The sequence below is a fragment of the Zootoca vivipara genome, chromosome 17 (genome assembly GCF_963506605.1).
Source record: "Zootoca vivipara chromosome 17, rZooViv1.1, whole genome shotgun sequence".
Taxonomy (NCBI): domain Eukaryota; kingdom Metazoa; phylum Chordata; class Lepidosauria; order Squamata; family Lacertidae; genus Zootoca; species Zootoca vivipara.
In genome coordinates this window covers 27,864,878-27,934,219 of record NC_083292.1, presented here as the reverse complement: position 1 = coordinate 27,934,219, position 69,342 = coordinate 27,864,878, and the positions used below count along the sequence as shown (strand labels likewise).

Sequence of the window (69,342 nt, the reverse complement as noted above, 5' to 3'; positions counted from 1 at the left end):
CTCCCAGTTAATGTCGGTGGCTACATCCAGGCAGTGCTGGACAGAAACCTGGCTGAGAACATTTCCCGGGTCCTGTATCCCAACGACAATGTAAGTTCCGTCATTCCAGTTTCCTGATGTGTGAGAGAATGTTGCAGAAATGTGCAGGTCTATTCAGGGAGTCGGGGGGAGACTAATGTAGAGACTAGACTTGCATCTGATACCACACAGGATGAGAGCGAGCAGAAGAAAATAAGGGTCTGAGGAGGGTTCTGAGCCCTCTTCTCCTACCTATGCTGGCTAAAGGACCAAGCCCAGGTGCTCCCAGTTTGCGGTCTCCAGTATTCTCTGGGACGGCCCAGCATAAAAGTGGTGTGCCTCCCCCCCAGGCCTTACTTTCCAGAGCAGCAGTGTGAGTGAGATGAGGGGGAGAAGGAGACAGGGACCAGCCCTACCATTGGACAGCATGAGGCAACCTCCCCAGGCAGCAGGCAGGGCAGCAGAGCTCCCCCTCTTGTTCTTGAACCCCCAGCCAGTCTTCTCTCGTGCCACCTGGTGTCTGGAGCTGGAGTCAGGAGCAGGTGAGCATTAAAAAAACACTTGGTGTCTGTGAAGTTAGCTCTTTATTCGAAGAAACCAAAACAGTGCAGGCCTAGTGATCACAGCAACCCTTCCCGGTAGGTCTTGCCCCAGTGAGGCACTTGCAAGGACTTCCCGCCACTCCCTAAGTCTCTTCCTTCCCTCGCCTTCCCACCACTCCCAGCAATCTGAGACTTATTCACCTTCTCTCTCTTCGCTCTGCCCTCTTCGTTTCTCTGTGTGCTCTGGGAGGACCGGGGGCGGGGAGGGGAGCTGGTTGCAGAAGAAGGGGGAGACTCCCTGGAATCTTCGGCAGCCAGCTCCGGCCCTGCCTCTCCCCCCCCCCAGCTTCCTCTCCTGCCCCTGAGGCTGGATCTAGACACATCAAATAAAAACATTTCAGGAAAACACATTGTAAACTTTATGGTGAGAAATCACATTGCCGAAAGACGGGACAAATGCATTGTGAAACGGTACACACTGGGAGCCCTACTTCCAAAGGTCTTTCTGTTTTCCACCTCTGTTGCTGCAGTTTTGCCTGTTGGTAGAGTGGGAGCGATTAGAACCCAGGACTCCTGCCTCCCAATGGGATCCTGGGCAGCACCTGTCAATTTCTGGAGAGACGTAGACAAATTTCAGAAGGGGAGCCCCCTGCTAGGGTTGCCATATGTTCTCCTTTTCCAAGACACATCTCATTTCCCGGTCTGGTTGCCATACATCCCCTTTCCCCCGAATAATGTCCTCTTTTTCAGTAAAATTTCTGTCCAGGTGGATTTTTAAAATTTGGCAAAATGTCTGGGTTTGGTTTTTGGTTTTTGTTTGTTTACAGTAACCCAATAATTTTTTTCTAGTGCATTAGACTCAGATCTAAGGCACCCAGCTAAGCTAGTCTGCCACAGAGAATCACAACAGAGAGTAGCATCTTAAACTAGCTACATAGTGTATAAATCTCTTCTCTTGTGGCTGAACTAAAAGGACATTGACTCAGCAACAAGATATTGGAGGAGGAGTCTGAGAGGGCAAGAGGTAACACCCCCCCTGCCCTTAAGGAGAGTCCATATGTACAAGTTAAACAGTTTAATAAATTGTTCTGTGCACACTTAAGTTCACAAAGATGTGAACATGAGCCCAAGTACTTCCATGTGGCAAGCGAGGGAGCAATATGTAGTATTATTATTATTACTACGCTGTTGTTGAAAGTTAAGAATGCTGTTACTAGCAATATGTCACAGCTTCTATGTATAGCTTACATACAGTAAAGGTAAAGGGAACCCTGACCATTAGGTCCAGTTGCGGGCGACTCTGGGGTTGCGGCGCTCATCTTGCTTTACTGGCCGAGGGAGCCGGCGTACAGCTTCCGCTTCATGTGGCCAGCATGACTAAGCTGCTTCTGGCGAACCAGAGCAGCGCACGGAAACGCTGTTTACCTTCCCGCTGGAGCGGTACCTATTTATTTACTTGCACTTTGACGTGCTTGCGAACTGCTAGGTGAGCAGGAGCAGGGACCGAGCAACGGGAGCTCACCCCATCGCAGGGATTCAAACCGCCGACTTTCTGATCGGCAAGCCCTAGGTTCTGTGGTTTAACCCACAGCGCCACTCGCGTCCCGGTTGTTAAAAGTAGAAGTCGGCAAATGTGTCCTCTTTTTTGCTCTTCAAAAAATGGCAACTGAGTAGGTTGTGGGGCTAGGGAGTAATCTTGTGGTGTCTTAAAAACAAATGTGGCTTTTGCTCTTTAAGTTGCCACAATGCTCATTTTTTGCCTATGGGAATTGGGGGGGCGGCGGCGGCGATCCCAGCAGTTACGCTTCCTTCCTCCCCTGCCTTCCTTGTGCTGACCTTTGGGGTCCCTTTGCCCCCCTCCTCCACAGTTCTTTGAGGGCAAGGAGCTGCGTCTGAAGCAGGAGTACTTTGTCGTGGCCGCCACGCTGCAAGACATCATCCGCCGCTTCAAGTCCTCCAAGTTTGGCAGCCGAGATCCCGTCCGCACCTCTTTCGATGCCTTCCCAGACAAGGTAGCGGGGCTGGTTTCTCTGACGGGGGCTTGGAGTGCAGGCTGACCTGGAGTTTGGGGCCAGCGTTGTTGTTGTCTGCCCATGTCTCTTCCGTGCCTGTTGCTGCTCCTCACTGTCCCTTGGGCTCAGCAGAAGGGGCAGCCGGTGACAAGGATCGGCAGCTGGCCTCCCTTGCTCCCTCGCCTGCCTGTTTTCACACAGTGGTGTGCAAAGGCCAGAGGGAGAGCCAGGTTCATCTGGAAATGGGGGGCTCCCACACTTCCTCCCTCCCCTGGGGATTCTGCAATGGGGTGGGGTGAGCATGTGCTTAGGGCATGAAGGGAAGGGAGCCACAGGGCAGCCTTGATTTCTCCTGTCTGACCTCCCTACCTGATTCTCTTTCCTTGCCTCCTCCAGGTCGCTATTCAGCTCAATGACACCCACCCCTCCCTGGCCATCCCAGAACTCATGAGGGTTTTAGTGGACATTGAGAAACTGGACTGGGACAAGGTGAGGAGCTGCTGGACTCTAAGCAATGGTCGGTGCCAGAGCAGGGTGGACGGATGCAGAAATCCTTCCCCATGGAGCTTATTTAAGTAAATAAAGTCTAGCCCGCCTTTTCAGGAGGCAGCTTATGACTATTTAAAACGACAATGAAGTCACAATAATAAAATGCATTTATATGACCCGAGGGCTAAATGAAACGGGACCCAGCAGCCAAAGGAAACTCTGACAGCAGGAAGAGGAATGTTATGTTAATGTTGTTGTTTATTTGTATGCTGCCTTTCAGGCCCAAACCCTCCCAGATACTGTACACACAAATACAGATACACACACAAACAAAATACAATCATGCAAAAAAAAGAAAACAATCTTGAAAGACCTACATTGGCTCCCAGTACGTTTCCGAGCACAATTCAAAGTGTTGGTGCTGACCTTTAAAGCCCTAAACGGCCTCGGTCCAGTATACCTGAAGGAGTGTCTAGTGCCAAGGGCCTTCTGGCGGTTCCCTCGCTACGAGAAGCCAAGCTACAGGGAACCAGGCAGAGGGCCTTCTCGGTAGTGGCACCCACCCTGTGGAATGCCCTCCCATCAGATGTCAAAGAGAAAAATAACTACCAGCATTTTAGAAGACATCTGAAGGCAGCCCTGTTTAGGGATGCTTTTAATGTTTAATATATTATTGCATTTTAATGTTCTGTTCTGCTGGAAGCCGCTCAGAGTGGCTGGGGAAACTCAGCCAGATGGGCGGGATAATAATAATAATAATAATAATAATAATAATAATAATAATAATAATATATCATCATCATCATGCAAATGCTACAAATGATGCAAATTCAAAACCTTTCAACAGTATAAAAACCAAACACATCAGTGTTCCTGCTAAAAAGCCAAAGAACATTCCCTACAAAAAAACATTCAGAGAAGATAAGAATATTTAAGAAGCATCTTCATCTCGTGAGGGTCCCAGGCAGGGGCGAGGCAAGGCAGGGGGGAAAGCTGGTGGCCCTGGGTGGCCCAAGCACCCTCTCGCTCCAGCACACCTTCTCTAAGGGAGCCCTGCACCCAGCAAGGGAGGCTCACTGGCAGGCAGGCAGGCAGAGAAAGGGAGCCAGGCAGGTTTCCCATAGGAGGGAGGGACCCCTGGAGCATTGGCTCTTTCCTCATAATCCCAGGACAGCTCCTGGGAGCTCCTTGCAGCTGCTCCAATGTGAGGGACAGGCTCTCTGGGGGGTGCTCAAAGAGTGCCTCTGCTTACCCCTTCCAGAAACGAACCCTAGGATCGAACCTTCCCCTTGGTAGCTCTGGCTGAAATGAAACCCTGGGAAAGGCTCAGGTCCAGCAATCCTACCAGGTGGGCAGAGAAGCCACGAAATCAAAAGCCTGCTCAGGCCTGGACCAGCAGGGCAGAAAGGGGTGTGGTGGGAGGGTGGCTTTACTTTGGGCTCCTTTCCTAACAGCCTTTCTAAAAAAACATTGTTGGTAGTAGCAGTATTGAAAGGGGTATATTGGCCTGTGCCCATGTCCTCCCGTTCCAGGGGTATGTGAGGGAAACAGGAGGCGGTCCTGTTAGAAACAAGCTTTTAACCGGGTCTCCCTTTCACGGTTGTGCTCCTCCTCACCAGGGACACCCCAGGTGTTGCATTATGGGGTGGGGTTCTCTCATCTGCTTTCTTCATCCCTGTTTTCCGGTCCCTTTTGAAGACCCTGCAGAGCCACCATCAATCGATCAGGCAACAGGATCCTCCTGAGCTGGTCCAGCTTGGCTCAAGGGCTGCTCTCTCTCTCTCTCTCTCTCTCTCTCTCTCTCTCTCTCTCTCTCTCTCTCTCTCTCTCTCTCTCTCTCTCTCTCTCTCTCTCTCCCTTCTAGGCCTGGGATGTCACAGTGCGAACTTGTGCCTATACCAACCACACCGTCTTGCCAGAGGCTCTGGAGCGTTGGCCTGTCCACCTCCTTGAGACCCTTCTGCCCCGCCACCTGGAGATCATCTATGAGATCAACCAGCGCTTCCTCGATGTGAGTTCAAAAGCCCCGGGTGGGAGAGGAGGGAGGCCACTGGGGGTGGGTGGAGGGGGGTGAGGAGTCGGGAGCCTTCCCAACACCCTCCACAGGGCTGAATGAACCTTTAAGCAAAATAATAGCACATGCTTTGGGCATCGAGGAAGGAGGGCACCGCAGAAATTCCCTGCTGCCGGGTTTTTAACATGAATGGTCACAAATTTGCTCATCTGAGCATTCACTTTCTGCACTGAAGTATATTTTAAAAAATCCCAACAGAACAACATTTGCAACAAAGCAGGCTGGATGATGCCTTATCTCCATCACGTATAGAAGCAGATGTGTGACATAAGATTTGTTTTTGAAGATCTGATCAAAGGCTTTGCAATTGGGGAAAAAAATAATTATTTTCAAATATAAATAAAGTGCAAGTACACAAACATTATTTTCCATCTTACTGTGGATTCCATTTCATTTTGAAAAATAAAAATTATATTTTGCGGGTTATTATTGTTCATATTTTGAAATTGGGGGCACTAAAATCTTTAAGGTGCATAGGGCTGCTAAAGGTCTCAATCTGGCCCTGGCCCTTCATCTACCTCTGGGGAAGGAGCTCGAGGGCTGAGTAAGGAAGGCACCCCTCAGGACACTTCCAGTCAGTGCCTGAATTGTTGGGCAACAGAAAACTGGGGGGGCCCCTGAATGAACACACTCCTATCCCCACTGTTTTTGCTAAATCACCTCTCTCTCCAGTGGCATTTGAAAAGCAAGGTGGTCAGGGGGGGTTGGTTCCACTTCCTCTAATTCAGTGTTTCCCAAACTTGGGTCTCCAGATGACTACAATTCCCATCATCCCTGACCACTGGTCCTGCTAGCTAGGGATGATGGGAGTTGTAGTCCAAAAACAGCTGGAGACTCAAGTTTGGGACACCCTGCTCTAATTCAAACCCCGGTTCTGTGCTTGATGTTTTGGGCTTGAAGCAGAGATGGCGGGGAGGGGATGGGCCGTATAAATGGGAATGGGTGTTAACGTCTTCCCTGGGGTGCCCTTCTGTCCCCACAGAGAGTCTATGCCAAGTTCCCCGGGGACCTCGACCGCATGCGCCGCATGTCTATGGTGGAGGAAGGCAGCGTCAAGCGCATCAACATGGCCCACCTCTGCATCGTGGGCTCCCATGCTGTCAATGGTGTGGCTCGCATCCACTCCGAGATCCTGAAGGCCACCGTGTAGGTACTCTGCCCAGGAGAGGCAGGCTTCGCCCCCCTTTCCTTTCCTGGTCCTGTGACACATTGTTTGGTGGCTGTTAGGAACATATGAAACTGCCAGTGTTGGTCCATCAAATTCCACAAGTGCCTCTAACTGCAATTCTCCTCTTTTTCCTCTTCCAGGTTTAAAGACTTCTATGAGTTTGAGCCTCACAAATTCCAGAACAAAACCAATGGCATCACCCCCCGTCGCTGGCTGGTCTTGTGCAACCCAGGGCTAGCTGAAATCATTGCCGAGGTGAAGATGAGCAGGATGAGGCCCTCCCTGCTGGCTTTGCTATTTTCCCCATTTGGCCAAATGCAAAGTCTTGGGAGGTTTCACTTGAAAAACAAACAAAGAATTTTGGGCTGGTCGGCGCCCACATTTGATTCCCTTGCCAAAATATGGACGTTTAGTCTCTTCAACGGCATTCTAATGCAACATTCTCAATTACAGTTGGATTAAGTGTGTGTGTGTGTGTGTGTGTGTGTGTGTGTGTGTGTGTAAGTATTGATTTTTTGAAATCTGTTGGATATAAAATGCCATTGTATTTCTTCTTAACTACCCCTCCACTTGGCATTATAGAATCAAATTAATTTTTGCATCTATACCTTTCAGTTTGTGTGCTAGTTTTCTTCTGGCTTAAGGAAGCCCAAATCGCACATCAGATGGCCAAACTGGGCCTGCCATTAATTGCTGTGTTCGAAGTATGTGTGTGTGTGTGTGTGTGTGTGTGTGTGTGTGGAATTTAACCCTTTCTCTCTCTGCCTCCCCAAAGCCTGCTATTTGCATTCCAAGGGAAGCTTCCTCTCAGTTTGCAGGTTTACATAGCAAAGCACGTGCCCATCAGACCCTCTGCTTGTGGCTTGGTGGTGCTTTAATTATTATTTCACACCTTCTCTGATCAAAGCGTTGAAAACCAGGGATAGGTTTGGCCTTATGTGAAGCCTCCGGACACCCGTAAATCTTACAGTTCAGACAGGAGGGGTGAGGGAAAGCGGCAAGCAGGGGGGAGAGGAGGGGGTGCCTCTCTTGTTGCTGTTGCAGAGGGTGTGTGCCCCACACTTCCCACTTCCTGGGGGGCTTGTGGTGAGTTTTTTCTTCCCATTTCCTCCTCCAGCGCATTGGGGATGATTACATCTCCGATTTGGATCAGCTGAAGAAACTCCTGAACTTTGTGGAAGATGAAGGCTTCATCCGGGATGTGGCAAAAGTCAAACAGGTGAGGAATAAGGGGTATGGGCCAGGGCTGGGCTGGGCTGGGCTGGGCTGAGCTGGTGGTAGTAGTCTGAAAAACGGACAGGACCTGGGAGCTGAAAGGCCAAACATTCAACACACACACAAGAGCTTAGGTAGACTGTGTTGCCCAAAGGAGGCTCAAGTGCCAAGGAAGGAAGTCCTTTTATCCTCCTTCCTGCCCAGGAGGAACCAATGGGCAGCTGGGGTGGGTGGAGCCGCTCTGGAGATTCCTTCCCTGGGAAGAAGCTGCAGTTATGCAACCCACCACTAGGGGCCGTGCTCAGAAGTACCCTCTGACACTCTGTGAGCGCATGTGTGTAAACTGCAACACACTTATTGCGCCATGCTGGCACCCAGAAGAACCCCCCTCCTGCTCTGTTGGGCAGACTGCCTCCTTTTTCAAGGGAGGGGTTGGGTTCTTTGTTCTGTTCAGGTCCATTACTGACATTCAGTGGGGATCATTCTGATGCTCAGAGGTGAGGGTAGACTTGCCACCCATCCTGTATAATATAGGATTGTCCTGTATTTCAATGTAAAATGCTGCATCCTGTATTAATTCAATACAGGACGCAGTTCGTCACGTATTTCCGTTTTGCTGATTCATATTCTCTCTCTCTCTCTCTCTCTTTTCTATTGCAAGAGAATGGCAGCTGTTTTGGTTGCGTTATTTCGCACTGCACCCCCCCCGGTCCCCCCAAAGTACTTTTTTCACACACACTGCCTGCAAATGCACATTTGGAGGCAGTGCGCAGAATCGTGGGCCGGGGGGGGGAGCGATTTTTCAGGTGGGGGAGAATTGCCCCACAAAATCACATGAGATCATGTCAACCCAAATGGCTGCTGTGCCCTTTAGATAAAAAAAAGGGGATGTCCCAGTCCAGGACACTTGTATTTGGTGCCCCCCAATAATGCCCCCCTTCTTTGGCAGAAGAGAGTCACTGGATAAGGGGTCGGGGGAGTGTAATGCAGTTTGAGAATCTGGACTCAAAAGTCTTGCTCTAGTAAGCAGCAATATCCCATTCGTTCAATCAACTGATTTTTACAACGGGATAAAACGGCTTGGCCCCTGTGGGGTTTCTCTTGTGTTCACAGTTGTGTTTTGGGGTGTGTGCTCTGGGAAAACTCACACCCCTCTGCCTTCCCTCCCACATCAGGAGAACAAGCTGAAGTTTTCTGCCTACCTGGAGAAGGAGTACAAAGTGAAGATCAACCCCAACTCGCTCTTCGATATCCAGGTGAAGAGGATTCACGAGTACAAGAGGCAGCTGCTCAACTGCCTCCACATCATCACTCTCTACAACCGTGAGTAGGGGGCTCGGCCTATTCTGACCCCCTTGATGTCCCCTCCCCCTGGGGAAAGTGGGGACACTCACCCACAAACTCCTAATTTCCGCATTTTGGGACTGGCTGGGATTAGGGTTGGGAACTGGCGGCTCCTCTTTTAATCCAGCCACCAGGGAGGGGGCTGAGTTGAGTGGTCACCAGACCCCTCCTCTCCTGGAAGGGCTGAGATTGGGATGTGTGTGCTGTAGTGAGAAGGAGAGGCAGGAGCAGTGCTATTTTCCTAGAAAAAGAGGTGCCGGGACTCACCATGAACGCCTCTCTCGTTCTTATACTGTGGTACCTTGGTTGTTGAACTTAATCCATTCTGGGAGTCTGTTCGACTCCTGGGACACAAACACACTGATACTGTCCTCCAATGCTGGCTACAGCCAGTGGGTTCAGGTAAATTGGCCAGGAAGGCTTCCACTAGCACCTTGGTACCTGTGGAGCTCACCTTGCTCGGACTATTGAAGGGGATGGGTGGGTGGGAATGCTGCCCTGTTAATTAATGGGAGTTGTGGGAAGGCTGGTTCCCCCTCTCCCCCTTCTGTGGCCCTAGGCCTCTCCTCCCCCAAAGCTGGGATGGGCCAGGGCCAGAGAGGACCTCCTTTATCACCTTTCCGCTGCCGAGCATTAGAGGGAGAGTTTGGGCAACCTGGTGAAACCTGGTGTGGGGACATTGCAGCTCTCTGAATCTGGGGCAGGAGTTCCCAGAGGGTCGCTGTTTGTTCCACCTTTTTCCTCCTCCCTGCAGGGATCAAGAAGGAGCCAAACAAGCATTTTGTTCCACGGACGATCATGATTGGAGGCAAAGTGAGAGCCATGAACGGTGCAGGGAGGGGGTGGCAAGTTCTGGGAGGTTGTTGTGTGGGTGAGGGTGGCAAATCTGGAGAGGGGTGGGGCAGATAGGAAGGAAAGGGTTGGTTGGCGCCTTGTGTGCCCCCCGTCCTGCAACTCCTGCAGCCAAACTGGTGCCAAACGTCTTGCTCTGCTTTCCTTTGGACCACATCAGTGAGGCCAAGGGGAGGGGGGTCTTGTCATCTTGGCAGCACAGGACCTCCATACACCCCAGGGAGGTCACTTTGGCACTGATAAGGCAGCGGTTTGACTTCACCCCTGGAGGCGCACTCCATTGTCTCTCAAGACAGATGGGTGGCAACAAGAAGTTTTGGCCTATTTCTCCCACCTGTTACGGTCATCTTAAATCTTCCCTTCCGCATAGGCTGCCCCTGGCTACCACATGGCCAAGATGATTATCAAACTCATCACGGCCATTGGGGACATTGTCAATAACGACCCTGTCATCGGAGACCGGCTCAGGGTCATCTTCTTAGAGAACTACCGTGTCTCGCTGGCTGAAAAAGGTAACTCAGGGGCCAGGGTGGGCTTGCGGGATTCTGTCAGCTGACCAGCTTCACCTCTCCTGGGCTCATCTGGGGGGTCGAGATGTCATTATCCTTCTAAATTTTGTGATGAAGGCTTCTGCCTGAAATGTGCACCGACACATCACAATGCATATTTTAGAAGTGTTTAGAAATGAATTCATCAAGATAAAAAAAAAATCAATATGTTTTGTGATAATATATTTTAGTACACATTTTTTATTTCGTAAAATTTTAGTACACTGCTTGATGGTTTTTTAAAACAAACAAACCTCAAAGTGAAAACAAAATAAAAAATCTTCAGATATCTGAAGAAGTGTGCATGCACACGAAAGCTCATACCTATGACAAACTTAGTTGGTCTCTAAGGTGCTACTGGAAGGATTTTTTTTATTTTTTTATTTTGTTTTGACTGCGTCAGACCAACACTGCAACCTTCCTGTAACTAAACCTCAAAGTGGTTTCAGATGAAAGAGATTGAAATGATCAATAAGAAAAATTACAAACAAGTCATAAAAAGTTTCAGAAAGTTAAAGTAACGAAACAGATTAAAATCTGCATTGACTTTCTAGAAAATCATGTGGATTGAAAACAACCACCACACATACACACACACACACGAAATTTGCAGGTGGATGTGGAAACATGATGGGATGCAGTCCTTATAAAGGAGCCCATCTGCGAATGACATAGGCTGGAAAGGAGGAAGATATCCCCATCTCTTGGGTGGGCTCCTCCTGTCCCTTCATGACAACCCCAGGGCTCCCCACTGAGCCCCGCCCCTGCTTCCCCTGCAGTGGTCCCTGCCACCGACCTCTCGGAACAGATCTCCACAGCGGGCACAGAGGCCTCTGGCACCGGGAACATGAAGTTCATGCTGAACGGGGCACTGACAATTGGCACCATGGATGGTGCCAACGTGGAGATGGCCGAGGAGGCTGGCCAGGAGAACTTCTTCATTTTCGGCATGCGGGTGGAGGACGTGGCCGAGCTGGACAGGAAGGGGTGAGTGTGCCAGCTGGCGGGTCGCTCATTCTGGGCCCTGTTGACCTTCCTTGGCTCCTGGGCGTCTTCTGCCCGGCCTTCTGGCCTTTGCTGCGATTTCAACGGGCTCAAAGGGGCCGTACCATGTGGGCAAGGAGGCAAAGGCCAGCCCTGTTGTTAAGAGATTTAAATGCCTATATAGTTTTGGACCCATCTTAGTCCAGCTCCCCTCTTTCTCACAGCGACCCACTAGTTGCTCCTGGGAAGGCTATGTGGGAGATGAGGACAGGAGGCCTCTCCTGGCGTTGTTCCTGAGTGAGTGGGCTTCAGGGGTAGACTGCCACTGGTGCTAGAGGTGCCACAGCCATCACTGAAATCATTTTCCTGACCTAAGAACATACGGAGGGCCTGGGAGGGTGCTACACACGCTCCGAGTTAAATTCTGCCCTTTCTCCTTGCAGCTACTGCGCCAAGGACTACTATGACCACATCCCTGAGCTGAAGCAAGTTATTGACCAGCTGAGCAGCGGCTTCTTTTCTCCCAAGCAGCCAGACCTCTTTAAGGACATTGTCAACATGCTCATGTATCACGACAGGTGAGACGGCTGGGCATTGGGGGGGGAGGGGGAGTGCTGCTGCCTTGCTTGCCAGAACCCTCTGGAGACCTCAGCGCTGCCAAATTCTTCCTTTTCATCTCTTTTTGTGGTGCCTCTGCTGCTCAAGGTGTGTCTCGCCCCACAAACAATTGGCCTGGGCACTGATCACAAGGCGTCCTTTCCCACCTTTTGAGAGAGGGAAGCTTCAGGACCAAACACACCCAATGCTCACTCAGGGGTGGGCCAGTTCTCCCCTGCCCCTTCATGGGCCAAATTCAACAGGTGTGGACTTGTAAAGTTGGAAGGGGCCATGAGGGTCATCGAGTCCAACCCGCTGCAGTACAGGAATATTTTTGTCCAACGTGAGACTCGAACCCATGACCCTGAGATTAAGAGTCTCATGCTCTACCCACTGAGCTATCCCGGGAGGACCACCCGCCTGCCAATCACCTGATGTAACAATGAGGTCAGACTTCAAAGCAGTGGTGGTGTGGGAGGGGTTGCCAGGAGTCCTTTGAAGTCCTGCCAAGCAGCTGGCTTCCTGCAGGGACTGGCTGTGGGCTAAGAGTTGCCCATAGGGTCATGTAGCCAATCTGGCTGTGTCTCTGCCTGCCCCACACCTGCCATTACCTGTAACTTTTTGGGAGGCAGGGGTGTGTGTGGAATAGCCAGAGGCTCCTGGGCTTAATGCTTAGAACCAAAGTGTGCGTTGGGTTGTTTTTTGCCCATCTAGTCCAGCATCCTGTTTTGCCTAGTAACCCAGCAGCAGGTGCCCCCCATCAGAAGCCCCCAAGCAGAACCCGAGTGCCACAGCCCCCTCTCCTCACTTGTGATGCCCAACTGGCATCTAGAGGCCAGTGAACTTGTTTAATCCTCTTTTTGTTCAATTCCACTGTGCCTTTTGGGGAAAACCTTCCACCGTTGCAGGCATGGGTTATGGCACGTGGGGAGAGGGATCCTTATTGGGACAAAGATTATCCTCCCCCCACCCAAAAACGTGGCTATGAAGCCTTTATTTTTCTAAGCTCATGTTGGGTAGGGGGTGGAGTTTTGTCCCTGGGATGGCTGGGAAGAGAGAAGCTCCCTCTCCTTCTATTTTCTGGTCTGAATAAAAGTGCCCTCCCATGCAGCTACTGTATACAGTAGCTAATTAAAGAAAAGTGAAAAACTCCCATTCCCCCCCTAGGCTAGGTCTTCTGTTAGGGCCACTATTTGCCCAGCAGGTGGCAGCCTGGCCGGCCTACGGAAAGAGAAATCCCCTCCAAATCCCGTTCCTGACCTGATGTTTCATCTCTCCCCGCACTGGCCCTCCATGGCTGTGGAAACTGTTCATGGCTTGTTGTTGTTGTTTAGTCGTTTAGTCGTGTCCGACTCTTCGTGACCCCATGGACCATAGCATGCCAGGCACTCCTGTCTTGCACTGCCTCCCGCAGTTTGGTCAAACTCATGTTCGTAGCTTCGAGAACACTGTCCAGCCATCTCGTCCTCTGTCGTCCCCTCCTCCTTGTGCCCTCAATCTTTCCCAACATCAGGGTCTTTTCCAGGGAGTCTTCTCTTCTCATGAGGTGGCCAAAGTATTGGAGCCTCAGCTTCACGATCTGTCCTTCCAGTGAGCACTCAGGGCTGATTTCCTTATGTTATAAGAATTTTGAGGTCATATCTATATATATATAATAATGGTTCATAAAACATGTAACGAATGTACAGAAACATGTCTGAAGCAGCACAGGAAAACAGGCCTGACTGACACCATTTTGACTCTCTCAGACCAGGTGTTCCTCTGCAAGGAAGAAGGTGGGGGGAACCTTCTCATTGTCTCAGGAATTAAAGTGATAATCCTTGGCATCCTGATACCTGACTGCCAGACAAAAGGGTGTGATTAACTTGGCTGGGAAACAGGGAAATGTAAATATCTCTCAATTTTGTTGATTAGGTTTTGGGGGCAGGGGGCAGGGTCCAGACTGCTCAGATTACTGCCACCAGACCTCCCCTTTCTGTATGTACCTATGATGAATCTAGGGAGGGGGGGTCTTGGGCTACACCCCTTCTGTGACATATGGATGATGCTTCTGGGGGGTGGGCTGAAACCAATTTCAAATCTCTTTTTAAGGACAAGACATCTTTGTTTGGGGTTCCTTCCTTGTTCTCCTGTGTGAGAGGAAGGACCCTGTTGCAACAGCGAAAATAAAAGTGCCTTGCTTCGTACGTCCTGGTTTGGTCTCTGTTATTTGGTGGGCAGGAGACGCTTAAATTCGTCTGCTTGCCTGGATCCTTGAGCTCTCCCTGGGTCAAGATCCATTTCTCTGGGTTCATAGGAACCAGCTTAAATTTTACAACACTTAAGAATGGATATATTTGATCTTCTTGCAGTCCATGGGACTCTCAAGAGTCTCCTCCAGCCCTTCATGGATCAATGCCTTGTCGTGGCGAAGGGGCTTGAATAACTCAGAGAAGCTATGATCTATGCCATGCAGGGCCACCCAAGATGGACAGGTCATAGTGGAGAGTTTTGACTAAACGTGATCCACCTGGAGAAGGAACTGGCAAGCCACTCCAGTATCCCTGCCAAGAAAACTCCATGGACAAAGACAACAGGCATATAAAAGTTCATGGCTTACACTTTCCCAAATGTTGTGATAGCCTGTAGTTGTCACTCCTGGGATAGCTCAGTTGGTAGAGCCTTAGACTATTTATCTCAGGGTCGTGGGTTTGAGCCCCACTTTGGGCAAAAGAGTCCCGCGTTGCATCGCAGCAATTCTACAGTTCTATGATTCCACAGCCTTTGCTGGGATTTGCTGGGTGCAGATTGTCAGCTTGCAGGGTGTACTTCGGATTCTATGGGTGTGAGGAGGAGTCTTGTGGCTGCTCCTGTTACCCTAGTGGCTGTGTGTGTGTGTGTGCGCGCGCCTAGAGGCAAGAGGGCGGCAGGGACAGCACTGGAGGTGAAAATGACTATTGGACTTTGAAATGCTGGTACCACTGGATCAAGTCCATCAATTATGTCAGATTAATTAAATGAAAGAGTTTTAACTGGATTTTCAATAAATGCGCAACCCATCGTCACCGCTTTGAATCACGTTGTTATGCTCCTCTCTCCTCCCTGTAGATTCAAAGTCTTTGCCGATTACGAGTCCTACATCAAATGTCAAGATAAGGTCAATGCTCTTTATAAGGTGAGGCAGTGCCCCCCCATGCCCAATGGCGGTGGGATGGGGACGTTGTTGGTGAAAAAGGACTGCTGCCGTGTGCATATGTGTTTCATAGATCAGGTGTCAATGCCAGACGGGCTGAACGACAGGGGAGCCAAGCAGTCTTGAGCAGACCTCAACCGTTGCTCTCTGTCACTCCAGCCTGCTGCTTAGTATCTCCATTCCATAACTCCTAACTCAAGTCCTAAAACCCTAACCTAGTGTTGTCTTTCAAACTGACTCTTGGTGGAGGGAGGGAGTGTCATGTCCTGGTTGGACACAAGAGGAATGGTGTGTGGGGGGGAACCCCCAAGGGAAGAAGGCTCAGAGCCTGGGGAGTGGTGGTGGGGTGGCAAGGGGAGGTCAGAGGGAAAAGACTGGAAAGAGGCAACAGGGCTTAGTGAGCTGGGAGAGTCGGTGGCAGAGAGAAGTCCAGAATCAGAGGCAGAAGCTGAAGCAGATGAGTGGGAGGAGGGAGGCCAAGTAGCAGAGATGATTAAATTCTAACACCTATTAGACCCAGGACTTTAGGGTCACTAGCACCCACAAACTCATAACAATACTAATCTCAGCTTTAAAATGAACTCCTCGTAGCTGAACATCTGGCTGCAGGAGGGCCCTAGAGCTGGTCCTCTCCAATGGCTTGGGAACACGTTGACAGGGATGTCTGGGTGCCCACACTCTGAAATGCGGGGGGGGGGCCCTCATTTCTTTCCTCTCATGAGTTGCTGCTTTGATCTCCATCTGCAGAACACCAAGGAGTGGACCAAGATGGTGATCAAGAACATTGCTACTTCTGGAAAGTTCTCCAGCGACCGCACCATTGCCCAGTATGCCCGTGAAATTTGGGGTGTTGAGCCCAGCCGCCAAAAGATCCCCGCCCCTGACGAGCCTCGGGAGTGAAGACCCTCCCCCTATGTGCCATCAGCAACTTCAACGGGGCAGCTCAAAATCAATGGGTCCCCCACCCCACTTTTTCATCCGCCTCCAAATGTACAATCACTTTTTCTTGTAGGGGGAAGGAGGTCAACGGAGGAGATTGTTTTTCTGTCTAGGTTCCCCCTCTCCCCATTTTAGAATCTGCCCCATAGGAGCTGTGGGCAGGCAATTCAGCCCATTTCCCCTTCTCCCCCCTTCCTGCCATGCTCTGCTATTTATTTTAAGGGGGGGTCCACACCTTGATTTTACAACCCATCTCTGCTTCTGAAGCCCTCCTTTTGTTCAAAGGGGGAGGGGTGTCTATGGCTTCCCTGCTTTCTAAGGGGGCTTCTCTGTCCCATTTTTATCCTCAAGGGATGTATTGCTGGGTAGGGAGGGAGGATTTTATCTCCTCAACCTTTAAAGCAGCACTTGGCCTGTTTTGTCAAAATGGGGCAACACGGCATCTGGAGGGGAGAGGGCGCCATACTGAATGAAAATAGTAATAAAGGTTTTAAAAACTACTGTCAGCCGCAGGAATGTATTTTTTACAGGGGTGGCCGGATATTTGTGCATTCCTGGAGCATCTTACTCTGAGCAGGGTGTAATGTGGAGTGGGATTAGACTCTGAAGACTCATCTGAAAATGAGCGGGGTGGGGTGTGTGTGTGTGAGTGAGGGGAATCCTTAAAGCAGGCATGCCCAACTTGCGGCCCTCCAGATGTTTTGGACTACAATTCCCACCATCCCTGACCACTTGTCCTGTTAGCTAGGGATCATGGGAGTTGTAGGCCAAAACATCTGGAGGGCCGCAAGTTGGGCATGCCTGCCTTAAAGGAAACCTGAGGGTGTGCCTATCCCCAGAGAATCAGACAAATCTGTCCTGCAACTGGGAGAGGATGTATGTGTCCATCTAGTGGAGGTGGGGGCTGCATTTTGTGTTCCTAATCCTGCCTCCCCCACATCTACAGCATTCTTCCATTCACACACCTGGACAATCCAAAAGCCCTCTTACTCAGAGCAGTAGTTTTGAGGCTACTACCTTTTGATGACTGTGCTCTGTCTCCATAGTTGGAGGCAGTAAATGCTTCTTAGTTCCTGGAAACAGCAGGAGGGGAGAGTGTTGTGCTCATTGGGGCAACCGGTTGGCCACTCTGAAAAGTATAGAATTGGTAGAGTTGGAAGGGACCCTGAGGATCATCTAGTTCAATCCCCCACAATGCAGGAATTTGCAGCTGTTCCATATGGGGATCGAACCTGCAACCTTGGTGTTATCAGCACAATGCTCTAACCCAGGCATCCCCAAACTTCAGCCCTCCAGATGTTTTGGACTACAATTCCCATCATCCCTGACCACTGGTCCTCTTAGCTAGGGATCATGGGAGTTGTAGGCCAAAACATCTGGAGGGCCGCAGTTTGGGGGTGCCTGCTCTAACCAATGGACCAGAGGTTCATGTTCACCTGCTCATCCTCTCACATGATCTAGGGCCATTGCTTGCCCATGGTGCCCCTTCCACTGTCTACATGAGACCCGAATAAAATAAAAAATAAAAATGGCAGCCTAACTCTCTGGTTGATGCTGACTTCGGCCACTCCCCGATGGTCAAGAAAAAGCCTTTGACGGGGAAGTTTCTGTGGGGAACTGGGGAGTTAGAACAGATCAGCAAATCTGATCCGATTCATTTTGGTCTTGAATCAAAACTGGGGAGGCATAAAATGGGGAAAAGTTTGTGACATCAACAGCGACAACAGTGGTGCATGGTTGCACTGACCTTGTAGACATCTGAGCTTCGATAGAAAGATCAACAGAGCAGATCTGCTGTTTGGTCCCACAGTTTACAATCCCCCGTATGCGGCTGGCCAACTGAGATGAGCACTTGGTTGGACTCTAATCCGCAGAAGCTTTTGCCTCCATCAATCTCCAAAGTTGTTCCAGTGCCATAAGAGTCTCCGTTGCGGCTGTTGCTGCTGCAGCAGACTCTCTGGGCCAGAGTCACATGATGACATCTCCTCTTTGGCTCCAAGCTGTTCAGTGTGCAGATGTCATGTGCAGATGTTGGAGAGCAGGGGGTGCCCTGGCTCGCTCTGGAAAGGAAACGAAGAGAAGCCACGACTAGGCTGTATTTCTTCTGGTCCAGCCTGGGAGCTTGAGCAAGGTCAAATGGTGTCACACACACACACACACACAGGTCAAACTGGGGAAACTGCTATCTGTGAAGGAAACAAATGACAAGCTGCAGTTTGAGAAAGACACACACACACACACACACACACACACAGTGGGTGCTCTGTGAGCACATTAGGGTGCTGGCTGATGGGAAGATATGTTCTCCTGAAACCGGATGTAGGAACACTGGACTTTTAGGTCCCTGTTGGAGTGTTCAACCTACACACATGTAAATAAATGCCAATATTACAAACCAAAGGAAACTACCCCTGGACCTGCTCACTGTTCAGCCCAGGATGTGTGCGAGAGCATAACAGCGTTCTGTGTTGAGGTGACATTGGACAGTCAGAAAACTCTCTGCTGCGTAATCCGTGACGCATATTTCCGCACGTGCTGGAATCAACAAGTGATAAAAAGTGGCAGGTGCTAACCCATAAAGATGTCGCAGCCAAACCTTACAGCAGCTTTGAGTCAGTACAATGTTTAATTTTATCCTTCCTCTTCTACCCCTTGATGGAGAATGTCCTTTTCTTTTTTCCCTTTTATAATAGATTGTGAATACTAGATCTTTGCCATCCAGCCTCTCCCCCTCTTTCTGCAGAAACCCTTCTCTTTTTCTTTGTTCTGGTTTAAACATTTCTCCAATAAAACACACACACACACACACACACAATTGGGGGGGGAGCAGGTGGTCTTGCTTCTTTCTTTTCCTCCCCGTCCCCCTTCTCTTTCTTCTTTTTTCATTTCATTTTTTTAATCTCTTCTTCTTTTCCTTTTCTTTCTTCTTTGGTGTCCTCTGCTGGGGTCCTCTCTTAGGGTCCAGAGATTGCACATTCATTCATGGGGGAGGTAGATGGTTGATGGAGGGACCCTTGGTGGGGTTGGTCTCCCAGGGTGAGAGGCTGGGGGAAGAACGGCAAGATCCCAGGTGACAGCTGGAAGGGGCTACTGCCACCTGTGGGGTTCAGAATGACATTTAAGATAGGACTCCATGCTCTTTTTTGTTGTTGCTTTTTTGCAGCTCTTTTTGTTTTTGTTTTTGTTTACATTAATTTTCTGCATCTTATTGTATCATGAAAAAAGCTTGAATAAAAAAACCTTAATGGCAAAAAGCAGGGGCAGGTGAGAGCCAATCTGAGCCTCCATCCTAAATACTAGATCCGTTCTTGGCTAGAGATCCCATTTCCCCCATGACCTTGAGCAAATCCCTTCCCTGGTCCCAAGGGGTCAGTGATGGTCCCTAGGCCTAAGGCATCAGGCAGGGAAAGGAGAATGGCATATTCTCTCCTCCCTGCCAGCCCCACCAGTCAGCCTCAACAGCTGCTCCTTCACACCCAGAGAGAGTCATCCCTAAAAATAGTCCCTGCCCCACAGCCACACCTGCTTGTGTTCTTTAGCAGGCCAGGGGGGGGTGTGTGTCTCTCTCTGTGTTTTCTTGCAGGAGGGTGATGAGCTTTGAATAAGTCCTGGCGTGCCCTCGTAGTGTTTGGGGGACCAAGGAGGAGTTCCTCATTTGGTCAAGAGAAGGGAATCTGAGAGGAATGACTTAAAAGCCACCTTTGCCACAACTTTCTTCTCACTTCCCCATAGAGTTGCAGAGTTTTACCTTGTGGGGTTGCTGAGAGAGCCAGGAAAACAAACGAGGTACTCTGTCTGCAGAACTGTGCAATTTTCTCCATTGGCTCTGCTGAGAAACTTTTGAGCAACTTCTCTTACTGAACTGTTGCTAATATAATATAATATAATATAATATAATATAATATAATATAATAATTGTTTATTTTTGTTTGTTTGTTGTACCTTGCCCATCTGGCTGGGTTGCCCCAGCCACTCTGGTCTGCTTCCAACAGAATATACAAAAATGCAACAGAGCAATGAAATAAGCAGTGAGTTTGCCCATTTCCTTCTCCCTCCTGATCTCCCCCCCCCTTTTGTGCATTGCCTTTTAGATTTAAAGTCTGAAGGCAGGGACTGTCTTCCTATAGAAGTCTGAGAGGCGCTCTGCCCTCAAGCATTTTTTCTTCTGAACAGCAAGGTAAAAATGCTTCAAATAAATGCAGATCAGCAGAAGAAAGAATGTGGAGTTCTGGGGTGCTATTTTCACACAGCCATTTTCTCCAAATTTCAACTTGTTTTCCAGAAACAAGAAAAGTAATGACACTAGATCATCTTAGAATATTTGAGGTTCGGAGTTTCGTCTTTGCAACTTAATCTTGAGCAGTGCTTTCCTAGGTAAAAACAGTGCTAATACTGTACTGCGTACCCTTGAGTACAACCCCCCCCGGGGGGGGAGTACTGATCTTGAGTATTGCCAAGAACAGGCATTCCTCGTTCCCCATGGGTCCTCTGCGTTCTGCCCTCTTGGCTGAGCACAACCGCTTGTGCGTGTGTGTCCTCTCTGCTGGAGAAGCACAGTACAAATATGGGATTGAGGGCAGGAAAACGATGACATTTCTAAAACAGGGTGAACTCCACCCTGGGATGTGGGCATGGGAGGTGGTTCCCCGGTGGTGAGAGAGAGGCACTCTGTGCATGATCAGAGTGCATGTTACTCCTTGCAGGACCGATGTTCAAAACGGACTTTTGTTCTGTGTTGAAGGGAAAGCATTCTTCAGCAGCTCCAAAGGCTCTCTCTGCTTATTATTCCTCCTAGTGTCCCAGAGCCTGAGTCCCAGTTTCATTAAGAAAAACAATAGTGCTGGCATCAGTGACGCCTGGGAGGGAGGGATGTAGCTCAGTGGCAGAGCACCTGCCTTGCAAACAGAAGGTCCCAGGTTCAATCCCCAACATGTCCAGTTAGGACTGGGAAGAAACCTTGCCTGAAGCCCTAGAGAGCTGCTGCCGGTCAGTGCTGACTTGGCATACTGTATGTTCCTAAGCAAGGGTTTGAGCAGGCGTGGGCCAGCAAGTGGGAGGATGGGCTGGGCTTTGAAGCCCTGCCTGGAGGGGATTTCCTCTGATCCCAGCTTCCCCACCTCCTCCTGCAGGAGAGCAGTGGGCTGGGGACCCCTCCAGGGCTCATCCTCTGGGTCAGGCTGGCGCTGCAAGACTCATAATTGGATCTGCAGCTGGCAGGGGAGCCACGGGACTTAATTGGCGGTGTGGTCGGGCGGCTGCTGTGCCACACACTGAGCTGTGCCATCGCAGGGCCGGGAGCTGGGCACAAAGGCATGCTGCTAGAGGAAACCTCTTCCAGCTTTCCCTCCAGCCCTCCAGGCATTTTGAACTACAACTCCCAGCAGCCCCAACCAGCAGGGCCACAGGCTGCTGTGGCTGATGGGCGTCGTAGTCCATCATCTGGAGGGCACTGCAGGTTTTTAAGCAGAGGTTGGATGTCCATCTGTCAAGGCTGCTTTAGCTGAGATTCCTGCACTGCAAGGGGTTGGACTAGATGACCCCTGGGATCCCTTCCAATTCTACAATTCCATGATTCTATGAAACTGCCTTATTCTACCAAATCAGGACTGTCTACACCAGGCATCCCCAAAGTTCGGCCCTCCAGATGTTTTGGACTACAATTCCCATCATCCCTAGCTAACAAGACCAGTGGTCAGGGATGATGGGAATTGTAGTCCCAAAACAGCTGGTTGTGTGATGCTTGTTTCCACCTTTGGCTCTTCCTGCACCAACAGAAGCAGCTGACTCCTAAGGGAAAGCTCACTGGAGCTCTAGGGCAGGCACCCCCAAACTTGGCCCTCCAGCTGTTTTGGGACTACAACTCCCATCACCCCTAGCTAACAGGACCAGTGGTCAGGGATGATGGGAATTGTAGTCCCAAAACAGCTGGAGGGCCGAGTTTGGGGGTGCCTGCTCTAGTGAGACACAACAGGCAAGATTCAGGACTGACGCTGGAGCCGGCCATTGAACTGAACTGAGGAGTTTCTGCTACTGAGCTACAGCTGGTCAACACAGGCTGGCAGCGGCTCTTCAGAATATCCAGCAGGGAGAGTCTTTCCCATCACCACCTCCTGCTGTTTTCAGAAATGCCAACTTGCCCTGACGTGACCTCCAGCCAACAGGGAGCAGGCCTAGTCAAGACTCCGACTCCCATCAGCCATAGCCAGTGCGGCAATAATCACGGATAATGGGAGCTGTAGTTGAAAACTTCTAGAGGGCACCGCATCCTCTTCCTCGGTTGCCACATTCAGCAATTGTTGCTTGTTTTTCTTCTGCCCTCCCCATGCCCTTTTCCTTTCATGTCTCAGGTTTTTTAAAGCTGATGGGAGGCACTGCCTTGTTTGTTTGTTTTTGACTTGACTGCATGTAAGCTGAGCCTCCGGAGCTGACGAGCAGGAGAAAACCTCTTTAAATAAAGAAATGCATCATGTTCTGGGCTTTGCCAGTACCGCCAGCCTGAAACTCCCTCTTTATTCCCGCACGCTGCTTTAAAATAGCTCCCTCTCAGAGGAGAGAGTGGGGAGAAAACTACAGCCAGGTGCACTTGTGTCTCCTTGCTTCAGGGGGACCCAGGTGTATCTCCCAGAGCAAAGTTGGCACCTGGCAGCCTTAGAGCTGTGACAGACGAGGCCACAGGGATGGCGTGATGCTGTTCTTCCATATCCTTCCCAGGGAAGGTGATGGGGAAAGGATAGTTGAACTGAACCCATCAGAAAAGGAGAGTGCCTATTCAGCAGAGGAATCAAGCCATTTTTCTGTGGGTGCGGAGGCAGCCCACTTTGGGGGGGACACCCTATTCCATAATAATAATAATAATAATAATAATAATAATAATAATTATACCCCATCCATCAAACAGGGTTGCTTCAGTCACTTTGGGCGGCTTCCAACATAGATAAAAACATAACAAAACATTAAACAACAACAACAAAAAACCCTTCCCAGCCTTCATATGTATTCTAAAAGTTGTATAGTTACTTATCTTTTTGGCTCGGGCGTGGTATAACTCCATACCCTCCAACATTTCTCCAATGAAAATAGAAACGTCCTAAGGCAGTGATGGCAAACCTATGACACACGTGTCAGACGTGACACGCAGAGCCCTCACAGCTGGCACGCGCCCCATCGGCCCATTCACGCTGTTGTTGTTGTTGTTGTTGTTGTTGTTGTTGTTGTTGTTTCCCCCCCATTTGTTCTCCAGCTCCTCCTCACGCTACAGCTTGTCTCCGCTGTTAAAACCCGGATCCTTTGTTGTTGCTGTTGTTGCTGGTAGCCAGAGATTGGTTTTTTAACCCGTTCTGTGCTGGGTTTTTTGGCGTTTTGGCAGACTATGTCAGTGCTGCGTGTTAGTTCCAGCGAAGGTATTATTCGTCATTTATTTCTGTTCTCTTCCCCCCTTAAAAGCGCAGCAGCTTTGGGGCATCCTTCCCAAAAAAGCAAAGCAACTTTTGCACCCCCCCAAAAAAACCCTCCAAAACTTTGGTCAGCAGCTCCCCCCAAAAAGCTCAACAACTCTGGGCACTTTGTGATAAATAAGGGTTTTTTTTGGTTTGGTTTGGTTAAATAATTAGTTTTTGGTTTATTAAATACAGTTAGAATTATACATTTTTATTATTTAAACTAAAATATCGCGAAATTATGGGTTTTTCCTCGAAGTGACACACCACCCGAGTTATGCTCGGGTTTTTTGGCGAATTTTGACACACCAAGCTCAAAAGGTTGCCCATCACTGTCCTAAGGAAAAGCAGGACATTCCAGGATCAAATCAGAAACTTTTTCTGTAAATCTGGGACTGTCCCTGGGAAATAGGGACACTTGCAAGGTCTGCAACCTCATGCCTTAGCTCTCCTTTTCCTGGCCAATCTGAGTGCTCCAATCCACAACCCGTACCTCCTGCTCTTTACTTTGTGTTATTAAAAACATTTAAAGCCACATTTAAGGGTGAAATCCCCTCAAGGCAATGAAAGGAATAAACTAAAGTCCAACCACCACCGCAATTCATTAAACAATCAGAGCCAGCAATCATAATGAAGCAAAACATCAGCCTTGAATTTTTTTTTTAAAAAAATTGCATTCATTGTTTCGCATTTACAACGCACAATGTTGCCTCCAAGGAGCTTGAGGTGATTCGCATAGTTTTCCCTCTCCTTGTTTAATCCCCACAACAACCCTGCGAGGTAGTTTAGGTTGAGAGGCGGTGAATGGGACCCAAGGTGAGAGCTTCATGGCCGAGTTTGAAAACGCAGCTAAAAGTCACCATCAGACCCAAAGGAAACCGCTGGGGTCTTTAGGTCTGCCTGCTGAATCTCAGTTGGGTGGGACCCAAGATACGTCTCAAGAGGGCAAGGAAAGGAGCAGTCTGTACATGCTCAAAGGTGTTTTCTTTCATACTGTCCTAGGCGTGTTCCAGGTCTTAGCCTCGGTGCTGTGTTCTGGAGCTTAGGCCCTCTATGAATTGGCCCAGAACTCTCAGTTCTTCCCACTCTGGGCTTCCCCAAAAGTGCAGGTTGGAAAAACCTCCCTGACAGCCTTTTGCAGTGATTGAAAAAGAAGCACTTGGCTGTTGTTTTCCCACTGTGTCCTCACCTTGCTGTTCTCACTCTGCTGTCCAGTGGGTGGGGGACCTTAGATTGCCTGATCCTGAAAAGAGGGTGCTGTAGGTGGTGGAACTGAAAGGGGACGATGGAGCTGCCTTGGCCTGCAATTGCCGAGACCTGGGTGGGTGAGCCGGGTGGGCCTGACCTCGGACCCCTTGAAGGTTTCCCCTGCAAGATTTGGAAGATACATAAAAGGAAGTTCCTTGTTGACGCAGCGCCTAGTTAAACTATGGAACTCACTGCCACAGGAGGCAGGGGTGGCTACCAATCTGCACAGCTTTAAAAGAGGATGGGACAAAGCCCTGGAAGAGAAGGCTATCAGTGCCTACTGGCCACGTTGACTCTGTTCTGTCTCCACAGTTGGAGGCAGGAAATATCAGTTACTGGAAACCACAGGAGGGGAAAGGGCTCTTGTGCTTGAATCCTGCTTGTGGGTCTTCCTCAGGCTGGCCACTGTGAGAACAGGTTGGCCTGACCCTGCAGGTGCTTCTTAGGCTCTCGTGAGTTTTACAGTCATGAGTCTGACCGGGCTTACTTGGAACTTGGAAGCGAGTTCTGCTGTGTTCCATGTGGCATCCGGAGGCATGTGCGGAGGGCAGCTGCAGTGGGAAATTCCCACCTGGGAAAGCTCCTGCCATAAGGGCTCAGCTGCAGGAACCACTTCCAGCAGCATGGGTTGGGCAGCCATCTGTCAGGGATGCTTAAGCTGTCATTCTTGCCTCACAGGGGGTTGGACTAGATGACACTGGGGGCCCCTTTCAACTCTACAGACCTGATTCTATGGGTTGCGTTCAGCCTGGCTGGGCAGGAGGTGGGAGAGGAGGACTTTTTCTCAAGATAGTCCAAAAGCCATGCCTCTTGCCCCACCCCCTTCCCAAAGCCTCTCAGCCAAGAAGGAATGGTTTACAGCAGAGGGGTGAAACACCAGCCCTCTGTTATTTCTTTTATTTATTTCATAAAATTTATATACTGCTTGATTGTAAGAAAAACACAAAGCAGATTTACAAAAATCATAAAACAATAAAATCATCGCTATTTTTTTACAACAGTGATGCAGAAGGTTAAAACTGCAATAAAAAAGACTGAAAGAAATTAAAATTGTTACAACTCTTTAAACGCTTCCAGGGTCAGCACCAGCTCATGTTGGGGGGAGGGGGTGGCACGAGCTGTGAACAGATAAAGCTAAAACCACATCTGGTCAGCAGCGGTGCTTAATATCTCAAGAGGAAAGGCTCTCAGATTTGAACATGTTCAAAGCAAGGTGCCCCATGATATTCTAGTAAAGAAGCTGGTAAAATGCAGGCTAGACAATGCTACCATTCAGTGGATTTGTAACTGGCTGACTGACCGAACCCAAAGGGTGCTCATCAATGGCTCCTCTTTATCCTGGAGAGAAGTGACTAGTGGGGTGCCACAGGGTTCTGTCTTGGGCCCAGTCTTATTCAACATCTTTATCAATGACTTGGAAGATGGGCTTGAGGGCATCCTGATCAAGTTTGCAGATGACATCAAATTGGGAGGGGTGGCTAATGCCCCAGAGGACAGGATTACACTTCAAAATGACCTTAACAAATTAAACAACTGTGCCAAAGCAAACAAGATGAATTTTAACAGGGAAAAATGTAAAGTACTACACTTGGGCAAAAAAAAATGAAAGGCACAAATACAGGATGGGTGACACCTGGCTTGAGAGTAGTACATGTGAAAAGGATCTAGGAGTCTTGGTAAACCACAAACTTGACATGAGTCAACAGTGTGATGCAGCAGCTAAAAAAGCCAATGCAATTCTGGGCTGCATCAATAGGAGATCAAGGGAAGTAATAGTATTCTGCTCTGGTCAGACCTCACCTGGAGTACTGTGTCCAGTTCTGGGCACCACAGTTCAAGAAGGATACTGAAAAGCTGGAACGTGTCCAGAGGAGGGCAACCAAAATGGTCAAAGGCCTGGAAATTATGCCTTATGAGGAACGGCTTAGGGAGCTGGTTATATTTAGCCCGGAAAAGAGAAGGTTAAGGGGTGATATGATAGCCATGTTCAAATATGTTTTCTGCTGCTCCAGAGAAGTGGACACGGAGCAATGGATTCAAACTACAAGAAAGAAGATTCCACCTAAACATTAGGAAGAACTTCCTGACCGTAAGAGCTGTTTGGCAGTGGAATTTGCTGCCAAGGAGTGTGGTGGAGTCTCCTTCTTTGGAGGTCTTTAAGCTGAGGCTTGACAGCCATATGTCAGGAATGCTTTGATGGTGTTTCCTGCTTGGCAGGGGGTTGGACTGGATGGCCCTTGTGGTCTCTTCCAATTCTATGATTCTATGTTTCTATGAAGCCACAACATCTTTCTCAAAAAAACCCTTTTTGCAGATGTGTGGGAAAGGAACTCTGTATGTGCTCAGAGGCATTCTGTTGCCTCTTCATCTCGGAGGAAGCAGCAGTTGCTCATGGTCAGGGGCCAAGCTTTGTGCAGGGAGAAGAGTGCATGGCTCTGAGAAAATCCACCCGTGTCTATTGTAAGAAATGAAAGGATGCTCCCTGGCATGTGCAGAGGGCTGACTGCTCATCAGGATATGGCAAGGCGGAAACAAAGGCCAATGCCTCCTTGAGTCAGCTTCTCATGTGCACTCAACCTGGTTGGGGGGGGTGGACTGGGGAGGGGGAGCTGAGTAGTGCCAGGCCCTCCAGCCCTCTTCAATCAGAGCCCTGCAGAGCCAGTTGCTATGGCAACTGGGGGATGCTGCGCTGCCAAAATGCAGGCAATCTCTGGACCCCTGGAGGGCTGCAGTGGTGCTTCAGGCCTCCTCCTTGCACCCCCTGCCTCCGCAACACCCCCAAAGGCAGCCCAGTAGTGGCAGCACTTTCTGGGGAGCACCTACACACACACACAAGCACACACTTCATTCATGACACAACAATCCCCTCCTCAATACAGTCTCTCCCCCCACCCCAGTGGGAAGGTTCTTAATTTATTCCCCCCACATATTGAAATAAAGCAGAATGGGGGGGGGAGTTATCCTGTGTAAATTCTTGGGAAGGTTGGGCGGGGGCACGGCTTAGTGTCCCGTGGGAGGGGGAAAGCTACCCCCTCCCCAATTAGTAATTGCTTTGTTAATGGAATTGTTTTGCATTTTCAGTGTGCTACTTTTATATGCTGCTCGGCAGCAGAAGCAGAATAATTTATTTATTTTTAAAAACGAAGCTTTGAGCAAATCTCGCTTCTTTGCAGAACTACAGGAGTTAACCCAGCAATCGGGATCAGCTCCGATGGCGCCCCCTCCCCCCCCCTCACATACACTCTCCTATAAAGAAGACTCTGCTCAAGTCCTCTGTTATTTGGGGGGGCACGCACTCTGCACATGCTCTGCGGCTTCCTCTCATTTGCTCTCCTATGTTTTGTTCTCTACACATGCTCCGGGGCATTCTGCCATTTTCCCTTTCACTGATTCGGAAACACTGGGGCGTTTTTACTTACTTTGCCTCTGTGTGTTTCGGAAAACACACTCTGCACGTGCTCTGGGACACCCTGTTGTTTCCGATTGCTCTCGAGGCATTTTTGGGTTGAGGGCTGGGGGGCGGGGGGGGTGAGTTCTGGCGCTGAAAGAGGGCGGCCCCTTGACCTTCTCTCAGGCGAGCCATCCCGAAGAGGGAAGAGACTCTGCTCATTCTCAGAGGCACCCTGGGACGAAGGCCTGCTGCGTTCCAGACTTGAGCCGGGCAGGTGAGAAGCAGATTCGGGGTCCAAGAAGCCACGACCACCGGACGGGGGTGCGCACGGAGCTTACGGGGGGTCCTCTTCCTCGCCCCCCCCTTTCCTCCTTCTCTGTCGGAGCAGACCTTCCTCCGTGCGCTCTCTGTCCGAGAGGCAAACGAGAGGACAGCCCGAGGTCGGGGCGCGGGGCGTCCGAGGCGGGAGGGCGCTGGGCTGGTCCTCTCTCCCCCCCCGCTGCCTCGCTCTCCCCTCCCTCCCTCCTTCCGTCCCCGCCCTCCCTCCGGTGGCGAGACGCGGCTGCGTTTTGCGTACGCCGAGGCAAAGGCAAAGGCAGCGCCGCCGCAGCCGGACTGAGCGGCTGTCGGAGCGCAGCGCCTGCGGGCTGGAGCCGCCCCGAAGCCACGGTGAGTGCCGCCGCCGCCGCCGGCCTGGCCGGGAGAGCGCTAGAGTCGCTCCCGCCGAGGGAGTCGTTCCCCGGGCCATTCTGCAAGAGGTCAGCGCGGACCCTTCGTTGCAGCCCCGCGGAGAGAGCACCTCTGGGCATGTACCGAGTGCGCGCCTCCACTCTCTCCAGTCTCCTCAGAAGTCCAGCTGGTGGCGGGGGGAGGCATTGCTTTTGGCCCCAGCGCTATTCTTGGGAAGGGTGGGTTGTGAGAGCCCTGAGGAGGCACCTGCCCAGGCGGAGAGAGTACCTCTGCCTGCGTGCAGAGTGCCTTTCCCTTGGGAGCCCATCCGCAGCACCTGCGCTTCCCAGAAGGGGCGGTGTCCAAGTAGGCAGGTTTTAAAAAGAAGTTAAGCCTCTCTGACACCCTTGCCGCATGGAAGTGGGGGGTAGGAGGGAAGAGGTTTGGGGTCACCTCCCCCCCACCCCGCTGTCCAAATGAAAGGGGGAGATCACCGCAGCGCCCATTCCTCCGCCTGGGTGGCTTTGCTCGATTTGAGGGCCATGCAAAGTGCAGCTTTGCGCCCGCCCCCCGACACCGTGCAGCATTTCTCCAGCGCTTGCAGGGCAGCTGTCGCAGGCGCATCCCGCTTCAGCCTTCCATGGGGAGGGCAGAAGACCGGACATGTGGATCCACCAATGCTTAGGACAAAGCGCGGAGCTTGGGGAAGGGCGCTGTGGCCCCTCGGTGCATCACGAGTTGGGGGGGGGTGTCGCCTGGTGTGTGGCCCTTGCGTGGCAGCGGGGCTGCACCTGCCGTGGGCGCCCGCCGTGCATGCAAAGCAGCAGCGAAACGGTGGCGCCTCGCCTGTGCGCCGAGGCAGCGTGTGTGTTTATGTGTGCCTTTGTGTGTGCGGGTTTGCGGTGGTGGCAGGAGCCCTGTGGGAGGTGATGCGCAGGTTGTGTGCAGAGGGCAAACTTGCATTCCACCCCCACCTCCCACCCCCGCCCTGCGCGGAGGCTTTGGATTGCAGAGCGCGGGGAGGGGGCTTGCCTTTGTACGCGCCCCCCTCTGCAGCACCGGGGCTTGCGCTCTCTATCTCTCCCCGTTCGCCTTTTGTGTGTGTGTGTGTGTGTGTGTGTGTAAAATCAGCAACAGCAGCAGCTGCGCGTGTTGATAAATGTTTGTGCCACTCAGACAATCTGCTGTCAATATATTTACTCTGCTCTCGAGGGCGGCTGTTGGGAAATGGCATTTTGCAACATGCAATTTTGCAAGGAGGCCTTTGGGTATGCAATGCGTTGGAGCTGCGGTGAATGGAGGGTGGGTGGTGCGGGATGGGAAGAGAAAATGAAATCAGTTTGCAGGAACCAGGAGGGGAAGGGAGACCCTGAGATGTGGGGCCTGAAGGGCTGTGGCTCTCTTGAAGCGGCGCCTCTCCTGAAGCCAACCGACCTGGCCTGCCATCTCTCAGCTCCTGGCGCTCCTGCCTGGCTTTTGAGCAAAACTTGCCTAAAAATAACTCCGCCAGCAAAAAACGCCAACCCACCATTTCCGAGCACAAAGGCCTGTCTCAAAAGATTAATAATAATCTCCTTCTACGACATAAAGACATTCCTTACTCCACGCCGGGATTCTGGGCGCTGCGCTGGAGAACTCCCTGCTGGGGGAAGGAGCAGCAGATGCTTGCCCGCCTCTCTGCTTGAACACCTTCCAGCTCACAAGCCTGGGGGGCCTCCTCCCCACCCACAACAACCCTGCGGGGTAGGCTGGGCCAAAAGAGAATGACTAGCCCAGAGAGGGACATGGCTGAGTGAGGATTTGAACCTGGGTTTCACAGCATCATCCAAGCAGAGAGTTTGGAGATGGGGTCTTCAAGGCCATCCAGGCCAGCCCTCTGGCTGGTCCATGGAGGTAATCTAGAGTTTAAGCATCCCTGACAGGTGGTTGTGCAGACACAGCTTGAAATCCTCAGGAGAGCTCGCCTTCCATCCCTCTCTCTGCACCAAGGTTGTTAGTTCCACTGCCGAACTGCTTTTTTCCACTGAGAAGTGTCCCCTAACATTCAACAGAAATCTAGAGGGCCTTCTTGACAGTGGCACCCACCCTATAGAACACCCTCCCATCAGATGTCAAACAGATAAACAACTATTTGACTATTAGAAGACATCTGAAGGCAGCCCTCTTCAGGGAAGTTTTTAATGGTTGATGTTTTACTGGTTTTTTTGAAAAGAAATATTTTGTTGGGAGCCCCCCTTCTGCATGGTGATGATGAGGAAAGCCCTTCTGGGATTTGTAGGGGGCTTCTGTGCATCCCCTCGCCCACCCCAAAAACTTCTTTTAGCCAGGCTGAACAGGCTTTCAGCCTTTCCAAACACTCTACACCAGGGGTTGTCAGAAGGAGAAAGATCTATTGGATCTATTGCCTGCTCTCTGTGATCTGCAAGTATTTCTGACTCCCGGTGGTTTAAACAAAGCAACAGTAAAACGATGCCGCCCTCAATTATCCTGCCGAAATGAAGATCACTTGTGGAAATGAGCGCACATTTTGTGTGAGCACACTTCAGTTCTGGTACTCAAAGCAGCAAATCCCTGCGGCCAGAGTTCAGTCTCTGCTGGCATCTGCAGGCATGGCCGCGAGAGACCCTTGCCTGAAACCTTGGAGAGCTCCTGCCAGCCAGTGTGGACAATACTGAGCTGGAGGGATAGGTGGGTCTGATTCAGTATAGGGCAACTTCCTGTGTTCTTAAGGCCTTAGTGATACAGCTCAATAGATTAGCAAGAGAAAGGGAGCAGGATGTGTTTTCAGAATGCAGCCAAAGTCAGGCTGTAGCTCAGTGGTTAAGCACCTGCTCTGCGTGCGGAAGGTCCCAGGTTCAAGTGCCGCCATCTTCAGGCACGGCTGGGAGAGACTCCTTGTCTAAGCTGCTGCCAGTCTGTATAGATACAGAACTGAGCTAAGACGGCGAGGGAAGTTTCCTACTTCTTTTATTGGGGTGTGTGTGTACAGCTGTGTCAGCTCCCCGCAACCTTGGCATTAATTATCAGCACCACACTCTAACCAGCTGAGCTATCCAAGCTCTGTTTTAAACACTTAAAAGTCTCTTTTCCCCTTGTTTTGACCATGCTTATCTATTCATTACATTTCCATCTCTCCTTATTTTCCTTTAAGGAACTCAAGGTGATGCTCCTGGTTCTCCCTCTCTCCATTTTACCTTCTATAATCAGCCCTGTGAGGTAGGTTAGGGTAGGAGATAGCGACCGGCCCAAGGTCACCCCGTGAATTTCATGGCCGAGTGAGGCTTTGAACCCTGGTCTCCCGGGCCCTTAGCCAGACACTCTGACCACCACACCACACTGAGAGGGATGAGTGCGTTGTGTTTGGATGTGTTGGTGTGATGGTCTGTTGCCTGGGGCAGGTGAAGCTTCTTAAACAATGGAACTCCCTGCCACCAGAGGCAGTGATGGGCAAATTCATGGAGGGACAGGCTGTCAATGGCTCTGCACTCCCTCTGCAGTTGGAGGCAGCCATGCTTCTGATTGCCAGTTGCTGCGAAACACAGGGCGGGAGAGTGGTCTGGTGCTTGCGGGCTCCCTACAGGCATCTGGTGGTCCACTGTGAAAACAGGAGACTGGGTTAGATAGGACCCTGGCCCAATCCATCAGGCTCTTTTTAGGTTCTTAACTTTCGCAGCCTACAACTGAGCTCTTTTCTCTGGGCGGCCATGAGCTGCAGACTCTCTGTTTAGGCCTGGCGTTTCCAGGGACAAGAGCCGCTGAGAGAGGCCGGTTGGAATTCCCAGGCAGCGGAGGGGCCTGTCTAAAATCAGCTGCCAGCCCTGAGTCATCCCTTGGCAGAAGCTCTGGAGCCCAGTGTGCCTTTCCAACATTCCTTGCTTCTTTCTCTTGCTTGGGACGAGGAGGAGGAGGAGGGTGGCAGGATGGACAGGCGAGAGAATGTGCTTGGGGAGGGGGGGCAGTAGTGACTTTACGCCATCGTTCCCCAAGGAGGCCCCGTCCTTATCTGCTCCTGCCCATTTGCAGCAGGAGGAGGAAGAGGAGGGCTGAGGAAATGAATCCCCCACCCCAGCTGTGTGTCGCCCTGTTTCCTCCTGAATAGAGAGGCGGCAGCAAGAGGGGATTGTGATCCAGCATTTCTCCAGGGGACTGAAGATTGCTTGGCTTGGGTTCAGATGTCCAAAAGGAGGCAGAGAGGCCCTGCTCAGAGCCAGGAGTGCTGGATCTTTTTCTCTGCTCTTGGAGTTGGAGATGTGTGTGTGTGTGTGTAGCACAACACAAGTAGGAGAAAAATAAAGCAGAACAATTTGTGTTGTAAAAAGTTACGGGTTTTCAGCAGGAAGGTTTTGGGTGTGCACCACCTGGAAGTGAGGGAGTGTGACCACCCCAAAACCTTTGCAGGTGCAAGAAGTATAAAGTATAAAGTAAAAAAAAAGGTAAGGGACCCCTGGACAGTTAAGTCCAGTCAAAGGCGACTGTGGGATTGCGGTGCTTTCTGGGTCATGTGGCCAGCATGACTAAACCGCTTCTGGTGCAATAGGACACTGTGACGGAAACCAGAGTGCACAGAAACACCGTTTATCTTCCTGCCGCAGTGGTACTTATTTATCTACTTGCGCTGGTGTGCTTTCGAACTGCTAGGTTGGCAGGAGCTGGGACCAAGCAACGGGAGCTTACTCCGTTGCGGGGATTCGAACTGCTGACCTTCTGATCGGCAAGCCCAAGAGGTTTAGACCACAGCGCCACCTGCTTCCCAAAGTGTCAAAAGTGGGATGGTATGTGACTGCCTGGTAGCATTGCGAGCACAAATGAATGTGCAATAAGAAGGCCATCGTAGGGGGAATGTTTAAATCCCAAATTTATTGCTTGTGGTCTGTCAAGTGGAGATCCTCCCTAGAACAAGGATTGGAAACCTGCCGTCTTCCAAATGCTTCCAGGCTCCAACTCCCATTGGCAGGGCCAGATTTTAAGACCTTTAGAGGCCCTAATTCAGGGTTCCCCAAACTTGGGTCTCCAGCTGTTTCTGGACTACAACTCCCACCATCCCTAGCTAGCAGGACCAGTGGTCAGGGATGATGGGAATTGTAGTCCAAAAACAACTGGAGACCCAAGTTTGGGAAACACTGTCTAAAGCCCCTAAAAGATTTTGGTGCCCCCATATATATCTGATTCAAATGATAAACAAGAATAAACCATCAAACGATATTTTATTTTTCAAAATGAAATGAAACCTACTGTAAGATGGAAAATAATGTTTATTTTTCTATATTTGTAGAAATAATGTTTATTTTTGTTCAGCTGCACCGTATGGTCCGTACCAAGTCTAGCAATGGAAACTCTCTGTCGTGCCCACCTTAAGCACATGCTTATTTTGCTTAATCGTTAATCCAGAAGCCAGCATAGGGTGATAGGAGTTCTAGTACCAGAAAAGCTGGAGCCCAGCCCCCACCTCAGTTCCCCACCCCTGTTGCAGAACCAAATATGTATCCCAAGGCTTGGGAAGTTCAGCAGCGAGCCACTGCAACATGCCAGAGATAGCATTTGAGTTCATTGTATCGTTAAGGATGAGGATGAAGCGAATGACAAGTCACCCAGCTCCCTTCTTCAAAGAAACAATTATTATATAATCTGCCCCAGCAAGAGCAGCCCCCACTTAAAAGTAGTGTATGATTCTGCTGAAATCTTCTGTGGGTGGAAGAGACTCAACCCAACGGCTTCCTCCATCCTCTCGCCTGCCCTCAAACGCTGCTTCCTCTCCCGTGTTGCTGTTCTGAGATGACGCTGAGCACTTCCTGGAGGGGGTCCCCAAAGCAGCTAGTCCTCAGGAGGCTGTTTTGAATGCTTCGGGGGGGGGAGGGGTCTGTGTTGCCTGCAGAGCTTTCTGGAGCAATAGGCTTTCCACTGTTGGAGGCAGTATGCTGGGGTAGGTGGGCACGGCTGATCCAGCCAGACAGTCCTCACGGCATTTGGGTGGTGGGGAGAAAGAGAGAGAGAAGCCATGACTAGAAGACACAATGTAGGTTGGGAGCTAAGGAAATGTTGGCATCCCAGAGCAAAGGCAGAAAGTGCCATTCCCAGCTGGCTGCCATTCCCACAACCAAACCTCGATGGTGACCACGTGCCTCTTTTTGCGCCCTCCAGCTTCTTATCACACCGGCTGGCCTGTCATTTTATTGATTCATTGGTCAGTTTGAAAGTACGGAGACCCCACCTTTCAGGGCAAAGTGTACTCAAAGCAGGTGGCAAAAGAGAATGGAAACCATAAAATCTAAATAAAAATAAAGCAATTTGGTTACAAAAACAAACAAACAGAGCCCGAAAGAGCTGGAGACGAAGGCAGTTTAAAACGCCACCTTTTAATAGAATGCAGTTGGAAGAAAGTAACATTTTAAGGCAGGCACCCCCAAACTTCGGCCCTCCAGATGTTTTGGACTACAATTCCCATCTTCCCCGACCACTGGTCCTGTTAGCTAGGGATCATGGGAGTTGTAGGCTAAAACATCTGGAGGGCCGCAGTTCGGGGATGCCTGTTTTAAGGGTTTGTTCAAAACCTAACCTAGCACTTCTTGGGGGGAGAGGGTTCTATATACAAGGGGCCAGAACTAGAAAGGCCCTGCCTATCATGTCTGCCAGTCTGCTGGGTCTTTATGGGAGATCTGGGAGCACAGCCTCCTTCCTCTTCCTTGCGGCCAGTTGTAAGCCTTTGGCAGGCTGCCCATCGGGCAAGCTGATCTCAAGCCGCTTGGTTGATGTGCTAATAGTGGCCCAGTAACCCGGCATGCTATTAATCTGGGGAGGAACCCCCTCTGGGCTCCTGCACCCACTTCCCCCAGGCCGAGCCCCAAGGGAGGGAGAGCACGTGCTCCTTTGTAACCTCAGAGATGTCTGAAACCTCTATCCTCTCTTTTCAGGTTTCTGCCCCGCTCCTTGGGGATAGCGACCCACTGGTAGCCGTGTGGCGTCTTTCGTGAGTGAAGGGGATCCGGGAGCCACAATGTCTGAGACTCTGGACCTGGAAAAGGGCTGCACAGTGGATGAGCTTCTGCAGGGGTGCATTGAGGCCTTTGGTGAGGAGAGGCAGGGAAGGGACAAATGACTGAGGCCACAGGAGGTGGGGCAGTGGTTTTCTTGGCCTGGCGATGCTCTAAAGCACCGGCTCTAGTCCTGCATTGCATTGGTGTACTGACTCTAGAAGTATGGGGATGGCCCCGTGAGATCTCGCGGGAACTTGGACGGCCCCGTGAGATCTCATGAGAGTATACCAGAGTCCCTGTGCTGAATGAGCCTTGCCAGGTAAGCAAGGCAGAGTTGAGAAAAGAGGAATGGCTTTTAAAAGTTACGGACTATGCATAAATGGCAAAGCTGGCAGCAATATTAAGAGATCTAAATGACAAGCTTTTTATAGAAGAATGGAGGCCCTTTTTTTGGCCTATTTGGACAAGCACTGCAGACAAATGAAATCGCGGGCAGGATACGAGATAGGAGCAGCAACAGAAAAAAGATAAAATATTACAGGGGTTTTGGTGATAGAAGAGAATTTGAGAATGCAGTATAAAGGAGTAAAAACACTGCGGAGGGTGGGAAGTCAAAGCATGAAACAATGCAACTATTTGATTTGAAGTTAATTTGTAAAAATTTGGAAATTCGGTAAAAATTGTATTGGAAAATGAAAAGCACTTTCCACGCTGGGAAAACTCGGCGCAAAAAGGAGCTTTGAAGCTTTGTGGTGTGCATGCATTTAATTTGTGTAGTTTCAACCGGCCAGCCCTCAACCGCATGTGGCTGAAATCGCTCAAGTTACATGCGCGTAAGATGTGGTTGTGCTGCACTAGCCCCTCAGCACCAGAGCCTCAGAAGAGGATGAGCAGGAAAAGGCAGCTGTGCTCATCGTGTCCCTCCTACTTCCTGGGAAAGAGGATGCTGGACCAGACGACCTCCTTTGACCTGATGCAGCTGCTGCTCCAGGGCTCTTTGGATGGTCTTTGATCCCACTTCCTTATTTGACTCTGAGCTCCTGAGCAGTCTGAACTGAAGGGTGTGTGTTTATCTATGGCTGTAAACATTATTAGAAGCTGCCTTTGTTCCAAAAGGGATCCAAGGCAGTGAACATCACCAATAAAAGATAAAAAAACACCCCTAAAAAGGCCAGCACATTAACAAAATTACTTGGTGGAGGGGGCAGCAGTAAAACCTTTCAAAAGCTTTCAAATTGAGCAGGGGAATATATATTTAGGCAAGGCCGTCTTAAGCATATCCAGCGCATGGTGCAAAGATCCCTCTGGTGCCCCACGCCACCCTGTTTCCCAGACTTTACCTTTTTTAAGGGGGACGACAACCCTAAAGTTGTTGGCCTTTTTAAGGAAAGGTCCCCAGAGTTGTTGACCTCTGAACGCTGAACATCGGCTCAGTTTTTTCCCCTTTAGCCTTCTGGCGCCCCACAGAATTTGGTGCCTGTAGGCTAAAAGGGAAAAAAACGAGCCGACGCTCGGCAGGAGCGGCGCACTCACCCTCACTCACTCGCTTGTTCGGTGTTCCCCGGACTCTTGCCTGGCACAGCGCCCTCCAGAACCTGGCGCCCCGGCGCCCCACACCACTAGCATCTGTGGGTAAGGCGCCCCTGTATTTAGGCAAAGGCCTTTTTACTTGTCTCCTGAAACCTTAAAGTGGCAGTGCGGTAAACCTTATTTGACAGAGGAACATCCCACAAAGAACCCAAAAGGCATTTCCTTTGCCAGTGGCTGTTGTGCTCAGTTCCTGCTTGTGGCTTTCCCACGGGGGTGGGTGGGATGGGAACCAGGTTGGCCACTCTGACATGAGGAAGCTGGACTAGATGGGCCAATGCCCAGCTCTAGCAGGTTCCTCCTAAGTTCTTACACTTTGAACTACAACTCCCATCAACGCTGACCATCAGCCATACTGGTTGGGGCTGCTGGGAGTTGAAGTCCGAAGGATTTGGAGGTCGCCATGTTGGCCATGCTTACAGTGTGCAGGGTGTGATGGAGGGAAGAGTGTGGGTGGGTGGGCTTTGTGGCTGTGGCCCTGTGGAGCAAGAGGCAGAGTGGGAGAGATCATAGAATCATAGAACCGCCAAATTGGAAGGGATCCTGTCCAACTCACTGCAAGGCAGCAGTCACAGCTAAAGAATCCCCGAAAGATGGCCATTCGACCAATGCTTGAAAACCTCCAATGAAGGATGTTGGTGTTGTAAAATTCCCAGGAGGGACTTGCTCTGACTTGCATTTCTTTTTCTTTTTGCAGACGATGAGGGCAAAGTCCGAGACCCCCAGCTGGTCCGCATGTTTCTCATGATGCACCCCTGGTACATCCCTTCCTCGGAGCTGGCTGCCAAGTTGCTTCAGATATATCCTTCCTTAGTCCGCCGGGCACAATCCCCACACCCAGCCAGCAGCATCACTTCCTTCCACAAATGTCTTGCACTAGGTTTTCCTGTCCTGGTGCTCGCCAGGTGCTTTGAACTGCAGCTCCCATCTGCTCCAGGCAGCATAGTCCTGCTTCCTGGATGAGTGATGGGTGCTGTAGTTCCATAATGTCCAGAAGACACTTAGTGCAGGGGTAGCAAATGACTTAAGTCATATGGATCACTCAGAATCCCCACCGCCAAAACCAAACAAACCCAGGCAGCTTGAGGGTACTGGACCTTTTCTCCCTCTCTTCCCACTGGCTGCCCTGTTGTGGATGCAACATTGTGGGATGATGACCATCCAGAAAAAGTGTCCGGCCCCCTGAAGCTTGGAGAGTCACTTCCATTTGCAGCTCACAGTGGAAGAGGAATGATTTATAAGCATTTGGAGCCTCCTCTCTGGAGGCTGCCAAGATCTGCTTCTTGGAAAATAACAGCCAGGCTGTTATTTTCGATGTCTTCAAGCTGGGTGGTGAAGGGGACAAGGGGAATGTGGGGTGAGTGGGCACCTGCCTTTTGGCCCCTACCCTGCCAAGGATGAAAAAAGTAGTTAGTTGCGCTCTCCGCAGTGGAACTGGGACTGTGTACATACCATACGTCTAAAGCGCCTTTGGATCCCAAGTGAAGAATTCTGGGAATTGTAGTTTTCCTCTCACAGAACTACAAATCCCAGCACCCTTAACAACCTTACCCAAATCTCTCCAGAGTTACCCATTGCCAGGCCCTTGTTGCATTAGCTCAGGCATCCCCAAACTGCAGCCCACCAGATGTTTTGGCCTACAACTCCCATGATCCCTAGCTAACAGGACCAGTGGTCGGGGAAGATTGGAATTGTAGTCCAAAACATCTGGAGGGCCGAAGTTTGGGGATGCCTGCATTAGCTTTTCTTCCTTTTGTGCATAGTTGTTCTCTTTATGTCCTGGATCCTTTACTTCTTATTATTTTTTGTGCTTTCTTCTTCACACTTATAAACTACAACCGCGGCAGGATGGGAGACGCTCTTTTTAATAAAGCCTGAGGCCTGGTTGCTGACAAAACCGAGTTCCATGCATGAAGGCTGAAACTTCACTTGAAGTACAAGTTTCATGCAGGCCTTGGGGGACATCATTGAATTTATTTATTTTTTGCGATCATAGTTTTAATAGCTTGGATGCAGCTGCTGCACAAAACCTATACTTTACCTATTGGATAGTTTGCAGTTTTAAACACCCCCCCCCCAATACCCCACAACACACACACACAGTTCCTCCCTCTTTCCCTTTTTGTTCCTTAACTCTGCCCTGAACTTACCAGGAGTCTCGCGGGTCAGAAAACAGCTCCCTGCAAGTCAAGACTTGCCACTTGGTCCGGTAAGGTGCTGGAGCAAGGAGGGTGGGGTGGTTTGTGGGAAGGCTGCTATGGAAAGAAAATGAGGGGATAGACTGGACAGTTTGGGGAGTGGGAGGTTGGGGAAGTAACATTTGGGGTTTTCCAGTTTAGGAAGCCGTTGGTGGGCCTGGGACCCAGCAGGGAGGGCAGGTGGGATTCTTAGTTTAGACGTCAGGCAGGAGACTTCCTGTTTTGAAAGTTCCTCACAGTTGAAGCGTGACTGAGAAAATAACCGTTCACACTGCAAATGACATTGCACCCAAACAGTGCACTAGCCAACAAACTTACTTTGACATTTACTTCTTCTTTTCCATTCCCTTATGAATAAAACCTATCATTACTGGTGTGGTTCGCATATGGATGTTCTGTGGGTTTAACAACAACAACAACAACAACAACTTATTATTATTTATACCCTGCCCATCTGGCTGGGTTTCCCTAGCCACTCTGGGGCCATCCCAAAGCCAGGTGTTCACAGTGAAAATCATGTGACCCTGCAGCCCTTTTGGACTTTGGGGGCTGCCTGGGTGTGGGGCAGAGTGGTGGAGAGCTGGCTGCAAATAATAATAATAATAATAATAATAATAATAATAATAATAATAATAATAATAAATGATGATGATGATTTATTTATACCCCACCCATCTGGCTTTGTTTCCCCAGCCACTCTGGGCGGCTTCCAACAGACATTAAAATACAATAATCTATTGAACATTAAAAGCTTCCCCAAACAGGGCTGCCTTCAGATGTCTCCTAAAAGTCTGGTAGTTGTTTATCTCTTTGACATCTGGTGAAAGGGCGTTCCACAGGGCGGGTGCCACTACCAAGAAGGCCCTCTGCCTGGTTCCCTGTAGCTTGGCTTCTCGGCAGCCGCTACCAGTCACCAGTCTAGCCGCCTTGCAGTTTCCGGGTCACCTTCAAAGGTAGCCCCACGTAAAGCGCATTGGAGTAGTCCAAGCGGGAAATAACCAGAGCATGCACCACTCTGGCAAGACAGTCTGCGGGCAGGTAGGGTCTCAGCCTGCGTACCAGATGGAGCTGATAGACAGCTGCCCTGGACACAGAATTTTCTTCTGCCCTCTTCCGCCCTCCTTGCTTGGAGACAATCTGCTGCCCCTTTCTGACTTTGCCACTGACCATGTCATTCCTGGTTCCGGCAGGTACTGGATCTCGGCGTTCCCAGCGGAATTCGACCTAAACCCAGAGCTGGCCGAGCAGATCAAGGAACTGAAGGAGCTTCTGGGCCGGGAAGGGAACCAACGTCACAGCAGCCTCATTGACATAGAGAGCGTGTAGGTAAACAGCGTGGGGGCCCCCACAACAGTCCCCCCTGGGTTAAGTTCTGCCAGGTGGTGGCGTGGTTGCATCTGATTCCGGTTTGCGAACCTCAGGCTGTGAGCCTTGCATTCCTGGTGCGTGGCATCCACCGAGTTCTGCCCCAGAACCCTGAGCTCAGCAAGCTGGGAGTAAGTGCAGGGCCTCCTTGGTGGTGGCTCCCTCTGTGGGGTTTGGGATGGAATTCATGGAAGCCGAGGAAAACCTTGCCTTGCATTTGGCTCTGTTGTGTATGAACTTTCTGCAGCCTGCAGGACCGGTCTCACAGTGGGACTTTAAGGCTGAGATCTGAAAAACTTGGCAACGGCATGCAGCTCCCCGAGCGCCAGGGATTGGGGGCCAGGCTGTCAAGCGGGTCCTTAGTACCCTTTAGGAGCCAGCTGGTCCCCACCTCTGCTTTTGCACATCCCAGGTAGAGGCTGAACTCTTGCGTCCCCCTTCCAGCCCCACCTACAAGTGGAAGAGGCAAGTCACACAGCGCCAGCCGGTGGCCCAAAAGAAGCGCAAGACATCCCTTCTCTTCGACCACTTGGAGTCGGGGGAGCTGGCCGAACACCTCACCCACCTGGAGTACCACTCCTTCAGCAAGATCCTGGTGAGATCCATGATGGTGGCGGTGGCTGAGCCCACCCACCCCCGGCATCTGGGTGTTGCTGGGTGGGGCCACAGGTGTTTAAATGATGCATGTCCTGCTTTTTAGGAGAGAGAGTGGCACACAAATATCACCAAACACAATATGAACACTCTCAAAACAACCCAAACCCAGTGCTATTTTTCTAGAAAAAGAGGTGCCAGAACTCGCTGCAACCACCTCTGAGAATGGCAGTGGCGCCCATTTGAGAGGTGCCAGAACTGAGTCCCAGTGAGTTCCGGCTCAAAAGAAGCCCTCCTTGAATTCTTTAAAATCTTTAAAACATCACAGGCAGCAATCCAACAACTGATGCAGCACTTTTGCTGGACACGCACCACGGACCAATTAAAGCAGCACCCCAATTTTTGCAGTTTTACATAGGACGAGCCTGCTGGATCAGGCCACCCAGGCAAGCATCTTGTTCTCATGATGGCCAGCCGGGTGCCCGTAGGAAACCTGCATGCAGGATTTGAGCACAAGGGCCCTTTCTCCTTATGTGGTTTCCAGCAACTGGCATCCGCAAGCATTGCCGCCTCTGACCATGGCGGCAGAGCATAGCCTTTCTGGCAAGTAGCCTTCCATAGCCCTCTCCTCCATGAATCTGTCTCATCTTCTTTTGTTGGTGACCACCTAGGCCTCCTGGGGGTCTGCTGCTTCTCAACCCACCTCCCTTTCCCTGGAACGACCATCCAGGTCTCTGAGACCAGGCTTGGCTTTTCCACAGAGCCAGGAGTGTCCTTACCCAACACCCATAAGACCCTGGGAGCAGGATCAGCCCCTTTTTTTCCAGAATGGCCAACCAAATGCCCTAGAGAAGGACCTGAGAGTCAACAGCAGCAACTCTCCACAGAAGCTTCCTGCCTCCAGGAGTGGAGGTGGAACACGGCCATTAGGGCTAGTAGCCACTGAGAGCCTTATTCTCTTAAGTGCCATCATTTCAGGCATCACCGTGTGTTTATTATTTAAATGAAAATATTTTTTATTGTGCTGTTAAGAAAATAAAACCCCGTTAGGGCAGCTTACAAATCAGTATAAACAAGAGAGTCCCTAAAAAAGAGAGAGAGAGAGATGACATGAAAGGAAAATGGATTGGGGAGGGAGGAGGAAATATGCAGGCTCAGGTACAAAATCTTAGTTGCCGCACTGGGTTCGTGCTGGTGTTTTTAAAGCAGATGTGCTGTTTTCTGGGCCCTATCTGGGGACAATTCAAATGGCTGGCCTCCCTCAGCCTCAGCTGATCTGCTTCCCCCCTCTCTCACACCCCCCCCCAGTTCCAAGACTACCACAGTTTCGTCATGCATGGCTGCACGGTGGACAACCCCATCCTGGAGCGCTTCATCACCCTCTTCAACAGCGTCTCCCAGTGGGTGCAACTCATGGTGCTCAGCAAGCCCACCGCCCAGCAACGAGCCCAGGTCATCACTCGCTTCGTCATGGTGGCCCAGGTGAGAAAGGGTGGCGCTCGGAACTTCCTCGCCTTCTGCAACCCTCTTGAGAGCCTCTCAAATCAAACAAAACAAACAAACAAAGAAAGAAACCAACAAACCCCTGAACGTAGCCGGCTGCCATTCTCGTGTTGCCACCCTCTGGACCTTACATGGAGGAAGCACACAAAGAAGGGCTTCAGAGGACGATCTCAGGGTCCAGGTCGGCTTATATGGGGGGTGGCAGTCCTTGAGGTGTTGCGCCATCACTGAGCATCCTATTTAAGAGGTTCTAGAGCCCGGATCCATGGCGCTGTGGGTTAAACCACAGAGCCCTAGGGCTTGCTGATCAGAAGGTCGGTGGTTCGGATCCCTGCGACGGGGTAAGCTCCCGTTGCTCGGTCCCTGCTCCTGCCATCATAGCAGTTCGAAAGCACGTCAAAGTGCAAGTAGATAAATAGGTACCACTACAGCGGGAAGGTAAACGGCGTTTCCGTGCACTGCTCTGGTTCGCCAGAAGCGGCTTTGTCATGCTGGCCACATGACCCGGAAACTGTATGCCGGCTCCCTCGGCCAGAGTTGTCTGCGACTGGACCTAATGGTCAGTGTCCCTTTGCCTTTACCTAGAGCCTGGATCCTGTATTTTATAACCCCAACTCCTAAAGCCTTCGGGTCCCGAACTGTGAACTTTGCAGACAAGTCCAGATTGGGACGGACGCCTTGATTTTTATACAGCAAACTGGAGCTGTTGCATTTCCCACCCAAGTTTCTTCCAATTCCAAATGCGAGGCAAACAAGCACCAGCCCAGCTGTGATTCCTCCATTGCGAGGGGTTGGACTGGACTCTGCAGCTCTACAGTTCTGTGATTCAGGTCTGGCCCTGTTTTTCCTGCTCCTGTCAGCCCCCTTGCCTCCCGGCAACCTCCCCAAAGGTTTCTAAGCGTGAGCGCCTGGAGCCCTGAGCCTCAATTAGTGGGGATGGCAGCTAAATTAATCAAACCTGCTGGCCCTTTGCCTCTCCCTGCTGGACAGTGTGAAGTTCAGAGCAACCTTTTTTCTAGGTCGTTTTTCTTTGAAGAGGAGAGAGAGAGAGAGAAAGCGAGCACACGGGAGACTCTATAAGCATCTATTTATACATTCAGAGATTGAGAAGGGGGCGGGAGGTGATCCAGGAGCAGCACAAAACCGCCTGCTCCAGATTATAGCCGGCATCAAAGAGCAGCCAGGGGGCCTGGGGCTCCCCTCAAGCGGCCCTTGGGCTACTGCACTTTGCGCATGGTCTCCCCCTGATTTGGGGAGTCTGGGCAGCAGTGCAGGGCCCAAGGAGATTAGGGAAGGCAGGGAGGGGGAGACTTCCTGCACGTCTTAGGACGCTGGGAAATCAGGTTCCTCAGGTAGGGGTGAAGCAGGGACTTCCCACTCCAGAAGAGAGGCAGCAGGGTGTAGTGGTTAGTGTCAGGCTGGGGGACCTGGGAGACCAGGGTTCAAATTCTCCACTTGGGCCAGTCTCTGCCTCTCAGCCCAACCCACCTCGCAGGGTTGTTGTGGGGGGGTTAAATGAGGAGGACGAGGAGGAGGAGCACTATGTAGACCAGCGTGAGTTCCTTGGAGGAAAGGTTGGGATATAAATGCAAATTATTATTATAATGATGGTGATGATGATGATTGAAAGGGTTACTTTTCACAATTCTGAATGCCTGAAGGTATGAGCTGCATATCTTTCATTTCCCCTTTTTAAAATCAGAGGTAACAATAGGGGTGGGGGCTGTTTGAAATCCAAATTTTGGCATGGGGGATGTTATTTTAAAACATTGCTCACCCCCCTGCCCCATCCTCCAAGGGCTGTTTCTTCCAATAGTAAAAATAGAATAAAATAAAATTGTGATGATTAAATAAAAATGAGGCACGCCCCAGCTAAAATACCTGAATTGCTCTAACTGACAGGGAGTCCTGCTCTCCCCACCTTTCCTGGGAACCTCCCCCCAAATTCCCCCCACTGTGACCGCTCCAACTACTCCTGTTCAAAGGGGAATCCGCCTCTCTGGGCTATGTGTGTTTTTCTTGTTCACCTGTTTTATTTTATCCTTCCTAATAGCAATGCCTATTCTCCCAAGTAACATGTGGCCCAAAAAACAGCAGTGCCCCCCATGCCATGAGGGAGGGGTCAGCAGGCTCGGGGGGGGGGCAGTTCTGCAGAAGGCAGAAGCACATGCACAAAGGAATTAGGGGGACCTCCCCCCAAAAAAACCCCAATAGTTCAATGATGAAGATGAACATGCTCAGTGGGGGCGGAATGTTGGCTGGCTTGAAGCTGGAATGAAAACCTGGGTGGGTGGAATGGAGTGGCTGGAAGCCGGACGAGGGAGTTCCTTCAAGCTGCAACATTGTGTTGCAGCTCCTGCTTTGTTCTTTTTTTAAAAAAAGAAACGGAAGCTGCTAAGAAGAAGAACCTTGATAAGAAATGTTAAGTCTTTCTTCAAATTGCATCCACTGAAACTGTGAGGTGAGGGCTGACTCTGCTCCTCCCTCCCCTTCTTCTGGCTATTTCTTCTTCTTCTTCTCCTGCCTTGCCCTTCATTGGCACCCCCCGCAACTTCTCCTCTCCTTCTGCTCTCAGAGGCTCCTCCAGCTACAGAATTTCAACACCCTGATGGCCGTGGTGGGGGGGCTCAGCCACAGCTCCATCTCCCGCCTCAAGGAGACCCACAGTTTCGTGAGCCAGGAGACTACCAAGGTAGGTGGTGGTGGTGGTGGTGGTGGGGTCTTTTTTGCATTGAGGGGAGAGGCAGGCTGTAAGGAGCTCACAGGGGCTGCAGAATCTGTTGGCAAGAGGCTCTGAGCAGGCCTTTCTTGCTGCTGCTCATTCTTTTGCCCCCTCCTCCTTGGCCTGGGTCTGCACCCCCCCCCCATCCTTAAAGGGAGATGAGACGGTGTGTGGAGCAGACTGATGCTTCGGGTTTTAGATCCTCTGTGGGTGGGGCTGCCTAAAGACCTGCCACTCTGTCTCCCACCCCTCTGGTGCAAAGACACCCTTATCTTTCATTTGTGGGGCTGGGTCAGCCAAGCTTTGGGAAGGAGGCGTGAGGGCTCTGGCCGGGTCCTAGAGTCCTCCTGTCTCCTTCCCAAAGCCTAGTTAGTGCTTTCCCAGCTTTCAGGAGGAGGAGGTGGGAAGGCTCTAGGACCCTGCCAGAGCCTCCTGCATCCTTCCCAAAGCCCACAGCACCACTTGGCTTTGGGAAGGAAGCACAAGAGCTAGGGGTGGAGAATCTCACTCCACCCCCACAGTGCGTAGGTTCCATGTTGAAGTACTCTTGCAGGCATGGGCGTACCCAGCGCGGGGCAGGGGGGCAGCTGCCCCCCTAGAAGCAGGGCTGGTGCAGCTGTGGGCGGGAGCAGCGCTGCCGGCGGGGTTGGTGGGCAGAGGCGGAGGCGGAGCACAGCCTGGCGGAGCACGAGTTCGGCATTCCCGCCCACCGCGCCGCGCCCTCCCTCCAGCTCCCCGTTGTGCCCTCCGGCAAGGCCAAGCGCGGTGGGAAACCAGAGAGCGTGATGGGAAGCTGGAGGGCGCATTCCGCCGGGGTCCTGGCCATAGTGCACCGGGGGCAGCCCGGCGGATCAGAGCGAGCGCCCTGGCTGCGCGCTGTCAGCGGAGCCCCGGCGCCTCCGACTGCAAAAAGCTTCACAGTGCCTAGGTGAGACCGGAGTCAATTTCACCTGGGCTCCGTAGCCCCGCCCACATCCCCACTTTGTGGCCCCTCCCCTCCCTGCCTTGGCCCCTCCCCTGCCCCCCAGTTTTGATCCTGGGTACGCCCCTGCTTGCAGTCCCCTTGGTAAGAAAAGTTGGACCATCCTGCCCTGGTACGACCTCAGAGCTCCACGCCTCTGGCATTTCCTCTGACTTTCCTTATCTACATTGGCCCGTATGTTGGTTGAATAGCAACCATTTGGAAGAAGCAAGTGGCTAGCCCTCATGGGAAGAGATGGGCTTCTCCGGAGGCAGGGCTGCCCCCTCCACATCCTTCGCACCCACCTCTTTGCTTCCCCTTGTCCCGCTCAGGTCTGGGAGTCCCTGACGGAATTGCTGACGTCCGTGGGGAACTACAGCCGTTACCGGCGGCGCTTTGCCGAGTGCGTGGGCTTTAAGTTCCCCATCCTGGGGGTCCACCTCAAGGACCTGGTGGCCGTCCACGTGGCCCTCCCTGACTGGCTGGACCGGGCGCACAAGTGCCTCAACGGGAACAAGATGCAGCAGCTGTTCAGCATCCTCAGTGAGCTGGCCATGGTTCAGAGCATCCGCCCGCCCTTCGAGGCCAACCCTGACCTCCTCAACCTGCTCATGGTAAGCTGGGTGTCGTCTGTCCCCCCCCCCCAGTTTCCAGTCCTGGAGGGGTCCTGGAATGCCAGCGCTTAGAGGTTGCTCCTTCCCATCAATCTCTTCCCTGCCCCACTTCAGATTTCAAGACACTTGGCCATTTTTGTGGGAATGTCGAAGATCGTAGGAGAGGATATATTGATTAAATATGATCGTTCCTCACTCACGCTAGTGAGCTGGTAGCAGGGCACATTCTCTCGTACGTAGCAGGAAGCTAGTTGGTAGATTCGTTTGAATCTCTTGAGTTAAGCAATCCAGTCTGGCTTTTCCAGATTGAATTTGTTCCTGGTAAATCCCCTTTAAAGGGTAAAGGTAAAGGGACCCCTGACCATTAGGTCCAGTCACGGACAACTCTGGTGTTGTAGCTCTCATCTCACTTTACTGGCTGAGGGAGCTGGTGTACAGCTTCCGGGTCACATGGCCAGCATGACTAAGCCACTACTGGTGAACCAGAGCAGCGCTCAGAAACACCGTTTACCTTCCCGCCGGAGTGGTACCTATTTATCTACTTGCACTTTGATGTGCTTGCGAACTGCTAGGTTGGCAGGAAAATCCCCTTTAGTTCCCTCTTAAAAACAATAATGACACAGCAGTCTTCTTTAAAAGTAATGATAAGTTTTACTTACACCAGACTTCCTCAACCTCGGCCCTCCAGATGTTTTTGGCCTACAACTCCCATGATCCCTAGCTAGCAGGACCCAGGGGTCAGGGATGATGGGAATTGTAGTCTCAAAACATCTGGAGGGCCGAGGTTGAGGAAGCCTGACTTACATTCAGTTCACAGAATGATCCTGAAGGCAGGCTTTAGCTTTTAGTTACAGAGAAAGGTGTGGATTCATCCTCTTGTGCTGCTGGCTGAGAAACAAGCACACAGCAAAAGCATCAAGATAGTCAAGAAAGTGAGAGCATCAGGAGAGAAGGGAAGATTGCTGCGTGACCAGCCCTTTTATGGGGTCTGCCAGGGTCATGCCCATCTATCTGGTCACACAGGGGGAGGATGCTTCAGACGAGGTGTGACAGGAAGTCCTCCTGGCTGGAGCAACATTCCCCTGTGTGTCCACTCTGGGCAAACAGGAAATGTTGTATTTGACTGCTTTTGTGATGTTACATCCCACAATTTTGGGGGCGATGCAGATTGCTTGCGGTGACCTCTGGGTCTCCCTTTGCAATGCAGCTAAGTTGCATTTGAGGCAACAGGATGGAGGCCTACACAACTTCCTCGATGAAGTTTATTTATTTATTATAGCTCTGTTGGTAGAGCATGAGACCCTTAATCTTAGAGTCATGGGTTCGAGTCCCACGTTGGGTGAAAGATTCCTGCATTGCAGGGGGTTGGGCTAGATGACCATACAATAAAACTGTAGGAAAGTTAAAAAGAGACTTCAGTTAGCCATTGTGGGAGAATATGTTCTTAATTACCTGCATGGGCCTGGCCAGAAAAGCCCAGAAAAGTTTTCTGCTGGCATTTAAAAGGTTGAAACAGAAGGAACCTGCTGAATCTCCAGTGGCAGAGAGTTCCACTGGTCTGGTCTGGTGGTACAAAAGGCTCTTTTTCTCGTTGTTGTCTGATGAGCCTCACCAACTCAGGGAACGATCAGTGATGCTCCTGCAGATGATCTCAGATGATCTCCTGCAGATAACTGAGCTGGGATATAAGGATTCAGGTGGCCCCTGAAGCACCCTGGACTTAAATACCCATTTAATGAGGGGGGGGGGTCTCTATTGAGCAGTGGGGATCCCATCCTTGCAGTTAGATGTTTTTGGAGAAAGATTGTAACAGATCTAGCAGGAAAGGGAGAAGCAGAAAATCTTGTGGCACTTTCAAGGCTAGTTGTGGACTGGACTGAGGTCAGCCGCCAAACAGAATATTTTCTACACAAAAGGGGGACAACTCTAATACTGGAAACAGCAAGTCTCAAGCTCTGATTTTGCTTTGTGTGTGCCTCAGGTCTCCCTGGATCAGTACCAGACAGAAGAGGAGATCTACCAGCTCTCTCTGCAGCGGGAGCCCCGGAACAAATCCACGGTAAGCCCCTGATGATAGTGGCAGGATCGGGATGGGGCCCGACTCAAAGCAGCCCTAGTGTGTGTGTGTGTGTGTGTGTGTGTGTGTGTGTGTGTTTCCCTCACCCCCTTGCCACCTAACTGCCAGCTGAGAGACAATGTGGTGCAGTGCTTAGAGTGTCAGACCAGGACCTGGGAGACCAGGGTTCAAATTCCCCACTCGGCCATGAGGCTCACTGGGTGACCTTGGCGGCCAGTCGCTGCATCTCGGCCTAACCCTGCCTTGCAGGCTTGTTGTTTGGGGGATTAAATGAGGAGAGAGGGGAGAACCATGTACGCTGCTACCTTGAGCTGTCTGGAGAAAAGGGTGTGGTATGTAATTGCTATCAATCAATCAATCAATCAGGGATGGGTGTATGTGAGTGAGAAAGGGAGAGAGGGAGGGAGGGAGGTGTGGATCATGCCCAGGCGAGAACCTGTGAAACCCCACAATCTTTCCTTTTTTGGGTCTGAGCTTGTGGCCTTGGGATCATATCTCCATGGTGGAGCCATTGCATTCAGGTGGCTGCAGGTTCATCCCCCAGGATCTCAATTTCAGAGTCAGGGAATAAATTCTTGGGAAGAGCCTCCTTGGCCTCAGAAGCCCAGCTGATTAGAGCAGCAGACCGTTGTGATGTGTGTGTGTGTGTGTGTGTGTGTGTGTGTGTGTGTGTGTGTGTGTATTATACGGAGTGCTTTTTCCCCCTTTAAAAATGTTTAGAGGTACTCTCGTTTTCATACTCATATTGAAATAAAGGTAAAGGTAAAGGTAAAGGGGCCCCTGACCATCAGGTCCAGTCATGTCTGACTCTGGGGTTGTGGCGCTCATCTCGCTGTATAAGCCGAGGGAGCCGGCGTTTGTCCGCAGACAGCTTCCGGGTCATGTGGCCAGCATGACATATTGAAATACTGCCCCTCAATGAGGCCAAACTCAGATTCACAAAATGTTTAGGGGTATGCATACCCCTGCGTCTCCCCAGAAAACCCCCCACTGGGGAATGGAATGAATGGGGGAGGAGGCAGAGGGGAAGAGGGAGCTGCTTCGAATTAGACCTTCCCTCTATATTTACTACTGAGAATGCATAAATAGAGACTACTGTATTAGGAAAAAGAGGAAGAGCAGGGAAGTCGCTGCTGGGCTGGGCAGGTCATTGGTCGATGGCTCAGGACAAGGCAGCGCCTTCTATCCCCGGTGTGACCCTGAGTGACCCCCCTCTGGCCTCCTTGGGAGGCGAGCATGACATGAGCATTGCAAATGGCTTTGACATCTGGAGAGAGGAAGGGGGAAGAGCAGAAACTGCTGTGACAGGGGCAGTGAGAGAATTACAAAGCACTTAAAGGCACAGGATCATAGAATCGCAGAGTTGGGCGGGACCATGAGAGCCATCTAGTCCAACCCCTGCAATGCAGGAGTCACTGCTAAAGAGTCCTTAACAGATGCCCATCTGACTGTAGCTTAAAACCACCAGTGAAGGAGAGTCCACCCCCTTCCTAGGTTGTCCGTTCCGCTGTCAAACACCTCTTCTTATTTCTGCTTGCCCCCTGCAGGAAAGGCCTTCTTTAATTCCTCCCAAACTTCTTTACCTGCTAAGGCCAGGGAAGGAGCAGAGGGAGCCACCTTCCAAACTCTAGGAGGGCCCAACTAGGCACAAAAGCAAAAGAAAACCTGAGCACCCTTGCTTGTTCTCTCCCTGCCAATAGCTGCCTATCCAAACCTTGCCTTTGCATTTCCAACAGAGGCTGCAGCAGCTCCCAAGGAATTTTCCCTTGAGATGCAACTAGCACCTTCAGGGAGTTAAACTCCTCGATTCCAAGGCTGCTATTTGCATATCCAGCCCCCCCCAAACCCTGTGCATGTTAAGCACATTCAGACAATTAACTTTGCACAAGATTCCTGCTCTTTAATTTCCCTAAGAGACCTCAGCTGAATATTCCAGCCTTGTTAGAATTATTTCTCCCCAAAGCCCAACTCTGAACAGCCACTGTTACGTTCAGGTAAAGCTTTTTGCGACTGCCCTATCCTGTCTCTGCCCTCCTTTCTCTAGCGGGTAATGCCTTGCAAAGGATTGCTTCTGGGGTGGGGAGGGGTTGGGTGCTCAAGGGCTGTTGCCTGACTCTGCACATGCTCAGAGGTGTCAGCCTGACCCTGAAAGCAAGTTCGGGGTGATTGAGCCCAGGTTCAAAACCTGGGTTCCCTCTTTGTCCTTCTGCCTCACACCCACCCCAAAAGGAATTCTTCTACCCTCTCTTTTTTCCATATTTTTTTAAAAAATCGAAGCTTTGTCATAATACAGTACGATAAAAAACCAAACTGATCTAAACGAGAAAAAGAGAGAAAAGAAAATGCAAAGTCATAGAACCACAGAATTGTAGAGTTGGAAGGGGCCTTGAGGATCATCTAACTTTGGTGTTTTCAGGTCAATCTTAACTCTTGTCTCACCCTAGAAGATGTTCCCTTCTCTGCCTCTCACACAGGGTCCTTCATCAACCATCCATCACTTTCTCAATAGCAACCCAGAAGGAATTCCTCTACCCTCTTTATAATGTTCAGATTTTTGGCGCTCATCCCTGGACAACTTTCCAGCCCCAGATGTGCCAAGTGGCCATAAGGATCACTTCTGGATCACTACAACTAATCCAGAATGCGGCAGCTAGACTGGTGACTGGGAGCGGCTGCGGAGACCACATAACACCGGTCTTGAAAGATCTACATTGGCTCCCAGTGCTTTTCCGAGCACAAATCAAAGTATTGGTGCTGACCTTTAAAGCCCTAAACGGCCTCGGTCCAGTATACCTGAAGGAGCGTCTCCACCCCCATCGTTCTGCCCGGACGCTGAGGTCCAGCACCGAGGGCCTTCTGGCGGTTCCCTCATTGCGAGAAGCCAAGTTGGCAGAGGGCCTTCTCAGTACGGTAGTGGCACCTGCTCTGTGGAACGCCCTCCCACCAGATGTCAAAGAGAAAAACAACTACCAGACTTTTAGAAGACATCTGAAGGCAGCCCTGTTTAGGCAGGCTTTTAATGTTTAATAGATTATTTTATTTTACTTTTCTGTTGGAAGTGGCTGGGGGATGAATGAATGAATGAATGAATGAATGAATGAATGAATGAATGAATAAATAAATATTATTCTGAGTGGAGTAAGAACACCAGGACATCAGAAGAGTCCTGCTGGATGAGGCTAGTGGCCCACGTGGTCCAGTAGCCTGTTCTCACAGCAGCCAGCCAGAGGGCCTAATGGGAAACTGGCATAGCAGGACTTGGGCACAAGAGCCCTCTCCCCTCCTGCCATTTCCAGCAATTGGCATTCAGAGGCACCACAACCTCCAACTACAAAGGCAAAGCAGAGCCGTCATGGCTAGCAGCTATCAATAACTCTTTCCATGAATTTATCTAATCCTGTTTTTAAAGCCATCCAAGTGCAACTGGGATAGCTCAGTCACTAGAGCATGAGACTCTTAAGCTCAGGGCGGTGAGTTCGAGACCCACGTTGGGTAAACTATTCCTGCATTGCAGGGGGTTGGACTAGATGGGTCCTTGGAGTCCCTTCCAACTCTGCAGTTCTATGGTGGCCACCACTGCCTCCTGGGGTATGGTGTGTGTGTGTGTGTGTGTGTGTGTGTGTGTGTGTGTTAGTGTGTGTTAATGCCGGGATGGTGTTGGGGCCTGAATGTAACCATCCTTCCCAGCCTATCCCAGGCTTCCTCCCTTGGGGACCCATTTCCTGTGGTCAGGGAACAGAAGCCACCGGATACAACTGTATGTTTGCGATCGAGCTCTGCTGCTGCTTCTCCTTCTGCCCCCGCCTCCCCCCACTCCCACCGACAGCTCTTGAAAAAATACTGTCCCATCTGCACTTTTAAGCAAACCAAACCTGGCTTTGCACTTCCTGTGGACTGACATGCAGATTTGAAGCCCTTTATCCCTTTGCTTTTCCGCTCTTCTCCAAATTGAGCAATATAGCTCTTGCTCAGAAGATGCAAAGTGTTGCGTTTTAGGTAAAAATGCAGGAGAAGGGTTTTTTTTTGGGGGGGGGGGTTAGAAATAATTTGTATTATTTTACAAAATAAATCGCTCAATTAACACAGTTAGATTTTGGAATGAAAAAAGATTCTTCCAAATCTTAGGACTTCTCCTCTCTGTGGATCCATTAAATATCTTAATCAACTGCATACCCTGCTTCCCCTATTTTAAGATGTAGTCATAAAATAAGCCATAGCAGGATTTTTAAGCATTCAAGGAATATAAGCCATACCCCGAAAATAAGACATACAGTAGTGATAGGCGCAGCAGCAATGCCGGCCGCGGCAGGAGGAGGAGCTAAAAAATAAGACATCCCTTGAAAATAAGCCATAGTGTGTGTTTTTGAGGAAAAATAAATATAAGACGGTGTCTTATTTTCGGAGAAACACGGCATTATAGTTCATCCGAATTATAGTCTTTCAGGAGACGGTTAATGTTTCGGGGGAGAAATGCAAAAAAAGCATTGTGCATTTCGTGAAAAAATAACGCTAGTACAAAAGTTTGTGCCCTAAAAATCGTGGAATGCTGCAGAAGCAGAAAACAAGGGGAGCGTGTGGGAGATCGCTCTGTCCCTCCCTCCCACCAGCTGGCCTATTGGTGGTGGGGCAGCCCCAGGGGTGCTGCCCAGAAGGGGTGGTCAGGGGGCTGCCCAAAGGGGGGTGTCGCTTGGCCAGAGCACTAGGGCCCAAGGAGCTGGTTGGCAAGCAGGGGAACCAGGGTGGGGCAGTTGCTGAAGGGTGTGGGGCACCCGGGTTCTTCAAGGGCAGCTCCTTGAAGTGGGGCCAGAGGTGGGTGGATGGGCATCCTCCATCTCCCCACCTCACCTTGTTCCAGGTGTGCAATGAGGATAAAAGCAGGTCTCTCTTAACTCCTTGGAGGAAATATAAAGAAGGCAAACATGGGGCAGTCGTGTCCCTTCTGCAACTTTTCAACTGTGCTCCACCCCAGCGCCAGCCGCCTCTTAATGCAGCACATATGGCCCCTGCAGATTTAGTGAAAAGGCAGGTAAGAGGTGGGCACAGTAGAAGTTTAGAAAATCATCCAGGGCAGGGGGAAAGTGGACAGAGAAAAGTTATTTCTCCCTGTCTCATAACCCTAGAACTCGTGGGCTTCCAATGAAGCTGAATATTAGAAGGTTTGGGAGAGAGAGAAAAGACAGGACTTCTTCGCAGAGCACACAGTTACACTGCGGAACTCACTGCCACAGGACGCAGTGATGACCACCAACTTGGATGGCTTTAAAAGAGGATTGGGCAGATTTGGAGGCTATCGGCAGCTACTAACCTTGATGGCTTTTTTTTTTTTGCTGCCACAGTGGGAGACAGCAGTGCTTCTGAATTGCAGCTGCTGGGACCCCGGGAAGGGAGAGGGCTCTTGTGCTCAGATCCTGCTTGTGGGTTTCCCAGAAGAGGCATCTGGTTGGCCACTATGAGAACAGGATGTTGGGCTTAGAAAGGCATTGACCTGATCCCCAGCTATGGGGCTCTTTTTATTTTGTTCTGCTTTTTGTGCTGAGCTGCATTCCTGAGTTTTCGTGGTTTATCTCCTGGCTGTTTTTTTCAAGTGGCATTTCTCTACTGTTTTTAAACTCCTTCTGTACAAGTGTGTTTCTGGATTGTGAAACTGCTATTTTTAAAATGGCTAAATTTCTGGAGAATGGGATATTGTAGGGTGGTTTGGTTTTTTTTTAAAGTATGTAAGCTATCTTGGGGGAATAATGTACAGTATTTTAATGTGTGTTGGAAGCCGCCCACCCAGAGTGGTGGTGGGGGAGGACCCGGCCAGATGGGTGGGGTATAAGTAATAAATTATTATTATTATTATTATTATTATTATTATTATTATTATTATTGCAGCCGAGAAATATTTTGAATGAATGAATAGTTTCACCTTCTCCTTCTCCCACAGCCTTCCAGCCCCACGTCCTCCACCCCCCCACCCCAGCCCGTGGTCATTGAGGAGTGGGCATCAGTGCCCAAACCCAAACCGGACCAGGCGATTGTGCGGAAGCACATTGAGAAGATGGTTGAGGTAGGAGTTGGGGTGGGTGGGGAGTAGCAGAGGGAGGGAGGGGTGTGCAGAGGAAGACCCTGGTGATGGTTACATCCAGGAGGAATCTAGACACATATAAAAAAAGCATTGTGAAAATGCTTTTTTTAAAAAAAAAAATTGAAAAAAATATATATTGAATTTGCCATAGCTCACCATTGCCACCTAGTGTCACATTTGTATAATGCATTTTACAGCACACTTAAAACGTTTTATTTTTTGAGTCCCAGATAATACATTAGAGGCTCCCCAGGTCTGGAGGCTCATCGTAGGGACTTTTTTTTGTTAAAAGTTGAGCAATTTCACATTTGAGTTCTTCGAGGGCTTGTGTGGGGATGTTACCCAGATCCAGTGATTTTTATTTATCTCGTCCCCAAGGCCTCGAACGTTGTCTCATGCCATTGCTATTTAACTCAGGTCTTCACATTCCCTTCCTGTGAAAATCATTTTGGGCACAGGGATTTGCCCTCTATCTTCCGCCGTGAAGACAGATGCAACTAATTCATTTGGCTCCCAGTACGTTTCCGAGCACAATTCAAAGTGTTGGTGCTGACCTTTAAAGCCCTAAATGGCCTCGGTCCAGTATACCTGAAGGAGCGTCTCCACCCCCATCGTTCTGCTCGGACACTGAGGTCCAGTGCCGAGGGCCTTCTGGCGGTTCCCTTGCTGTGAGAAGCCAAGTTACAGGGAACCAGGCAGAGGGCCTTCTCGGTAGTGGCACCCGCCCTGTGGAACGCCCCCCCCAGATGTCAAAGAGAAAAACAACTATCAGACTTTTAGGAGACATCTGAAGGCAGCCCTATTTAGGGAAGCTTTTAATGGTCAATAGATTATTGTACCGTATTTTAATGTCTGTTGGAAGCTGCCCAGAGTGGCTGGGAAACCCAGCCAGATGGGCAGGGGTATAAATAATAAATTATTATTATTATTTATAATAATAAATAATAGGGGGTCACGAAGAGTCGCACACGACTAAACGACTAAACAACAACAACTATTATTATTATTATTATTATTATTATTATTATTATTATTATTATTAGGCTTCTCTGCAAACTCCTTAGACTCCCTTGTCATCCAAGGGTGAAGGATGAGGAGCAGAAACATAGCCAGGGATTTACAGGGGGCAGTGTGGGTGATTATATTGGCTACACATCAGTGATGTCTTGCTTCCAACTTACCCCATCTTTCTTTCAGTCCGTCTTCAGGAACTTCGATGTGGATGGAGACGGGCACATTTCCCAAGAAGAGTTCAAGATCATCCGGAATAACTTCCCGTACCTGTGCAAATTTGGAGACCTGGATGAGAATCAGTGAGTTGCCCCTCAGGGAGGTTCAAACCAGCCTGAGGCTCGAACAACTTCCATCCCGCCCCAGATGTCATCCCTGCCTGTCCTGTTTTTTCGTTTCTTATATATTAATTACTAGGTTAAAGGTAAAGGGACCTCTGACCATTAGGTCCAGTCGTGACCGACTCTGGGGTTGCGGCGCTCATCTCGCGTTATTGTCTGAGGGAGCTGGCGTACAGCTTCCAGGTCATGTGGTTAATAGGTTACTAAATAAATAAATTACCTTTTTTTCTTAATTATTATTCACCCCATCTTTCTGTTTCAGTTTAGAAGCACCCAAAGTGGCTTGCATCAAAAATGCAAAAGCTTAACCATGGCATTACCATTGAAACTCAGAACTTGGGCATTTGAGTTGCTGAGTTCAGTTTGAGAAACAATATTTTTCAGAAATGGATGCAGGCCTCCAAGGGTCCATCCACATTTCCGTTTGTCCCGTGATTTCAAGTCGTGGTTTTATTTCCTTGTCCTGCCACTTTCCTGCCTGTGGAGTTTGAGAAGGAGCCACTCTGAAGTCTTGAGGAGAGGAGTAATTTAGGAGAGCGAGAGATGAACGCAGCCAAGTTAAGAGGCTTGTGTGTCACCTTTAAAGATTAACAGGTTGCCTGCGGCAGACGGTTGGACCACAGTCCGCTCCATCAGATATGCTTGTAGCCGTAATTATTGTGGTTTGTGTCCTATGTAAAAAGGCACCCGACCCAGACCTGCTTCTGGGTGTGGGTGTATCGTAGAATCGTAGAGCTGGAAGGGACACCAAGGGTCATTTAGTCCAACCCCGTGCAGTGTATCATTGGGATGGCTCCAAGCTGCTTATGGGGCGCACAACTCGAACTCCTGGTTTGGTTTTGCCGTTTGGGTCACGCCTTTCTCCGAGTTGTGCAAACGTAACAGTTTTGATTGGAGAAAATGACTGTAGATCTTGCAGGAGATTGTACCCCCTGGTCACAGAGAGAGAAGGCGGGATAGAGGAAAGCTGGTTTTGAAGTTTCAGGGGAAGATAAACTTTTAGCTCTCTTTAGAAAAAAATAGTTTTCTGACCCAAGTTGAACTTTTGTGCAAATAAGGAACTGGAAACCCGCTTCAGCGCTGGTTGTCAAAATAAACCTGTTAGCCTTTTGCACAAACCTCTTTCTTGTTTTTGCTGCTGTGGATGGACACAGAAGTTCATCCTTGCAAAATGGTTTTGAAGAAGCAGGAGGGCTGTTTGAAAGCTTGAGCTGTTTTTTCCTGAAGTGTGTTCTTACACCTCTTTCCCCCCCCCTCTCTCCCTCTCTCTCTCCACACACATACACTTTTCTGCTTTGTGATCAGATTCTACTTTGCAAAACGAATCTTGATACCACTTGAATTTTTTTTTTGTGTGTGTGTGTGTGTGTTTGTTGCGGGGCAGGGAGTGAAGAGAGAGACATGGGGGTGAATTGCATGTTCCTTCTGGCAGAGTTGGAGGCTGCCTCTCTTCCTTGGGAGAGGACCAAGGCACCCTGGCTCTCAGCCCACCCTGCGAGCTTCCTCTGGGACTGAGCGACTCAAAACTACGACAGCCCCAGAGTCCTCCTTCCAGGCCCCAAACACCCACATCGCTCCTTATTTGGTGACCTGACTCTCTTGCCTGCTCTGCTTTGCTACAACCACCTCTACCCCAAAACTAACATGTGTGTGCGCATGTGTGTGTGCAGAAGAGCGTGTGACGTGGGGGACCTTTCCTCACTCACTCTCTGAATCTCTGTGGTTTCCGGGGCTGCCTCCACCCTGCCTCTCGGTGTGTGGGAACTGGGAGGGGCGAGGCGTGGCAGGGATACTGGCTGCCTCTCCACAGCCTTTGTGTTCAAAGGTTGCCTTATATGTGTCCCCAGGGACACCTAAAGACATGGCCCCCCTCTACTTCCCCACCTGTGAATCCACCCCACCCCCTTGTGCAGTTGGGGCTTATTTTCCAAACAGAGAGGGGCACCCCCTTTCTGGGATGTGGGTCTGATCTGTGGCTGCTCTCAGGGTTGGGGAGGGAAAATAGCTCCCCCCTCACTCCCTGTGCTAAGACAAGCAATAGTTTAAGGGTGGTCTGGCAGTGACAGAGCTGAGCTAAATTGGGGCAACGCTTGGGTCATTTATTTGTCTGCTTGCTGCCTTACTGGCCTCCCTTTCAAAACAAAGCACCTGGGTCTCTCCCACCCTTCCCCTTTGTCCTCACAACAACCCTACGAGGTAGGTGAGGCTGAAAGAATGTGACTGGCTTCTATGGGCCACTCTGTGAATCGCTGGCTGGAATGGGGAATTGAACTCTGGTCCTCCCTCCTAGTTATAACCCTGCGTTCTAAGGTGCTTTCCAAGCAAGGGTCTGAGCGTTTTTGCCTTTGGCCTGCCGCTTCCCCATGAAAAACTTGCTCTTTAGTGCTGAATCAGAACAAACAGCAATCCGTGGAAAACCTCTTTGTTCCAATTCAGCACTAAAGCACAGGTTTTCCCAGGGCTGGGGTGGGGAATGATGGGGCAAACAGAAATGTTGACGAGCCCTAATCTAAGGGCGTGGAGATCTCCTCTTTTCTGTTGAAGGCTGCATCCCCTCAACATTAATTTGTATGTGGGGGTGGGTGGGGGTCTAGACTACAAAGTGCCTAGGGCCCTCTCACCTTTTGCCCTGCCCCACGCCTTCTCTCTCTCTGACAAGTGAAGCCAGGATGTCCCCGTCCAGGAACAGCCATTGCTGGTGAACCAGACTTGCCAGTCTTGGCTACAGGAGTCATTAGAGATTCTTGTGACAATTTGGAATCCAGGAGCACTCCTGGATTTTGAGGTGTTTAAAACCTATCGAGGCGTTTATGGATTTTATGAAATAAAAGAAATCTTGTAAGAAGAGTCTGCTGGATCAGGTGTGATGGAAGTGGGCCGGCTGGCCGGCTTGTAGCATATCTCTCTCTCTCTCTCTCTCTCTCTCTCTCTCTCTCTCTCTCTCTCTCTCTCTCTCTCTCTCTCACACACACACACACACACACACACACACACACACACACACAGCACAGAGACGCCTCTCAGTCTAGGGCTTGGGTTCTACAGACGAGCCTTGGCCCCAATCAAATGCGCTTTCTTCTCTGCTGGCCCACAGGGACGGCTGCATCAGTCGGGAAGAGATGATCTCCTACTTCATGAAGTCCAGCACAGATCTCAACGGCAAGATGGGCTTCATCCACAGCTTCCACGAGACCACATTCCTGCGCCCCGTGGCATGTCGCCACTGCAAAGGCCTGGTGAGCGAATCATAGGATTCTGCAGGGGAAAGGGACCCCAAGGGTCATCTAGACCAGCCCCCTGCAGTGCAGGAGTTGCAGCTGAAGAATCCTCCACGGAGCTAAAGGTGTTGTCCGTGCTTCTCCCCTTCCTCATTTAACCCACCCCCCACACTCCCAAACAACAGCCCCCTGCAAGGGAGGTTAGGCCAAGAGGCAGGGACTGGCCTCAGAATCACCACATGAATCTCATGGCCAAGTGGAGATTTGAACCCTCATCTCTCTCAGGTGGCAGACACTCTAATCACTACACCACTGGTGCTCTCAAAGCGAAACAGGATTCCCTTATCATGCCATGGCAGTCTTCCCCATTATAAAGATTGTTGCCATTTTATTACTGTGATTGCCTTGTTTTGAGGCATCTGAGGGTCGAGATTTTTATCATCATCTTGATGCAGATTTGTAAAAACAGGCTGCAGATTTTGGTTTGAGGGCTGCAGCTGAAGAAGAAGAGTCTTGAGGTTCAAAAGACTCTGCTGCCCTTCAACTACCTTTCAGGGTTTTCACCTCTCTCTCTCTCCCCCCCCCCAGTCGTGCGTGTTTGCAAGCTTTTGAGTTGCACAGACCTCTTATACTGCTGCCCAGGTGACCTGTGTAGTCCGAAACTTGTGGCACTCTTTTACCAACAACATTTGCTCCATAAATAGTTTTGGGTCTAATTTGCTTTCTTTAGAGCCAGCCACTCAGTTTAATCCATCTTCTCTAAGGAATTGAAAGGCGAGAGAAGGAATTAATTGGAAGACTGTGTGTGCGGTGAACGGGGTTTCTTTTTGGTCATCTGAACCTTAAGTGACCTGAACGGGACTTTTTTTTTCCTCCCTCCTCCCTCTCCAGATCCTTGGACTCTACAAGCAAGGACTAAAATGTCGGGGTAAGTTGCAGCAGGAGAGATGGGTGAAAAGTGTTTGGGGCAGGGGCAATAGACTTCATGGTTATCCTTGGGGTGGGGAGTTTCCCTAGACCTTTGTGAAGCAGGGCCAAATTTCAGTCAAGGCTTAGCACTAGAGCTTGTTTTCGATGGCAGGTAGGAAAAATTGGTCTTCCTCTGAGCATGTACAGAGTGCTCGCCACTGGATCAGAGCCAGAGCTTCCCTGCCTGAGAATATATTTTCTAGTCACCTGAACTTTTGCAGGACAGGTTAGCAACCAATGGCCTTTTGGGGGGGGCACCTTGGCCTCCCCAGGTGTGTCACCACCCCCAGGCTGGACAGAGGAATTGGATGGATGGGGCATGAATGAGTGAAAGGCAGAGAGGAATGAATGAAGGTGAAGTAGGGTTTGCATGAGAGGAAGAGCCAGAGGTGTGTGTTGCTGGAGGGGCGGAGAGGGGTGCCCCACCCACTTTTTTGCCTTGGCCCACTTCTCCCAAGGGAATGGGCCACTCCCCTTTGCCTCCACCTGGAGAGCTTGTTTTGCAGAAATCCAGTCCTTGCATGTCCGTAATCTGGACAGGGCTGCAAGCACTGACCATTGATGTCTGTGGAGGAGAGGCAGCTGCCACCCTTGCCCTGCAAGAGGGGTCTGTGCCTCACTCTGGCTTCCTTCGTGTACCCCCTCCAGCCTGCGGGGTGAGCTGCCACAAGCAGTGCCGGGAGCTCCTCTCTGTCGAGTGCCGCAAACGTACCAAAAGCGTCAGTCTGGATGGCCCTGCTTCTCTACCTGCCCGCTCCTTCAGCTTCTCCTTGCCCCGGCCTGGGCGGGCAGCATCTCTGCGGCATACAGGTATGGAGAGCCTCCTGCACACAGTCTTTCTCTCTCCCCCCCCCTCCACAGTTGGGGTGGTGGTGGTGGCCAAGAATGAACATTGCCTTTCCACCCTCCTTTTTGGAGACCCTCTTGCTGTGCCATGGCGCAAATTGGATCAGGCGGGGTCCGTCTTGCCCAGAGAAAGCTCATACGTTTAGAAAACCGAGGCCTGTCTCCAACATCTGGCACATAGGGGTAGACTCTCTTGAAGCATGGAGGCTCCTTTGGCTGCCATGGCCGACGCAGGGGAGAGACATAGAGAGGCTCTAGCTCGGCAGCAAAGCGACTGCTTTGCTTTCAGAAGGTCCCAGCCGGGTTCAGTCTCTGTCACCTCCAAGCCAGGCTGGGACAGACGCCTGTTTGAGATGGAGGAGGAGAGATGCTGCCGTCCAGTGTGGGCTGCCAACTGTTTTGAGCTAGAAAGGCTTGGGATATGGCGGAAGACCAAGTCAGACACCTGGTCCATGTAGCACAGTATAGTTTCCGCACTGGCTGGCAGCAGCTTAAAATGCAGAGCAGTCATTCGCTAGACAGTATACCTGAAGAAGCGTCTCCACCCCCATTGTTCAGCCTGGACACTGAAGTCCAGCTCCAAGGGCCTTCTGGCGGTTCCCTCACTGCGAGAAGTGACATTACAGGGAACCAGGCAGAGGGCCTTCTAGTTAGCGGTGCCCGCCCTGTGGACGCCCTCCTATCTGATGACAAGGAAATAAACAACTACAGTGGTACCTCTGGTTAAGAACTTAGTTCGTTCCGGAGGTCCGTTCTTAACCTGAAACTGTTCTTAACCTGAAGCACCACTTTAGCTAATGGGGCCTCCTGCTGCTGCCGTGCCGCCGGAGCACGATTTCTGTTCTCATCCTGAAGCAAAGTTCTTAACCCGAGGTATTATTTCTGGGTTAGCGGAGTCTGTAACCTGAAGCGTTTGTAACCCAAGGTACCACTGTATCTGACTTATACAAGACACCTGAAAGCAGTCTTGTTTAGGGAAGTTTTTAATATTTGATGTTTTATCAGGTTCTTAATATTCTGTTGGGAGCTGCCCAGAGTGGCTGGGGAAACCCAGCCAGATGGGCGGGGGGGGGGGGTATAAATAAATAATAATAATTATTATAGGGGTTTGTAGCTTGAATCTGCTTGTTTTCAATTGTCAGCACATTAGCACATGGACCCGCTTGCCCTTCCTCCTTCCTCTCCCGGAAACATTCTACTGTTGTTGTCCCCAGCTCCTCTTATTTTTCTCTTTATCTTTGCATCCCTAGTTCTTTTTCTCGCAAGCCCACTTGCCCCTCCTTCTTTCCCCACCCGCTGAGCCTCGCCCTGGACCGGAAACCCACTTCCCTCTCCGATAACGGTTCAGCCCAGCCTGGCTTCCTGCCATGTTCACTTCTGGCTGACAATAACTCTCGGACGGGCTTCCTGCCTAGGTCACATCCACCCCTCGCTCACTCTGTGTGTTTTCACTTTGGGAAGAGGCCATCTTTGTGAGACCGTAAGGGCAGCCTTCTGGACCAAGCCAATGGCCCATTTAGTCCAGCATCCTGTTCTCAAGAGGGGCCAACCAGGTGCCCCAATGGAAAACCAATAAGCAGAACCCGAGCACAAGAGCCCTCTCCCCTCCTGTGGTTTCCAGCAACTTATTCCTCTGTTGCAGAAGGTTGGACTGGATGACCCTTGGGATCCCTTCCAACTCTATGATTCTATTATTCCAACTGGTATTCAGAAGCCTTGCTTCCTCCGACCATGGAGGCACAGCACAGGCATCATGGCCAGCAGTCATTGATAGCCTTGTTCTCCCATCAGTTTGCCTAATCCTCTTTTAATGGTGTCTTATGTTGGGACCAGGTGGTGCTGTGGGAAAGTCGGCAGTTCAAATCCCCGTGATGGGGTGAGCTCTTGTTGCTCGGTCCCTGCTCCTGCCAACCTAGCAGTTCGAAAGCACGTCAAGTGCAAGTAGATAAATAGGTACCGCTCCAGTGGGAAGGTAAACAGCATTTCTGTGTGCTGCTCTGGTTCGCCAGAAGCAGCTTTGTCATGCCGGCCACATGACCTGGAAGCTGTACGCTGGCTCCCTCGGCCAATAAAGCGAGATGAGTGCCGCAACCCCAGAGTCGGTCACGACTGGACCTAATGGTCAGGGGTCCCTTTACCCTTTACCTATGTTGGTGGTAATCACTGCCTCCTGTGGCAGTGAGTTCCATAGTTTAGCTACACGCTGAATGAAGGAGGGCTTTCTTTTGTAGGTCAGGGCTAGGTTCGGGGGACTTCGTGGCTCAGTAGTAAAGCACTCACTTTGTGCATGGAAGATCCCAGTGGCAGCAATCTTCAGTCAGGGCTGGGAAAAGGCTGTCACCTGAGACCCTGGAGCTGCCAGTCAGTGTAGACAATACTGAGATAGACGGACCTGCCTACGATACAAGACAGCTGCTTCCTACATCCCTGTGGGTTGTGGTGCGGTGCAGTGCGGGAGAGATTTCAGTTCTCTGGGCTGCTATTTTCAACTTCTGTAGAAAATAGAAGCAGTGTGATGTGGCAAAATGCAGCACTTCTCGGGTGGAGGGGCAGGGGCAGGGAGGAACCACAGTGCAAACATTTTCGTAAACCGCTTCCGGGGTTTCATTACAATCGAGCAGCATGTGAATTGTGTGAAATGAAATGAAAGAAATATGTCAGTCTCATGAGTTCGGTTAAATAGCCCCTTCGCAATATCTGAGTGTGAAGCCCCTCTCCACCCTGCAAAACACCAGCTGTTTCTCTCTCCCTGTAGCACCTTGCAGTGGCTGGATTGTGGAGGAGCATCTCCCCCTGGCGTCCTCTGCCTGCTTCGCAACCCAGGAGTTTGAGATTAGTTTGGCAGTGGCTGCTCTGCGCTGATCCAGGGGGAGAAGGAAAGGAAGAAGGTGGCTGTCTCTTTCTGCAGCTGTTGAATTCATGGCTGATGAATATATACCCCTTGATATATATTTTTTTAAAGTCATTGAATCAGTTTACATAAAATAAAATTGCTTAAGTTATCTAAAGGAAGAATTAAAAATTCGAGACTTTTGGAAAGTTAAAGCAACAGTAGACTAAAAACAGATTAAAACTTGCGTCGGTTTTCTAAATATCTGGATGGGCTTGTCTAAAGAAAAGTGTCTCTAGCTGGCGCCCAAAAGAGTATGGGGATATCAATAGGCAGGTGTCAAGGCTGGAGATGGGAGAAAGTCAGCAATAGCTCACAAGATGCCAGTGAAGTTAACTCTTTAGTCAAAGAAACCAAAGCGGTTCAGATCACAGCGACTCTTCCCAGTAGCTCTTGCCCCAATGAGGCCTTTGCAAGAACTGAAGGTCCCTGCCTTCCTGCTGCTTCTCTAAGACTCCTCCCCCAGTTCCTCCCCCAGCAGCCTCAGGCTCCTTTGTCTTGTCTCTCATTGCTCTGCCCTCTTCACACCTCTGCAGGTTCTGTGGGGAGGGGAGCTGGTCACAACAGGAGGGGGAGACTCCCTAGATTCCTCAGCAGCCGGCCTCGTCTCCCGGCCATCCTCTCCTGCCACTGCTTCTAGTCTTCTCTTCCTGCTCACCAAACTCTGTTGCCTCTTCAGCTTCCTCCCCCTCTGACACTCATCATCGTCCCACTGCCGCTCCCCGGGCTCGGAGCCTTCTTCCCCTGGGTATTCCCCAGCTGGCCCTCCCAGCGCTCCTCGGCATCCAGCCAAACCACGACAGCAGGGAGTTCCAGTCTGTGGGTGCTGCTGCCACATTAAAAGCCTTGCAAATGCGGAACGGGTGTTACATGGCTCCTGCAATAGAGCAGTCGAGTGGGTCTATATATGGGGTACACATTGCTGGGGGGTGTAATTCAAGGAGCCCAGTGAAAGTGCCTTTCAATTAAGCCCCCATCCTCCTTCGGATCTCCTTTCAGATATCCAGGAAGAGGACACGCAAGCGGTGGAGGACGGGGTCTTTGACGTCCACCTATGAGGCCGATGCCAGAGGGGGCAGCCTGGAGGGCTGGCATGTCAGGTGAGGATGGCTGAGGGTTCTTGGCTTCCCATTCTGGTCCTGGGGGTGAAAGGGGCGGAGAAGGGGCTGCTAGGAGGAAAAGGGCCCCACAGTGTTTTGCCCTGGCTCTGAGCTGTGGCTGTTTCATGGCTGTTTCCTCTGCATGGCCCACCTTTGGGAGTGGAGCCCAGGAATGTGGACCATGCATCTCCCTTTCCAGCTATTGATGGACAATACAGCTTGCTCGATCCTTCAGCCATCGGCCATCCTAGTTGGTGCTGATGAGAACCGGGGGCCAAAAGGTCCTAGAAGGAGTTGGGCATCGCTCCAATAGCAAACGCAGTCTCTCCCTTCCTTGGAGTGGGGCAACTTAGAAGCAAGGCAGAGGCAATGGCATGCTTGATGTTTGCAAACACACACACACACACACACACACACACACACACACACACACACACACAAAACTCTTTAAATAAGTACAGTGGTACCTTGGTTCTTGAACTTAATCCATTCCAGAAGTCCATTCCAAAACCAAAGATTTCCAAAACCAAGGCGCGCTTTCCCATAGAAAGTAATGCGAAATGGATTAATCCATTCCAGACTTTTAAAAACCCCTAAAACAGCAATTTAACATGAGTTTTACTATCTAACGAGACCGTTGATCCATAAAACGAAAGCAATAAACAATGTACTGCAGTCACACAATCAATCAATCAGTAGCTGAACTGGGTTCCACACAGTCACAAAAGCGAAAAGAAAAGAAAAGAACCACAAAAACGAAAACGCAAAATAAATTGCAAGTGTAACACTCAAAACAGAAAATTGTGGCACTCAAAACTGAGTATGTTCAGCTTCCGGAAAAAAGTTCACAAACCGGAGCACTTACTTCTGGGTTTGCAGTGTTTGGGTTCCAAGTTGTTTGAGTACCAAGGCGTTTGAGAACCACTGTAAAACAAAATGCACCAAAAATCAATGTCTTTTGATGTGCCTGCGCCAAGACGAAATGCAAATTTGTGCCCAAATGAAAGCAGAAAGCAGTTGGCACCATCTCATGAGTGAACACGGGTGAAATGAATGGACAGAAGGGTCTGCCGCTTTGCCTCCAACCTATGTCTTTGTCTTTGCAGAACCATCTCCTCCGTGGACACCCCCCCCCCTGCACAAGCCCTCAGCTGTGGCCTTCCAGTGACCTCCCCCCAGCTCAAGTGGGATTCTGTGTGTTTTCATGGGGTGGGCTTGAGATATGAAGAGAAGCGGCCCGCTGAGGTTTTGTCCGGAGCCCCCCCTCCTTCTCCTTGGACATGCCTTCTGGGAGGGGGTGTGTGCGCTGGGGCTTCTTCCTCCGATTGCAGGCCTTCCCGAAACGTGTGTATATTTGTATCAAGAACTGGACTCAAAGGTGTAATAATAATTATAATAAATTTGACACTTCCTGCCTGTCCATCTCTTCCGTTCTCAAAAGGCCCCCTGGGTAGGGCTGGGTGATATCTGGTTTTCAACATTGCGATATATCACCAGTTAAACATCGCGATATACCGACATATCACAATGTCTGAAATAAGGATGGAGCTATGTAGAGGCATTGGCTGGCTTCACGGTTTTCCCCATATTGTGATTTTTGCACAGCACACACACACACCTCATGATTCACAATGTATTGCGAGGTCAAAAAGTATGAAATCGTTATCACGATATGGACTTCAAACCGGTTTTGGACAATATATCGATATATCACCCAACCCTATTCCTGCGAGGTTGACCTGAGGAGGGTGCCTCTCTTTCCCTCTCTCTTTTTCTCTCTCTTTGAGACTCCCTCACTCCCAGTGCTTCAGCAGCAGGTGGAAATTCAACAGGCCAAGCTGCCTCACCACCTCTGTACCTCCACGTTGCCTTAACCCAGGCATCCCCAAACTTCGGCCCTCCAGATGTTTTGGACTACAATTCCCATCATCCCTGACCACTGGTCCTGTTAGCTAGGGATCATGGGAGTTGTAGGCCAAAACATTTGGAGGGCCGCAGTTTGGGGATGCCTGCCTTAACCTATTTAGAACCAGTTGCAAACTGCCGCCTTTGCATGCGCAGAGTTGGTGCAAATTCTCCGAAATCCAACCCACAGCAATCCTGGGCAGGAGTTGCCATGCAGCTGCCTTTTGGGGAGGTGGGCGGGGGACGGGGGGACGGGGCTGGCATCTTCTATACAGAACAGTCCTGGGGAGGGGAGGGAGGAGGGGGGCACGGTTGATTGGATGAATATCGATATGATCTCCCCCTTCATTCCTTGTCAAATCAGACAGGGAAAGAAAGGAGAGAGAAAATAAAATAACCCAGTATTGATTCCTCCCTGCCCCCCTCCCTCATGCGTCTCCTCTGGGGGTGACAGCTTCTGTTTATCATTCCATATGGCTCATGTCAACGCTTTGGCAAGGGCCTGGAATTTCTGGCAAGGTGTTAACACGTTGCACAAATCTGCTTCTTGCCCCTTAGAGCAACATTTCCCTCTGCCCCACAAGTTCACACGCAGGGTTAAGGGGTCCCTAAGACACCCACACCCACACCCTTCTTTCTCAAGGGTCCCTCTCTTCACTTCTTTGGGGCTGCTGAAAATAAATATGCTATAACGCTGTATAAATATCGAGTGGGGGAGGTAGGCAGGTTGCATTTCCCTTCCTCCGTGGCAAGCGAAAGGCACTCTGCCCATGCTTAAGGGCACTGTCATCACTTCACGTGTTCCAATGGTCAAGCTTGCTTTTGAAAAGAAAAGCCTGCGCTCTTCTTTCCCTGAGGCAAATTACATGAGGAGGACAGTCTGTTAAGAGCTACGAGGAGTCGCGATAGAGGAGATGGAACTTCCCCCTGCAGAGGCACTCTACCTCTGAAGACCAGTTGCTGGGGGAAACAGCAGGAGTGGAGGGGGGCTCCCTTTTGCCGGCGATTCCTGCATTTGGGTCCCTTCTACCTGCACAATTTTACGATTTTGTGGCTTGTGGGTTTCTGGCTGCCCAGTGTGAGGAAGCAGAGGTGGAGCTGCTCAGGCCTCCTTTGGTCTTGCCCAGCAGGGAACACTCTTAGGAACAGAGGCTCCTCCCTTAAACTAAGTCCGACCACGAGTCCATTCAGCTCAGTATTGCCCACACTGGCTGGCAGCATCAATCCAAGGCTTCAGATTGTGTGGAAGAGAGACAGATTCTTTGGGGAGGGGAAGGAGCTCTGCTCCCCTTTCAGAGTTAAGCAGGAGAGAGGGGGGGGGAAATGAATTATGAAAAGTATTGATTGGCGCAGGGATGGCAGGAGTGATAAGCTCCAGGCAGCCTTAAGCAGGCCGGTAAACATGGACTGGCTCTCAGCTCCCCTCTGGCTAAGCGGATTAAAGGGGAGGGGGAGACGTGACCTTTTCAGGAAAGAACCTCCTCTGCTGACAGCAACTTTGCGCCCCCCCCCCCAAGCACCTTGGCTCTGAGCCAAAACAGGTGGAGCGCCTCAAGATTTGTCCCCCTCCCTAGCCCAAGGCAAGTCGCTGTTTCCCAAGCAAAGGGGGCAGGGAGGGACTTGGAGACAATTTTGTGCGTGGGGGGGTCCCCTGTTTGCTTCTGTGGTCACCTCAAACTAGTCGGGATTGTGCTGTTAAGCA

General features: G+C 50.6%; 2 protein-coding genes across 3 annotated transcripts in view; both read left to right on the top strand.

Annotated features, from left to right (window-relative positions):
- PYGM (glycogen phosphorylase, muscle associated) overlaps positions 1–16,454 on the top strand; it is a 27,387-nt gene extending 10,933 nt beyond the window's left edge. The window contains exons 6-19 of the mRNA XM_035098264.2: positions 8–90; positions 2,429–2,572; positions 2,969–3,061; positions 4,926–5,072; positions 6,118–6,281; positions 6,444–6,558; positions 7,421–7,522; positions 8,694–8,841; positions 9,617–9,675; positions 10,085–10,226; positions 11,042–11,249; positions 11,690–11,824; positions 14,931–14,997; positions 15,763–16,454. Of these exons, the coding sequence (XP_034954155.2) occupies positions 8–90; positions 2,429–2,572; positions 2,969–3,061; positions 4,926–5,072; positions 6,118–6,281; positions 6,444–6,558; positions 7,421–7,522; positions 8,694–8,841; positions 9,617–9,675; positions 10,085–10,226; positions 11,042–11,249; positions 11,690–11,824; positions 14,931–14,997; positions 15,763–15,915 (1,760 nt within the window). The 3' untranslated portion in view covers positions 15,916–16,454. The remainder of the gene's footprint in view (positions 1–7; positions 91–2,428; positions 2,573–2,968; positions 3,062–4,925; positions 5,073–6,117; positions 6,282–6,443; positions 6,559–7,420; positions 7,523–8,693; positions 8,842–9,616; positions 9,676–10,084; positions 10,227–11,041; positions 11,250–11,689; positions 11,825–14,930; positions 14,998–15,762) is intronic.
- Positions 16,455–28,216: 11,762 nt separating this feature from the next.
- On the top strand, positions 28,217–67,213 carry RASGRP2 (RAS guanyl releasing protein 2). Of its 2 annotated transcripts, none has more exons than XM_035098948.2 (17): positions 28,217–28,303; positions 35,607–35,762; positions 37,954–38,056; positions 39,403–39,465; positions 40,645–40,776; positions 41,264–41,414; positions 42,722–42,895; positions 45,492–45,608; positions 46,932–47,213; positions 49,195–49,272; positions 55,220–55,342; positions 56,558–56,673; positions 59,807–59,948; positions 60,822–60,858; positions 61,548–61,709; positions 65,635–65,735; positions 66,842–67,213. In XM_035098948.2, exons 2-16 carry the CDS (start codon positions 35,690–35,692, stop codon positions 65,691–65,693), a joined length of 1,812 nt encoding a protein of 603 aa, XP_034954839.1. In that variant the 5' UTR covers positions 28,217–28,303; positions 35,607–35,689; the 3' UTR covers positions 65,694–65,735; positions 66,842–67,213. The 2 variants fall into 2 exon arrangements, with proteins under 2 accessions (XP_034954839.1, XP_034954838.1); XM_035098947.2 differs by lacking the exon at positions 28,217–28,303 and adding an exon at positions 28,606–28,698.
- The last annotated feature ends 2,129 nt before the right edge of the window (positions 67,214–69,342 follow it).

Excerpts from the sequence above, each read along its gene's own strand:
- RASGRP2 (XM_035098948.2), top strand. The coding sequence starts at position 35,690 with ATGTCTGAGACTCTGGACCTGGAAAAGGGCTGCACAGTGGATGAGCTT. Across the intron at positions 35,763-37,953 it reads GGGGTGCATTGAGGCCTTTG|ACGATGAGGGCAAAGTCCGA; the intron begins GTGAGGAGAGGC and ends TTCTTTTTGCAG. Across the intron at positions 56,674-59,806 it reads GGAGACCTGGATGAGAATCA|GGACGGCTGCATCAGTCGGG; the intron begins GTGAGTTGCCCC and ends GCTGGCCCACAG.